This window comes from Notothenia rossii, assembly GCF_949606895.1.
Source record: "Notothenia rossii genome assembly, chromosome: 3".
NCBI lineage: Eukaryota > Metazoa > Chordata > Actinopteri > Perciformes > Nototheniidae > Notothenia > Notothenia rossii.
The window spans coordinates 69,772,007-69,844,095 of NC_136901.1; the positions used below are offsets into that span (position 1 = coordinate 69,772,007).

Below are 72,089 nucleotides of genomic sequence, written 5' to 3' on the forward strand. Positions count from 1 at the left end.
CCCGGCCCCACTGTTCCCAAATAGATTTGCAATTTTTTTTAAATAGTAACCCATCTCCATATGTTTCCTTTTTGGGTAGTAGATTTAAACTAGAGGGCTATCACTTTGTGCAGCAACGCTATTGACAAATAAATCCAGCAAAATGGCACAAAAAACTGGTAGTGGCCTCAGGGACGAGGAGTCATTTAACCAGCCAGTAGGAGTCAAGCTTTACTTTCTTTTATATCCATAGAGAAAAAGTAAATCTGTTTACAGTTGTTTCATTATGGATGTTGAGAGGTATCCATATATCTCTTCATTTTGCTCTGAAAGTGCACCAGATTGATGCATCTAACTTCAATATTTTAAAAGAAATGTTCCCGGGGGAGCATGCCCCCGGACCTCCCTAGACTAGAGGGTGTCAGGTCCACTCCCCACTTATAAAAATAGCACTTTACCACTGTACCCCCTCTAATCTCAGATGCACCCTGAGTCATTTTGTTTAAGTACAGTGAGCCTTTCTAAAATATACAGTAAAGAGACAAACCCATCAGCATTATAGGATATACTATGACTGTGTGCCAAATACTTGTTGCTGATTTAGAGTACTGGCACCTTTTTTATTCCAATTCAAGCACTGGTGCAGACAGACTACTGAAGCCTCCTTTCCACATGAACTTCAACCTCTCTGTGAAGGTCAGGTTTAATGCAGTATTCTGCTTTGTTGCTTCTGTACTCTGTGCTCTTTCATTCCAGTAAAACTCCTCAGAAACCATTAGAAACGAGTATTTGACCAATAAACAAAACAATTGACAAAACTTTGAACTATGAAATATATTAAACTTTGGTGAGCTTCAGCGGGGTAATGCCATATAGGAGCTCCCTCACAAATACCCAGGGGTTAAATTGGGCTGGGGCTGTCCGGGGCTAAGCCCTGGCACATAGGACGATGCTCTGACGTCATCACCCTCACACATTTGTCATATGTTTACAAAAAACGAGATATATGTTAAGACTTTTCTCATTCTTAATATAGACTATATTTAGGGTCGATATGTGTTGACTTTACTTTAAAATAGCAGATCTCTGTGACCGGATGTAGTTTGGCTTAGACCTGGCCCCACGAGGACGCATACGGTAAAACGCATACGCAAACGCAAAAAAGTCATCCGTTCACACGCATTCGATTCATTAATGTGTCCGTTCACACTAGACCGCTGGAAATGCTGGAAACGCTGTAGTACACATGCCAGGCCTGTAAGTGGCGCTGCTGCCGCCACAAAATACACCAAAAGCAGCGAAAAAGACCCCGGAGCATGGTTGCCATGGTTGCCCTTCTGGTTATTCTCCGCGGTGGACGGCGTGTTCTCCTGCTGTATATCTCTCAGGTAGTCCACCAGCAGATGAAAAACACCCACCTCTCCGCCTCTTCCAAGGAACGAGGGGACCGTGCGGCAGAGTTTCCGTTAAAAAAAATGTTCCGCCGGTCAACATGTCCGTTAAAGTTTCAATCTTCCGTACAAAATTAGAAAAGTGCCGATCAGAGGTCTTCTTTGTTATTTATTGAGCTTTAAAACAAATTGATAACGACTCTATTCTCTGTATAATAATATTTAATAAACGGTGCCTGCCTCTCTTTTCCTCCCCCTCTTCTGACAGCCCAGCAGCAGCAGGAGACGTGGGGAGAGGGAGGCGGGCTATTTCATCGTTATCAGAAAATAATCATATAGGGCTTACGGAGCCGTTGGACCCCCAGAGCGTTGCGTATGCCGGTCTACTCACCTTGGTACCCCCCCCCCCCCCCCCACAGAGCGGAGCAAGGCAACGAAACTTAAAATAAGAAGCAGCATTTTACGGCGCGCTATGCATGGGGCCGCCTTGAGGGGGTTTCCGAAAATGTATTTCAGTAAATTAAAGGGTGTTTCATGTTGTCGTTGCTGTGGGACTTCTTAATACCTTGGAAAATGCCGTTTAATAATTTGTAATACTTTTTAACACTAAAACCGCCAGAGGTCGCTGTATACCTAAAACCGCCAACGGGTAAAATGTACCCGCTATAGATTTTCAAGGTACAATCAGTGCTTGAATTGGGCCGGTACTCACCGGTACGCAGTACCGGCACTTCTGATTTTTACCCATGTGGTACCGGCACTTCTTACTGAGTACCGGGTGTAGTCTCTTTATTTCCCCCTCAAAATGCACCAGATTGATGCATTTAAGTCCAACATTTCCAGCATTTTACTGAGTACCGGCAAGGTGCCGGTACTCAGTAAAATGCCGGTACTCAGCCGCCGGCAATATACGTATATATTGTGAACGCAACGCAGCGCAAATGTGGGTCTGACTCTGCCTCACAGAGGGTGACTGGCTGTCTACATGACATGGCCTGCCGACATTGCCACTTACATACAGATCATACTAATGCCCTCGATTGGTCTCTGTGTGTCATTCAAGCTCGGGAGGGTGTGTGTTGGTGTATGTGTGGCGCGAGCGACCGAGAAAGCGTGCGCACCGGTTACGTGTATTGTTGTTAGCATCTGGTGCTAGCTAGCTGCGCTAACGGATATAAGGAGCTGTTTCAACAACAAGGTGGAGGGAGAGTCCTTTCTGTCAGACTGAGAGACTGATAACTACAGCTCTGGTGAGGTAAATTACTCTCTGAGTCTTTAGATAGTTAACTTAGTTTAAGTTATCTCAGTGGGTCTCAAACGGTTCGGTCACCATTTATGTAAACACATATTTCCATTTGAGGGGGTAGTGATTAGTAAAATATGCATGAATAATACAAACAAAATGTTAACTAGGTGAAAAAAGGTAAGATAAACTTGTTGAGAGCTAAAATTAGTCTTTGCTGTTGCCTCAAAGAGGAGCAGGGGGGAGAGGAGGGAGACAGGAGAGGCTGATGCAGGAGCCCAGACACACTCACAACTATAAATGAACCAAAAACAAATAAATAAACAAGTTTCAATGTTTTTTCATATTGGATATTGTATGTTATTGGTTATGGCCATGTACTTATGATTTTATGATTATTTAAATGTATACATTTTTGTTTCATATGGGTGTAGTCTCTTTATTTCCCCCTCAAAATGCACCAGATTGATGCATTTAAGTCCAACATTTAAAAAAAAATCTTACCGGGGGAGCATGCCCCCGGACCCCCCTATAGGATTTGAGGCCCGGCCCCACTGTTCCCAAATAGATTTGCAATTTTTTTTAAATAGTAACCCATCTCCATGTGTTTCTTTTTGGGTAGTAGATTTAAACTAGAGGGCTATCACTTTGTGCAGCAACGCTATTGACAAATAAATCCAGCAAAATGGCACAAAAAACTGGTAGTGGCCTCAGGGACGAGGAGTCATTTAACCAGCCAGTAGGAGTCAAGCTTTACTTTCTTTTATATCCATAAAGAAAAAGTAAATCTGTTTACAGTTGTTTCATTATGGATGTTGAGAGGTATCCATATATCTCTTCATTTTGCTCTGAAAGTGCACCAGATTGATGCATCTAACTTCAATATTTTAAAAGAAATGTTCCCGGGGGAGCATGCCCCCGGACCCCCCTAGACTAGAGGGTGTCAGGTCCACTCCCCACTTATAAAAATAGCACTTTACCACTGCACCCCCTCTAATCTCAGATGCACCCTGAGTAATTTTGTTTAAGTACAGTGAGCCTTTCCAAACTGTACAGTAAAGAGACAAACCCACCAGCATTATAGGATATACTATGACTTTGTGCCAAATACTTGTTGCTGATTTAGAGTACTGGCACCTTTTTTATTCCAATTCAAGCACTGGGTACAATGTTCTTTTATTTATCATACAGAACAGTGAGTTTTGATCGCACAGGGATGAAACTTATACCAATAGAATCTGTGGACTCTCAGCTTTTCATATGGTATAGGTTGTGCAGATAGCATGAAGTTTAAAATATCGCTAAGAGTGCTGATTTAAACGCTTGGTGTTAGACTTGTGTTTTGTTTAAGTACAAATCTCTCTATCTCTCTCTATCGATATATCTGTAATGTTCTGTTCTATGAACATATAATTGTCTACATAAATAGACAACGCGGACTACTTCTCTCATTCCGAGTGTCCGTCTTTCTTCAACCGGCACGTAACCTGCACACATGCATTACGTCCTCAACGTGAGCTCAGTCATCCAAGATCTTGTATTCTCCAAGATGTTACACTATCTATCTATCTATCTCTCTCAATATATCTCTCTATCTATAAGGAACCGCAGTAGACAAAAGGCGTTGCTATAGCAACACGTCATGTTTACGCTGCATTTTCTATGAGGTAAATATTACCCGCTGGCGGATATAGGTATAAATGGCATTTTTTTTTGCGATTTTTTCAATCTGACTTCATATTGACAATTGTTAACAAAAGAGGGTGCTACATAACACACTTTCAGGAAAAGTCACGGACTGGGAGACTTTAATATGTTATTGAACAAAAGTTACATACAATCAAAAAACAGCTGCGGGTAAAATTTACCCGTTGGCGGTTCTAGTGTTAATAGCCTTAATTTTCGCTAAATTGATTTATCAACTTTTAATACTTTTTAATACCCCGCGGACACCCTGTCTCATCTGCGTGCGGGGGCGGGGCCTCACAGACACGCTGCATCTCTCTCTCGCTCACAGACATGCTGCAGCGCTGTGCAGTGTGCACACAGTTCTGCCGGTAATGAATATTACATTTTGTAAGGAAACTTCTCCACCAATAATTCCAATAAGTATTCCAAAATGTATTCACTTCAGGTTTACGAAAGTAACTGTACTCGTTTTTCAAATGTAACGCCAGCTGAGTACAGTTGATTTTTGTATTCTGATTACGTAACTCCGTTACATGTATTCCGTTACAACCCAACCCTGCTTCTAGGTTACTGTCCCGCAGCTCCTGCCCTTTCTGTTGGACTCTGTCGCAGCGGGGCTACTGCTGTGGAGCGCACAAAGTAGGAGAGACAGCAAGCGCATTTCGTGGCATCTGCGGGCAGTGGCAAGTAATTCCGGCATCTGCCACGGAGGCCGCTACTCCGTGGTATCTATGGCAAGTATATGCCACAGATGTGGTATCTGTGGCAAGTATATGCCACAGATGCCACAACTTGCCGTGGCAAGTATATGCCACAACCATGCCACAACTTGCCGTCGCAAGTACTTATATGCCACAACTTGCCGTGGCAAGTATATGCCACAAGTTAAGAGTTAAGAGAAGGTTTACGGTAGCTGCCACTCGCCTTCCGTGGCAAATGCTGATATTTAAGCCCGTATTTACCGCGTAAAATGTCGCTGTTTTGGCATGACTTTATCGGACTGATCTGTACACAAGACTGATGATCTGTTACTGATGGTCCGATCATATTTTTCAAAAAGATTAAACATTATATGTTCTATAGATTTTACTTGGAGAACGTGGTTTGTTAAAATAAATAAACGTGCTATTTTTATGATAATACTCAAGATATATTATTAGTAAGTTGACATAAAGATCTAACATTGTTGACCAGAGGTGGGAAATAGGCTAACTTGTATACTCAAGTACTGTACTTGTGATTTAGAAATAGCCTACTTGTACTTTAGTTGAGTATGTAAATGGTATGTTACGTAGTAGGTTACTTACCCCACTACAATTCAGAGGTAAATTGTGTAATTGTAGCCTACTCCCCTACATTTATTTAATACGCTACCTTTAGTTACTTACTACAGATTCTGATTAATGATGATACATATAATCAATTCTTAAATCAGACTTTATAGTTACTCCTGGAGTAAATTCACAAGATACCCTACAGTATACAAAGTCATTAAAACTAGCTGCACCTTTACCAGCTTTGAGAACACTTTCATGATCAATCATTATAATGAAAACATGTAATATGCACTTTAAGTATATTGTTATGCTAATCATTTTGCGCTTTTACTTGAGTAACATTTGAATGCATGACTTTTACTTGTAACAGAGTATTCCAACATTTAGGTTGGCTACTTCTACTTTTACTTCACACTAGAACCGCCAGGGGTCGCTGTATAGCCTACCTAAAACCACCAATGTGTCAAATGAACGAATGCATTGATTTTCAAGGTACAATGTTATTTTATTTATCATACTAGAACATAATGAGTGTTGCCACTACTCGCCGTGGCATGTGCCTTGGCATTTGTGACATCTCCCGAAGAGGCCACTACTCTATGGCATCTGTGGCAAGTATATTCCACAGATGCCACAACTTGCCGTGGCAAGCATATGCCACAACTTGCCTTGGCAAGTATATGCCACAACTTGCCGTGGCATTTGCGCATGCTGAACGGGAGTTGCCACAAGATGCCAGAGTTAAGAGAAGTTTTACGGTAGCTGCCACTCGCCTTCCGTGGCAAATGCTGATATTTAAACTCGTATTTATCGTGTAAAATGTTGCTGGACAGGACTGATGTGCGATCTCTATTTTTCAAAAAGATAATAAATTATCATTTATATTCAATTTTACTTGGAATAGCCTACTTGGTTTGCTAAAATAAACAAACGTGCGATAGTAGGCTAACCATAGGCCTATATTGTAATAAAAAAAGAAATATTGGCAAGTGAGCGTTGCAACGCAAGCCATTGGCAATTGTCGCTTCTGGAGGGGAGTTTCCACTGCTTGCTACGATAACCAGGTGTATTGTTACTAGTAAAGACAAATAATTAAAAAATAAATATCTGTATTGACACAGCAACGTGTACAATGGTGTTATTAGACTTGGCTACAGACTTAGGGCAGCTGTAACTGATTGCAGTTGCCACTGCTAGTGAGATGCTAAGATTTATATTTTATAAATGAGGCAAAGGACAGTTATATTTGATTGTACACATACACAATCCAGGCATATGTACTTAATTTGTATTATTTTCGTTGTTAATAAACAGATTAATGTCATTGTATCTGTTTTGTTGTTTAATATTTTAATTCTGGTTGAACATTTTTATTTAAATGCTTCAGATGATTCTTATTAGATATTGATATCAGTGAATCTAAACAAACCATGTTATTCCGTTAAGACAATCATGACAGTATATTAAAAATCGAGACACAATGCATGCTTTTTTATCCACCCTTTTATTGCGTTTTGAAACTGGCGAACAATTTATATTGTTCGAGTTCTTGACAGAACGCTGAGTCATGCTCATCCGTCTCCCCTTGCCAGCTTTTCAGTGCTTGTAGGCTTTGCGCTTGGTTGTCCTTATCCTTATAGCACAAGTAGGCTATTTCTAAATCACAAGTACAGTACTTGAGTACTAGCCTATTTCCCACCTCTGGTCAACAATGTTAGATCTTTATGTCAACTTACTAATAATATATCTTGAGTATTATCATAAAAATAGCACGTTTATTTATTTTAACAAACCACGTTCTCCAAGTAAAATCTATAGAACATATAATGTTTAATCTTTTTGAAAAATAGAGATCGGACCATCAGTAACAGATCATCAGTCTTGTGTACAGATCAGTCCGATAAAGTCATGCCAAAACAGCGACATTTTGCGCGATAAATACGGGTTTAAATATCAGCATTTGCCACGGAAGGCGAGTGGCAGCTACCATAAACCTTCTCTTAACTTGTGGCATTTACTTGCCACGGCAAGTTGTGGCATATACTTGCCACGGCAAGTTGTGGCATGGTTGTGGCATATACTTGCCACGGCAAGTTGTGGCATCTGTGGCATATACTTGCCACAGATACCACATCTGTGGCATATACTTGCCACAGATACCACGGAGTAGCGGCCTCTGTGGCAGATGCCGGAAGTACTTGCCACTGCCTGCAGATGCCACGAAATGAGCCAGGCCCTACTGCAAAGTAGACTGTTCACAACGAAGGATCACTTCTTCTTCAAGGCAGGGAAGGTTTCGCAGTACGCAGTCTACTGTCCCGCAGCTGCTGCCTCTCTGTTGGACTCCGGTACTGCACCTTACTCACGAGACGTTGTACAAAAAAAAAATGGGTGTGGGCCGAACGCAGTAACCACTCCGCCGACGCCACAGTCACCACCGTCGTTCAGGCTGGATGAGAATGTCTGGCGGGCCGGATGTGGCCCGCGGGCCGCCAGTTGGTGGTCACTGCACTATGGCTTTAGAAAGGTGCTTCAATTGATACTTAACAAAGCAATCAACGAATGTAATTGCTTACCATTAAGAATACAATAGACTAGAGCTGGCTCAGAGGCAAATTGATTACTTGGAAGCAAATTATGGTTGTTTTTGTCAGATATTTGAGCCATTAGGAGAAAAAAGAAAAAGACGGGCATTTCAATCGGTATTTTAACTGCATGATCCTTGGCTGTGTCAATGTGTCCATTTTTTAAGATGTACACCAAAAGTGATATACCATCAGCAGCAAGATAAGGAAAAAGAATAGTAAAATGTTAAATATGCTGAAGCTGACACTTTAAATGAAGTAGGACAACACTTCCTGCTAATGGTTAAGTTATTGTGTGAGACCACCCAGTTAGAACATGTTCTTGACCTCATGTAAACCAAAGCCAGAATGCATTCTTCATCATAAAAACCATACACTGATGTATTCAGTTTGTGGCCAGTTGGTTCAGAGGAGCAGATCTGTTCACAAGTGCACTGGGCAGCATTATCTTCAATCGTTCCGATAACGAACGAGACTCCGGCATGCTTACTAGTTACACGGCCCCGTGCGGGCGGCGTCCAACTTCTTCGAGGGACAAGTGGCGTTCAGCCACACAAGATTGATTAAGCTGTACTTGGAATGTTGTAGTGTTGAACCATATAGATATTATCTTACGTGAGCAGTAAAGTAGCAGACACAAAAAAGGAAGAGAGAAAAAAAAAAAGATGCAAGAGATTAAAGGCACCAGAACAAGCATTTAAAATGTTACAAATTAAATGAAACAACTAAATTAAATGTAGGCTTTCCTGAAAAAAATGCCATTGACCATGAGCAAGATGGCCGAAATGGCAACTGTTAGATACAGTATCTGTATTATTTATTAAATTAATTCACAGGGAAAAGGAGAGAAGCTCAGAAAGATGTCGTTACTGTGTAGTTTTAGCATGACGTAGAATATATTTATTTTTACTTCCTGATGACACTGGGCCTTAAGAAGTAGTAGAAAAAGAAAAAGAAGAAGAAGAAAAAATACACATTGGCTGTTTTGCTACTACCTTTATTTTTCCAAAAGGCATCATTCATTATGCAATTAACCCTTGACCCCTACTTCATGTTGCCTTTACATCACTAATGTTTCATCCGTCTTTTTGACAGCTTGCTATTTTGCTTTGTTGTTGTTTTGCTTGGTATTTTTGCTTTGTTTTGCACTACACGTTATAAGAAAAAAAATGTTCTTAAATGTTATTTATTTCATTGCTAAAAGCTCTATTATTTTGTCAAGGGTCTCAGGGAAAGTAGCTGACACTGCACTGTTCAGACTCTCTGTCTTCAAGGTTTGAATTTTACAGATGTGAGCATAAATCAACTGTCAAATAAATGATTATCTTATATTTTCAGCTTATATATGGTTGCAGAAAGGAAACAAAAATGTGTTTTGATTATCTGATGAATGAGGACATTAACAGGATGACTGCACTCAGTGACATTAGTAGCAAAAATGTTGGTAGAATCTGAAGTTTGAGAAGTTGTGTTCTATTGCGTTTTCTTTGGCCTTAAAAACAGAATGAAGCACATTTGTTGAGTTCATATTTGCTTTCATAACCTCAGGTCGGGTGAAGCTTGTTTTTCAGATGTGCACAAGCTATGTTTTGAGATGTGACTTTGCACCCAGACATCAAATACACACACAGACACACGCGCACATGCTACTGAGACCCTTGGGAGCGTGGGGACTGCAGACTTCTGGTGCCTTGGTCACTGTATTCACCAAAGTGTCAGGGGATTTATAGAACTATCAGGAACAACTTTTTCACATGCTCACACCCTGTATGTATATTCATCACTGCCACGATTAAAATATCCGAGAAAAATGTCATATTGCACCAGAACAGACTAAAAGTGTTTTCTCTCCCTGGTACTTTTTGAAAAAAAAACTGTGGCTCAGACAACATGGTAGGTCTAGGTTTGAAAAAATTGCCCTTTTATCCTGTTCTTACGTATCCGATGATAGATTTTAGCATGCATGGACTGAGTATTTGAAAGCCTGAGCAGTTGAGAAAATAGGAGTATAATTTCCTGAATTGTTTTCTGTAAGTATTTCAAATTGTCTGTGAAGCTCCTTGAGCACATGGCAGAACTCACCAACTTATGTCTGAACACATCCCTGTGAATTGCCCTGAGTGCAATTCTAAACCTCTGAAAGACATGGAGCATTTGACACGACTTAAACTGAAATTGCAATCTGACACTGCGGGAGGAAACTTGAGTTTTAAAGGATTAGAGGGTGATGGGCGTTGAAGAGCTCTTGTGTGCAAAATTGCATGCATTTACACTGAACACGTCTCTGGATAACTGAAATTCCACTGCAGAGGAAAGGCATGAATAATGAGTCCATGAAAAGCCTTTAATCACAAGTGTGTCTATAGCTGATTCCTCAAAGTTTAAAGTAGCTCATAAGGCCATACCATGGCTTGTAGTAGTCACCCACATATGTTGGCTGAAATTACCACTTTTGGCAGCAGGTTTTATCTGCTCTAGCTAATTAGCAAATGTAAGCTAATGTTTGCTTAATAGGTTTGTTTAAAACAATGCTAACTGGCTTACCTTTTAATTTTCCAGCTGATTTGTTTTTAAATGAGAACCCTATAAAAGGCTCATTCATTTGGACATGACTGCTACATGCATGTTAGGCTAATAGACTGAGGCTAAAGCTAACTGTCAGGTTTAATGTCACTATCTTTGCCATTTGATGGTCTATCCAGAAGAAATAGAGTCGTTTTTGTGCGCTAGTAAGAATATAAGTATGATAAGAAAACATATTAAAAACCAATTAATCCTCACAGCCAGTCGCGAGAAGAAGAACTCGGTAAAATATGTCCACTCTTGTCAGTACAGAGCAACATGCCATTATAGATATATGCTCTTAAATGAGTCTAATGTATTCATATCAGGTTTTTGAAAGAAAAATGACAAATGCTGTCCACTCTGGGTAAGTGCAAAAATATTAAGAGATTTTTATGGCTCTATATATCTCCACTGTCCTCCTCCCTTGGATATCTTGGATGGAAGTAGGTGTTCTGTATGTGGAGCATTGGGAAGACATGCAGTTTTAAAAGGAGAGTGGAAACAGTTTCGTAATATACCGATCTGCTTCCTGTCCATCACTTCGGCTCGATCACATGTTTGTGACTGGTTTTCCCATACTGAAATAGATTTAAGTGTGTCACTGTGCAGGCTTGATGCATCATTCAGATGGTTCACATTTTAATCTTAAAATTTGAAGGTGTAGAATCAACTGCTCTCTGTTTCAAAATGTAATGAAAGAACACAGCAACGAGGACATTACATTCAGCATATACATAATTTATTCGAATACAAATGTCACAGCAGCACATACATTTGCTTTTTTATAAATACCACAGGACACCACATGTTGTAACAGGCTTCAATACCGTAACAAACAATGACAACAACTTGTGCGAAATTGGTTTAGCAAACATTTAGTAAACATTCAGCTGAGACACTTTTCGTTTTCACTCGAAAAAGCTTCACATGTCATAGGTTCATTTTTCATATGAATGCCAAAGCAATATCCATATTCACGTACATCAACCTTTCAGAACAGTTCACTTTTGACTACCTTTCTGTCGACATTTTAACTTTTAGCTGCAAACAGGAAAAAGGACTTTCACAGAACTAGTACAATTGAATCCCCAGCCAGTAATTGTTTACATTTCATGCACCCGAGCTTGGATTCAATTGTTTAATAATTCAACAAAAGTTTCATGAAAGTGCTATACAGTACAGTGCTACTTCAACAACCTTATTTAGATCATGGGGAGTAAAGTGACTTTTATTACATGGGAGCAAAATAGCAGTTGCATTAGCCCACATGAGACTTGATCATATTAAAATGAATAAAAAATGTTTTTCTTTTACACTGAATGACATGCCACATTGTAATAAATCCCTTCAACCAACACAGACTGTACTTTTAAAATAATCTTCTATGTTTCCAGAGATGGTACAAACATACCAATGGATAAGATTGTTTTTTCTCAGGGCAAACTTTTGCTGGGACATACTGTTCATTGTATGCATCAGTAGACACAACTTAAGCTGTACTTGGAATGTTGTAGTGTTGGATAATAACTCAAAACACAGTGCACGTAACTCTATTGTGTCCTCCAGCATGAGTGGGTGAAGCCATGAACTACATTCCTCATCAAACAGGAGTATTTATGAAACAGTAACCGTGTAAGACAGCTGAGGTGCAAGGAGAGGCCACTGCCAGGAGGGAGCAGTGTGGATATATACCAACTTCACTTGGACTAAAACAGATCACTTTGAAAGGAAATGGCACCAGTTCACAAATATAACACCACAAGTACACAAAGCAGACGTGCAAAAATGCTTTAAAAAAATGACAGGTCTTACATACAGAACCATTTTTCGATCCAGCAGTGACTTATTATTTCAGGGTCATTGCATCAATTAATTGTGAGTGAATAAATACAATAGTAAACTTTCAAACATTGGTCTAGAATATCTGTTTTGTGCATCCCGTACAGTTAAAAAGTGATGGAGTTAAAACCCTGGAGAGCGCTTGTTATGACATCCAACCCCTGAATTTACTTTGCTGTAAATCCATGAAGAAGAAAAACAGAAAAAGAGATTGACACACTGGAAAGCTTGTTTTTCACATGGCAAACATTGACGTAAGATGACACCGTATTTACGTCTAATCTTAAGGTCTGTGACAACAGTGCTGACCAAACCTAGCGATACAGTACATATGGATACCTCTGAGGGAACAAAGTTCACAGTTTTGACCTTCAGCTGACCTTAACGCTACATGCACTAAAACACAGGTCACTAACACCGATTTAGACTGGTGGAGAACCCCTGCTCCCCCTCCTGCCTACAGTAGCCACATTTAGCATGCTGTCACTTGAATCAGAACATAGAGATCCCCACATTGACTGGGGAAAAGGGGGTTACACTTGCAACACCTTAGTATGGGGAAAGTCTGTGGATTGACCTATTCAATCGCCTGCATCCAAAGCCCTTATTTTTCATTAATGCATGCCGTTAAGATGAGACATTCTCAAGAGTCTTAAAACCGGTGATAGAAAGATAGTATAATTTCAGGTTTGCTCTTTGGATCTCATCACATCTTATCATGAAAATGGGAATTGTATACATTGCAATGTACTAATCCGTTCCAGTTATCCATAGGAGGGAGTTATCTGATGAGCTAAACGGCGAAGATAATGGATTTATTCATGTTTATTGGGCTGGGCTCAGCTGGATTGGGGGCATGCATTTCCTGGAGACAGCACACCGAGCAGTGTCTAGAGTAGACTGACTGAAACAACTGGAGCAGCTGAGGCACTGCTCAATGGACTCCTAAGTGTCTTTTCAAAATGTGAGAGTGATTCTATAAAGATGTAGACATCCGTTTACAGTGAGTAGACTGGCAAATGTCAGGGAGCAGTGACAAAGGTGCTCGTCTTCGTTTCTGTCACAGTCTGAGTATATCACAGTCTCGTGCCTGGAACTCTGTTATCGCTTGTCTTTTTGTTTATTGTTGGTTGGGTTTGTACACTTGTTCCATGACTAAGGAAACGGACTCTCTGGTTTCAGTAAACACTGTGCTGAGACACAGCAACCACACTTTGACAAACAAACAGGACTTTTGCAACAAACAACGGTGACTGTTGCAACCGGCACATATAAGGGAGAAGAAAGGCTCACATAGTTTGGCTTATTTGCTATATTATGTACCAAACACCATCTTAAATGTCACATAAATAGACTAAATGCAAGACTTGTAGGCTGTGTAGCAGCAAATGTGTGCATTTTGATGTATTCAGAAAACAGCTGCAAGCTTTAAAGGTCAAAACCCAAGATCAACCACATGCCATCTGCTCTGCCTTTAAAGATATTAGATATCTGTAGGGCAGATAACGGAATCTGGTTGATACAACTTGTCCACATGTGCAGGTTTTAATATATGACCTATCACAGGATGGCCACAGCTAGATGTAGATAACTTCATATTTCTGGTGCTATCTGCTGGCAACAGAAACATGCATGTAACAGGTTGTAAAACACTAGAGCAGAGCAGAGCCACATTGCTGAGCAGTGAGAGACGGAAAGAGAGAGACTGACAGGTTCTGCCACACCTGTTGATGATCATCTTTCACACTATGACAAATCATCAAGAAACAAAAAAACGAAACGAAGCCAAGGCATGATTTGGAATGTATTTCTTCAAACAAAGCACCAAAGAGGCATTAAGTTTGATCTTTTCATGCTCCTCATCTGATGGAAATAACTCGCTATTCATGCCGAATTGGCATGCCCTAATGGAATGTACAGCCTCTGAATGAGTTACTTTGAATACCAAAAACATTTTTACGCTAATAAATTGTGGGATCTTTTGGCAAAAAAATGTGCCCACAAATTCAATCTGAGCCAGATAACCACCAATTGTATACTGTACACAACATATAGCAGAGTACAGCTGACATACTGCCTGAGTGTACACAGACAGAGAGACAGTCATATTAAAAAGTTAGTTATGAAACAAATGGTAAAATAAATGTGATGAGGTAGATGGAAGTTCAACATGAGAATTGTAACAAAAGTAAAAGTGGTTGAAAAATAAGATAAATACTTTCCTCTGCTGCTTATAACAGTTTTGGTTGAGCAGTCTCTAGCAGTCAGTTTGACGATAGGCCATTGTTGCAATTCCCGTTGGGGTCCACTGCTCTGTCCATAATGCTGCAGACCCCAGCTCCCTTCCCCTGACAGCCTTCATTATTGCCACTGTCTTCCAGGCTGCCCTTGCTCCTCCCTTGCTGCTCACTCTGCCAGCTGTGCCTGCTGTAGATGTATCCGTTCACCGGCCCCGCGTTGCTGAGGCGGTTCCTCTTCAAGCAAAGGATTTCCTTGAAGGCGTACCTAAACTCAGGACTCCGGCAGTAAATGAGTGGGTTGAAGGCAGAGTTTGCGTAACCTATCCAGTTTAGTATCCTGAAGGTGAGTTCAATGCCCTCCACCTTCCACATGGCCACCACCACGTTGAGCAGAAAGAAGGGCAGCCAGCACAGAGTGAAAATCCCCATAATAATGCCCAGTGTCTTTAGGGCTTTGTGTTCCCGCAGGCAAAACTTGGCCTTCTTATTGCCACGCCCATTGTTGGTCTCTAAAGAATTGAGGTTGCTGTTGTCGCTGTTGTGAAAACGTCCAACGCTCTGGTCAATCTTCTTCAGTTGGCGTCTGGCCACCTGGAAAACTCGGCTGTAGACAAAAACCATGACGATCAAAGGGATGTAGAAGGAGATGATTGAGGAGGTGATAGCGTAAGCCGTGTTGGTGTGGAACTCGCAGCAGCTGCTGTTGTCACGGCATACCTTAGCTTCCTTATCATCTGATGCCCACCACTTCATGTGGATGGGTAGAAAAGATATCAAGGCGGCAATCACCCATACCAGCACAACCACAATGCGAGCTTTGCACTTGGTGAGCATCGACTGGTAATGGAATGGAGAGGTGATTGCCAAATAACGGTCTATCGCTATGACACATAGGGTCTCGATGCTTGCAGTCACACAGAGAACATCAGTCGCAGTCCAGAAATCGCACCAGAAACTACCAAAGTGCCAGGTCTTAAAGATGATGTAGCAGGCACCGAAAGGAACCACAATGAGACCCATGACCAGGTCAGCGCAGGCCAGGGATATGATGAAACAGTTGGTGACATTCTGGAGACGCTGGAAGCGGGCGATGGCTGTAATGACCAGGATGTTTCCAAAGACAATGCACAGGACGAGTAAGGACATGATGATGCCCAGCACGATCATGGTGGCTTCACTGTAACCCTCCTCATTCTGAGCTGGGTCTGACGACGAGTTGAGCAGTCCCACACTCACATTGAGGTACACTGGGAGGGTGGTACTTCCCATCTGAAGGGACCACACACACACACACACACACACACACACACACACACACACACACACACACACACACACACACACACACACACACACACACACACACACACACACAAAAACAAAGATGAAAATCAGTATCTAAAAGTATCTTGATCAGAACACAAGACAACAAATAATTTTTCATAGAAATGCTATGCATAACAACAAAAGAAGGTAAATAAAAAAAACAAGCACGAAACAAAAGCCACATTTTCTGCAGTCTTGGTTATACTTCCACAAAAAAAGGAGAACAAAAGGTACAGCACCGACAACACAAACAAATTATTTACATCCTGCTTAAACAAACAGGATAAACAAGTCAAGCAAAAACAAAAGTACAAACCTCCACAGGTAGTTGTCTCCTTTCCTGCCTCCCATACAAAGTCAAAATGTCACTGTTCGGGTAGTTCCTTCCCTGTCACATGTTCTTCATTTTACTGTCTGTTTTTCTTAATCTCTGTACGTCTCACTCAGTGCCTCAGTTCCTCAGTTGAGGAGTGTTTCTTCTAATGTGTCTCCCAGGCTATTTGTCAGAGCCCTTATAACGTGCAGTGATGACATCATGGCCAGTGCTCGGCCAATCAGACAGCCAGCCTGCGGAGGGTGCTGAGAGCTCCCGAGAGTTTGAACACATTTTCCCTGCAGCCGTGCGTCAAATCTGCAAACACAAGGACAGGCTTTTCTCACTTTTAACTTTAGTTTTGAACATTTAAATAAGGATTATCTCTTGTATATAATGAGTAGTTAGTTCTGCATGCGATCACTTATTTTTAGAAAGAAAAATATGAGTTTAAAGTTGAGAGAAAACCTTTATTTTAGCTGTGCAGTCTAAGCACTGAGGTCCAACTGTCTGTTAAACCAATTTCACAGTTTCTACTCTGGAATCTACTGGGAGAAATACAACATTTGCACATTTCCTACCAAGCTTTAACATTACATGTATGCAGCACTTGCTATTAATAGAAATGGGTTTAGCAGAATGAAAAAAAATGTATGTAGTGATACATTGATAAATATCATAAGGTTAAATGCTTAAACTCTCTTGTTTCTGGTAAGTATGCAACCCAGCATGAACTCTGCCAGACACAAATGAAACTCTCACTCTATGCAGCATAAAAAAGGCAAAAATGTGAAAATATTTGCATTTATGTAGCGTTAAGTCTATGCAAATACTGTCACAATGCAGGGTTTTCATACATCTGGAAATCTAATCAAATTCTGAAACCCAATAAAAACGTATCTTTGTGTTAGACAAACAAACAGAGCTCAGTGCTCAAAACGAAATGCTACCTGTGACAGATACAATCAAAAAGGCAGAGGGATGAGAACAGGTCAGCCTCTGTGGGTCGTAATTCTTTTTCTGTGTTTTCAATGTGGGACCTCAGCTATGCATGTGGTCAGTACTCATTATTTACTATAATGATGTTTAGACCTAATGTGTGTGTTTTTTGTGTGGGGAAGGCACTAGCTGACTAGACTGCCTGTGGAAAGATTGCACCACACCAATGTTATTTAAAGGTGTGTTCTGCGAATGAATGTTTAATACATAGTAGGCATCAAATTAAATACCTGACTTATTTTCTGACTTCACACAATCAAACAGACATGTGCTGTAGATGCAGAATTTTGAAATCAAATTTCAGTTATTGTCATGTGCTTAGCTGTCTTTGTGGCTGTACGTAAAACTATGCTCTCAGACAGGCGTCAACAATAAATTGACATGTTTGCCCAGGCTTGTTGTGCAATGATTTTGGTGGAGTTTCCTGGCCATTAAGAAGAAATGCACTACGGTGCCAGGTGGGGCTCCGTTTGGGAACAATAAAACAATTATGAGTTTTCATTTTCATAAACAGGCTTTTAAGATAGTGTTTCCTCATTCATGTGTGCTTGCAATTATGTTTATGTGTCTATGTGACATTGAAGTATTTTGTGAAGTGTGTGCAATACCTAGGATGTCTTATAATGCTTTTAAGCCTTAATAATTTTACCTTGTATTGCACCCTAAGTGGGGGTCCATCTGTCTTTAATCCATGGTCAAAATTATCAACATAATAAAGGCATGGCTGTCTGGCCTCTTGTCTAGATAAACACTTTGTGGCACAATATTGCAGGTCTTCTGGGTGCGTTTCAAAGAACAGGGATATTTATGATCTCTGAATTAATTGGAATGTTTCGTTGACCTACTTTCCTTTTCTTCTGGCGGTACAATTGAGCTGACATTACCCTTAGTCTCAAAAGTAGTATCATAATCTTATGTCCATATTGTCCCGAAATTGATGGAAATTGACAGAGCCCATCTCTGAAGCTTGCGTCTTACATCAATGAGGGGAAATGTCTAGACTTCACCTAGGATTAACAATAATGCTCCCAGTTGAATCTCAATCACCTGATTTCAGTGACCCACATACTGTACCTTGCATAACCCACAGAACATAACTCCTGTTTGGCCTTGTTGATAAGATCAGTATGTTGTCTGCGATCCTTCACTTGCTGTAGAGATTGTGGGTCAAATGAACATTGGACCCTTTGTGGGCTCTGCTGTACTTTGCACGTCTCTGCTTATACCAACCTGATCTCCTGAAAATAACATTATTGTACATTCAAACTGCATTTCAATTTAATTCTGGTGCCTAAAAATATCTTTAGGATTAGGTTGCTGCAACACAGGCAGTATGAGAAAGGTAAAGAGCTTTTTGAACATTAAAGCATGGAGACAGTCACAGTAGAGACACAAAATACAAACATTAACCAGGAAATTAGCATAACTCATCCCCTTTAATAAGAGAAAATGTGTTACCCTCAAAAGATAATTGAAAATATAGTTAAGTTGTGTATAAATATATAATTAGTTAGACATAGGGTTGCTTTGATTAACACTGATTCGATAAAAAGCTGTTGATTTCATTTTATTTTCACAGTGCTGAGCTACATTAGATCTGTTAGTGCTGGCTTTGAGCTCTGAACTAATAATATTAGATATTTAAAAAGAAATATCAGTCAAGCTCTGCACTGAACTAATCAGCTAGCTTTGGATATAGGCTAAATGTGATTTCTGTTCAGCGCCCTGCTTTGGAAAATAAGAGGTGCAGGCTCGATTAATCATGACTGGTTTCCTCAGTTTGTGACATCTGTGTTCCTGTATCCTGTCACTCCCAGGCAGAACCCGTTCACATTTGGATAGCCCTCTAACTGTCTTGGATACTGTCCCCAGTTATAGTTTACACTGTTTAGTCAAACACTTTTACAATAAATCTATCTCCCCTACACTCAATCTCATGCTCGAAATTGTACTTTTCTACCGCATAGAAAGTGGTAATGATGACCCGATGACCCTTTATTCACCTCTACCTCCCCCACATATCATATATTTTTCCTGTACTCTGTGAGGAACAATACGTGGAGGCATTGCTCCTCTGGGGAAAGCTCCCAGCAGCATGAGAGGAAATGAGAGAGCCTAAATACTTTCACTCACTTGTTTTCTTAAATGTCAAATTACTTTAGTGGTATTACATTTGCACTGTTTGTAAAAATAAACACAACTAAGGACTGCTTACTGTATAAGGTTTCCTGTTTGTTAGATGATAAGACTGACACCCCTCTCAGACATGTTTTTATTATCATTATCTGCTGTAATTAGCTTGGTTAAGCATGAGCATTCTTTTTTTGGACAATTTAATTAAATATCAACACTGAAAAATCAACACGCCTTCTTCTTATTTGGTCAACACCATTAAGCTGCATTCACATGATAAACAAGTTGCTCTTTGCCTACTGCGACAAAGCCTTACGGTGAAAACAACCAGGTATGTTTTGTTTCTATTGTTACCTCCCATGCTAGCTTGCGCTGCTACATACAGCTGGCATCTAATTAGTTGCACGACGAAAGGTCAGCGGAAACAAGGTCATAGTTGAAGTAACTTGAACTTTGAGGGAAGCGCTAGGCGATCACTTTCAGCGGAGCGCGAAACCGAGGGTAGCTCTTAAGCCCACTATGGGGTGGCCCCCCTCTCTCCATAAAAACACAACGTCAACACGGAGCCTTTTTACAACGTATCTTGTTAATGCAGTATAAAAAAAATGTATGGGCAGAATGTATATAGCTATAATAGTTTTAAAGTAATGTTAGCGGCCTATTACATTTTTCGCCTGGTAAACCTATACCCTAATCGCGCACACACACACACACACACACACACACACACACACACACACACACACACACACACACACACACACACACACACACACACACACACACACACAAAGACCCAATGTGTTTACTTCACACTTATACAAAATCAATGATGTGTGTTACCACATGTGCTCTACATTCATGTTATGCCTAACGATACATGTTTCTTAAGCAATGGTTTCTCATTCAGGAGAAACAAAGACAGGAAATAATGGATACATCACAAGTGAATTACAAATTGAATGTGGCGATGCGAATAAAAGAAAAAAAAAACATTACAGCTGATTGTCCAGCCGTGTCTAATCCACTCAATCTTTGTCTGATTCAAGGAATTATTGTTAGACTAACCTTATTATTATTTAATTGATTGAGACAAAGACATTCCTCTTGGGTTTAATCAAGAGCCTGAGCAAATAATTGGTTCTGTGGTAAGGCCCTCTGAGGGACTGGGTGTGGGGTCCACCCATTAGAAAATTGGGTGTATGACCATTAAATACCAAAACTCCCAACACTGCAATGCACTTTATTGTTGCATGTGGGGAGTTGGTATTTAGTGTTGTTTAAATTGATTAAAAAATAGGAAAAGAACATTAGTTTGTATATTTTGAATAGATCAGATTATATATAGGCTATATGCAGCTACTGAACGGACGTCATTGTTCATTCAGTTTGCGCCTGATAAAGTTCAGAGGGAGGAAGAGGTCGTAAAAACACTTCAATATGCTATTCAACAACACTTGGGCTGTGGCTTCCAGACAGAGCTCAACACACACAAAGCAGTAATAACAAATAACTTCTTTACGGGGGTCTGACCCATGTACATTAACACATGCAGTACAGTATATAACTCAGGGTGGTGTTGTGTGTGAGTGCACACATGACACATCACGCTCTTTAAGAACTTAAATGTTTAAGGCTAAGTAGGAATTTCCCTATGCCAAAGGCACAGTCAAATACTTTAGCCGATTACATAGAAATTGCTCTTCTCATGGTAGTCACTTTATTTGTGGTATTAATCATAACACACAAAGAGTATGACTTACAGAGGGTTTCAGACTTGTATCAAGGTTGAATGCATTTATTTAAACCCATGACCAATTTGGTTAACCAGAATTCCCTGTTAGAAAGGGGTTCTTCCCTACCTCCTAAGGATTTAAAGCAGGATTTATGGTGCAAATTAGGCAGTCAAGGCCTGAGCTGAATTATTACCTTTGTTTAACTGTATGAGAAGAAATGGATTTAATTAGTGTGTGGAAAATGTGTACCATTCAGCAAAAAGGTCCCTGTAGACCTCCACAGAGGGGAATTAAAACCATTGTTGCATAAGAAAAAAACAGCAATTTGTCTCAAATCTAACAATACAAATGCAATAAATAAAAAATCTCAGTTTCTTTAATACCTCAAGAAATGTTAATGGTGTCCTAGGTCTTGATGCCATTAAAATCTTGATTATTGTGTCGTCCTATACTGTTAATGACCACAGGAAGTGGTGAATGTCATGACAGTACAGGAAATACAGGCATAAATAAATGAACAGCTATACCCAAACCAATCCTGGAGCTGCCAACAATATTAATCATAAATGAAGTCTTTGAGAACCAGTCATTATTCATAGAATGGTTATTGGATGCAAGCCTTTTCTAAGTATTTTGCTTTCTGACCTTAAGTTCGCCACCAACTTCATAACACAGCGATGTTGGTTAATTTGTTCTGCTCCGATAACTATTAAATCTTCAATAGTGTACACATCTGCATAACTGACATGACTGTGGATGCAGTTGACCAATGGAATTACAGTACAGCCCTTTGTTCTTCTTCTGTAATGAATAATATGATATACTGTTTAAACAGGGCTCATTAATTTCCCTTTACCACTCATGGAAGCGAACCAATCCCCATAAAAACTATTCTGCTACCCTCTTTTACAGTCAAAGATCACATTAAAACGTTAAATCTGACCTTTTAAAAGGGAGCACGAGATGTGTGCCAAGGCTATCTTTTGCGGTTCAGCTGTAATACTTAAGAGGAGGTCTTTCCATACCTTTGGTACAGGTAACATGCAAAAGCCACATTTAAATATAATTTTTTTACGATAGCTCTTGCTCCGCATGACCCAACATTATCTTTTTAAGCTGTTTTCGGTCTCAATGTGTTTTCGTCTGTCCTGCTGCCGCACACATGATACCAAATTGGTGTTTTGTTCTAATAAGTTGTGAATGTCTCCCATACACTGTTAAATATAAATCTGCAGAGATGTTTACAAGCTCACTGAAGTCATATCAGTAACTTGTCAATAAGTCATACCTGATATGCACGGACTTACGGACTGTTTTTTAGTTTTTTGCAGTGTATGTATTTAGCTTACCTTTAACCTTTGTGTGCTCTTTGGGCCTGTTGGACCCGTTTTCAGTGTTTTCATGCACCCCAGGGAAGATTTTTTTTTAATGTTGAAGTTAAATGCATCAATCTGGTGCACTTTGAGCACAAAATGAATTTATGGATACAGCTCTCAACACTCATATGAAAGGGAGCTGTATACTTTTCAATAATCCAAACATCTTTAGAATATGATCACGACCAATAAAAAAATCAGTTAAACTTGTTTATTCTTATCTCATGTTACCTAGTTAGCATTCTTTCTTTTTATTTATGCATATTACTCTAATCACTCCCCTTTTAAACTGTTTTTTTTTTTTTTGTACTGTCCTATAGTACACACTGGAATGATTTCTTACTTTATCTATATTAAATAGATAAAGGTGTGCTCTCTCTTGCTCTCTCTCTCTCCCTCTGTCTCGCTCGCTCAAAGAGGCGATGACGGCTTGCGTTAAAAAATAATAATAAACATATTTGTAAAGTGGGGGGACACAAACGGGATTTCGAAAAGTGGAGGGGGACATCAATCTATCTATCTATCCATCTATCTATCTATCTATCTATCTATCTATCTATCTGTCTATCTATATATAGGCAGGCAGGCAGGCAGGCAGGCAGGCAGGCAGGCAGGCAGGCAGGCAGGCAGATAGATAGACAGATAGATAGATACTTAATTCATCCCAATTGTGAAATGTGTGGAAACAAGTATAAACATAATAACATTAAATACAAATGAAAGCAATAGACAGGAATATATGCATATACAGTAGAAAGGAAAGGACACAATGAATATTATAACATTTAATGTAGCCTCACTATGAAGGCTGACCTAAACCATCATGCTCTTACTTTGAAAACCATGCGGAAATGTCGTCATCAGCAGGCCATCACGTGGTTTCTGAAAATAACCGAGTGACACGAGTAGATTTTAGCCGAGACCGGTGGAAAGTTTGTCTCGAAACTCCGTGTGTGTAAAAAGACGATCCACAAGCAGAGATTTGAGATCCACAAGCTGAGATTTGACATCCACAAGCAGAGATTTGAGATCCACAAGCTGAGATTTGAGATCCACAAGCTGAGATTTGAGATCCACAAGCAGAGATTTGAGATCCACAAGCAGAGATTTGAGATCCACAAACAGAGATTTGAGATCCACAAGCTGAGATTTGAGATCCACAAACTGAGATTTGAGATCCACAAGCAGAGATTTGAGATCCACAAGCTGAGATTTGAGATCCACAAGCAGAGATTTGAGATCCACAAGCTGAGATTTGAGATTCACAAACTGAGATTTGAGATCCACAAGCTGAGAGTTGAGATCCACAAACTGAGATATGAGATCCACAAACTGAGATTTGAGATCGACAAATACAAAATGGATTCACAAACGCCTGATTCAAAGATCTTTTTTTATTTGTAAAAATATTTAGCGTATTTGCAGATTCGTTTTACATTTGCAAATTTATTTGGGAGTTTGCAAATCTTTTAAATGCATTTGTGGATGGTGTTTTACATTTACAAATCACATATTTACACACAAATTATTTTTATATTCACACAAATAATGATGAGACATATCTAAGCCCATACCGCGGGCACCATGTTGGCTACCCCTGCTGTAGACCATCCCTTAGGCTGAGGCACAATATCGAATCTAAAAGGATTTGTATTTGCTCTGCCTGACTTATTGTGATCTACAGTAGGCCGCATTGTATCTCATAATTAGTCAAATGGAGGCACATATTTGCTTTGATGTGGAGACCAGATGGAATTGTTCTTTACTGTCAATGTGTCAAGCTTACATAATTAGTGTCACACTAATCCTCAATCTTAAATAACAAATCCATCCATCCATCCATCTTCTCCCGCTTATCCGTGGTCGGGTCGCGGGGGTAGCAGTTCCAGCAGAGAGCCCCAAACTTTCTTTTCCCTGGCCACATCAACCAGCTCTGACTGGGGGATCCCAAGGCGCTCCCAGGCCAGCGAAGAGATATAATCCCTCCACCTGGTTCTAGGTCTAGCCCTTGGTCTCTTCCCAGCTCGACGTGCCTGGAACACCTCCCTAGGGAGGCGCCCAGGTGGCATCCTAACTAGGTGCCCGAACCACCTCAACTGGTTCCTTTCGACGCGAAGGAGGAGCGGTTCAACTCTGAGTCCCTCCCGGATGACCGAACTTTGAGTATCCCCACACCCGCCCGGCGCCTCACACCTTGAGCAACTCCGGAGAAGAATAGAGTCCAACCCCTATCCAGAAGTAAGGTTCCAGAGCCAACGCTGTGCGTAGAGGTGAGCCCAACCAGATCCAACTGGTAACGCTCCACCTCCCGCACAAGCTCCGACTCCTTCCCCCCCAGAGAGGTGACGTTCCACGTCCCCAAAGCCAGCTTCTGTCGCCCGGGTCTGGTCCGTCGAGACCCTCTGCCTTCACTGCCACCCTTCTGGCAGCGCACCCGACCCCATCGCTGTTTCCCGTAGGTGGTGGGCCCGCGGGACGGAGAAGCGGAGGTGTTGCCCACGTCGCCTTTTCGGGCTGTGCCCGGCCGGGCTCCGTGGCAAGCCCGGCCACCAGACGCTCGCCGACTAGTCCTCCTTCTGGGCTTGGCTCCAGAAGGGGACCCCGGGCTTCCTCCGGGCCGGGTATCCTCACTTCGTGTGTCGTCTTTCATGAGGTCTTGTGAACCAATCTTAGTCTGGCCCCTTGCCTGAGACCAATTTGTCATGGGAGACCCTACCAGGAACACAAGGTTCCAGACAACACAGCCCCAAGGTTCATCAGGGCACACAAACCTCTCTACCACGGTAAGGTGCTGGTTCTTCAGAGAGGCTAAATAACAAATCCCTTGTTAAATTCCAAAATGCTATGTTGCTTTTGTGTGGGTAACCAAGCCCCTCTCGCACTGTTGGGGTTCTGTTGCTCATATGCAAATGAAATATTTAAATTATTTTAAGGAGCTGTGGAATATCCTTTTTTGAAGGAAGTCGCCTATATGACTTCACCATTCATTCCAGTGAAGCATGAAATTGGCCAAAAGCTAAAGGAAATCCCCTGACTTCTTCCAAATGAAGAGCAATGTGTCAGAAGAAGTATGAAATCATGACAAATGTAAAATGAATAGAATTAATCAAGAAATTAGATGATAAAAGTAATAGATTGTGAGATTAATTCCTGATGAGCCATAATAAGAAGAAAGAAAATGTCAATTTTAGGTTATGGACGTACTTTAAAGGGTCTGAATGAATCACAATATGTTTTTACCATTTAAAAATAAATTGAAAAACAAAAAGACACATTTAAACTCTGCGAATCTGATCAGAATGTGTTTTTTTTTACTCCTTGCTACTATCAGGGAGTAGTAGCAGGGAGTAAAAAGGAGAGGATGTGGCAGTTGTGGAGGACTACAAGTACCTGGGAGTGCACTTAGACAATGTGCTGAACTGGAGGATCAACACTGACGCTGTGCACAAGAAGGGGATGAACAGACTCTATTTCCTGAGGAAGCTGAGATCGCAGCTAAATGTAAAAAATTGTAAAATGCTTTGTCTTTTATGTTGCTGTGACAAAAATAATTTCCCAAATTGGGATCAATAAAGTACTATCTTATCTTATTTTATCAATGCAAGCATATATTAGATAAATATCCACCAAATCCTAATCTGATTTACTAATCAGATTAGTATATTAGTATCTGATTTAATAATCAGATTTAAGCGCTTGCACTAAGGCACAGACGATTTGTGTCTTTACGAGTATAGTCTTTTATACTCGAGCCTCCCAAAGAATGTTTTAATATATTTGTTTTTCTTAGTCACTGATGAATGGCAATACTACGGTGGGAAATAAAATAAAAATGTGAACGACATGAAAATAAGCAGAATCACATGCAGTAAACACAGAAAAAGAAGGATAAAAAAACTCAAATGTAGCATTTTTCTCGGAGGAAATGTTTGCTATTTTTTCTAAAAGAAATGCCACATTTGCTGTAACAATGTACATTTCCCACTGTGGAACTAAGAAAGGATTTCCGATTCTGATAAAAAAAAAGTTTGGGTGATCAGTTGGTTGACAAAAATGTAATTGGCAGCAATTTTAGTAGTTGTTAAATAATTTTGTGTAAAAAATATGTCACCGTTCCAGTTTGTGAAATCTGAAAAAAATTACTTTTCATCTGAAATATTTATATATCTTTTTCTGCAATAAAGACTTTTACTCCTACTAGTTAAAGTATATTTACTGATCATGCTCAAATACTTTTACTTAAGTACTATTCTTAATTCAGTATTTTTAGTTGGGATTGAGTATTTTTACATTGCAGCATTAATACTTATACTTCAGTAAATTATCTGAATACTTCTTCCACCTCTGCACTGGTACGTTTGTTAATGTTTTATTGATTCCATGACACATTTATTACAATAAAAGACATAATTCATTAGAACACAAGAATGCCATGGCAACGACTAAACACTAACATGCACAGACTTGCCAAACCAATAAACAGACATCAACAGATGCTTACACACTTGCACGTGTCTTCCTGTATAACTTGTTTCTTTACTGCAATGCTGATTTTTTTTTCTTTCCAGATCTATGCACTTCCTTTAATATTGTCTCAAGGTTAATAGGAAAAACTCAGAATGCATGACGAGGTTCTACCATCCCGAAAAAAACAATAGTTTCTGAAATAGAAAAAAACATTACATTCTCTGCAGGTTATGGACCATACAGCCTGAAGTCATCCGAAACCTGGCAATATAATGCATCAGAGCAGATTGAAATAAGGGCAAACGTTTCAAGATTGCCTTGGAGAGGATTTCCTGAGGATGACTGAAGCATAAATGAGATTGAATTTATTTGTCAAACCAGGAAGTTCTGACGAGTGAAAAAGAGGATGTGTATAGGGCAAAGAAACGTAATGTCTAAGTTATGTTTCATGTTAGGGACTGTACACAAATGATTGGCAGTGTGGACAAAGTTGAACTTTATGATTCATTCAAAAATGTTGCTCCCCAAAGCGTTTACTTTTTTCTGAGAACCCTTTCACTGAGAAATAGAAACTATGCAACAAAAATCTCTATTTATAGACACAGGGAGTACTAAATTGAATAATAATGCCAAATCTCAATAAGAATTTAAGGTGCTATTAACGCAAAGGGATACTTTTGGATCTTTTTTGAAATAGGAATGTATGAAGTTCTTATCAATAGTATTATAGATATTGGGCTATATACTGTACATTTTATTTGATACATTTATTAAGTGAGTTTGCCAATCATCATATTTTGTAGTAGAAGAACTGCCGAACTATACAGTACCTGCTTCAAAAGACCAAAACCATCACTTTAAAGTGAGACTTTATAATTTGAGAATATAAAATGTAACATCTTTAAAGTGTAATTCAGACCTAATAAGTGCACTCTTCTTCAGTTCAGTCCACTCAAGGATTTTGCTGCCATGGCTTCCTTTGGTCGGATTTGATCATTAGCTCATGTTGGCTAACGGTAGCTATTGTTAGCAAGCTTTTTTTAGCTTTGTCTTTGTGCCAGTGTTATGTCACACTTTTACCATTATTTCAGAATGTTTTACTTGTTGCCAAATTGGCCACTGTCACTCAATATTGATAACACAATTAAAAATATCTATCTGGCGAGGAAAAGGGGAAAGACTCTTTCTTGCACTCCTTTAAAAAATACTCTCTTAAACAAAAAGAAAAAGACACTTCTATTTGTCTGCCCATCTGTCACACACGCTTAATCAATTTGCACACAGTCCTACAGATGTTTAATGTTAGCGTTAGAGCTATGTTTAGGCATTAAGTGCTGTGTGAGTGACTCAAGCCATGCCGGCATAATGTGCAGGAATTATTTGACCTGAGAGTCATACTGTAAATGCTGAATGTTAAGCAACGCTTATGGTATTTTCTAAGAACAGCAACAGAGAAATACTGTATATCAATCTCACCGTCACCAACATGATCCAAGGCTGGTGTTTTTAATCATTTTCAGATTTACCTATTGACTGTGAACATGGTCGCAGGGCCAGAAGGTCCTCTTTGCTGTGGGGAGACGCGAGGAGGGTTTAACACGCGCAACAAAGTGTGAAATTAACATAATTGTCAGAGTTTGTCGCTAGCCTTTTCCATGACCGAGTACAGAAGAAGACAGCACAATCATCCTAACAAATCGTTTGGGAGAGATGCTAACTCTGATAGCATAAAGATTGTAAAACTAGCTTGTTTGTGACCATAATATTTGCATTCGGGATGCAGGAAAAAAAGGGCTGTCGTCGCAAACCATCTGCTGTCCATGTTTGTGCATCTCAGGGGCGGATCTAGACAAATATTCATGGGGTGGCAGGAGATTTTGAGGGGTGGCATCCCCTGGCAGAAGTATATGCTGATTTAATCGCAGTCATATCAATCAATGTTAACTTGGAAAGCCACAATATTGATATTTTAACTCAATAACATTAGGTGACATTATTGTGGCACATCAGTAAAGCCTTAAATATAAATATATAAGGTGGAACACGTAATTTAATTAATTTTAACCCCAGCAGGGGTACCAAATATGCAGACTGCTGCAATAAGTACATTAACTGTCTCATCGATGTGTGTCTGTATGAATATGATAATATTAACAATCATATTATTCCTATCAGCTGTCAATCACTGTTATGATTCACATATTCAGTGTTATTATTAAATAAACTATATTTTTTGGAGGAGTTAATGATGAATGTTCCTCAAGATGCTTGCTCACCCTCCTTCAAATTTGAAAGACCAGTAATTACTATCATGTATAAAAAGAATCAAAGGAACAGTTCAGCGCCCCACAACTTCATTGCAAACAGTTACAACCTTGACTTTACTTTAGAAAGAACAAACATTAAAGAAATGACTAACTGCATCAGTTAGGGTTAAAAAAACGTGTATTCAGCTAAAACATACATCGCTGCAGTTATTATCCAGTGTAAAGCCCTTACCTACTGGCCTAGTTAATCAAAGTGGTTACTTTTGTTTGGCTGGGCAGTGAAGTTTTACACACCGTCTTATTTGACTTTCTCAGGACTTGAAAATGGTTTATTATTCTCATCGACTCATCCGTGAGCAGAGCATCAAGTTGGCATGTCTATAACAGCTGAATGTGGCGATTACCATCTTGATCAGCAAAACGCCACACAAAGTTATTAAGATTTAAAGCTATGGTGCGTTTTGATTCAATGCTGAGTACAGCCAAACTTGACAGGCTCTTCTCTGTCATAGTAGACCGCAAACAGTTGCAGCGCCAGAGTATTTGTGTTGGGTAATCTATGGTAGGGCTAACCCATACAGTGGTGGGGCTCAAGTCAGTATTTGCAATGTAATTACATACACGCTCCCCTTGACAGTGAAACGCCACGCGTGAGGTTTAGATTATTTCCCTGTCTCAATCCAAATTGAACTGTATGAAATAAAAAGGCACATTTCTCTTGTAGTAAATAAAAAGGGCGACCTGGAGCCAATCCTGCAATTTCCCCACAGGTGAAAGAGTTGAAAACCCAACCCCTGCAGGGATTCTCCCCCAGGAGATTTTTTGAAATACTAACATCAAATACACATTCTGGTGCTCTCTTGAGAAGAAAAATAAATAAATATATATTACTACACGACGTATTTAAAAAAATGAATGCCATTTTAGTTTTTTGTTACTTTGCTCTGAAAGCTGAACCTGCTGCTCCTCACAGATAGGAGAGGGAAAAGGCTGTGTGAATTACTTTACATTGTGGATAAGGGTGGATAGCCCCCATTGTTCTGTGTGTCAAAATAAAAGAGAGCCCACACACCTATCAATCATCAAACCGTGGGGTCTTATAGTTGTACTTATGTATATAGAGATGTACTACAGCAAAAGTATTCTCCGTCGGGACTTCCTGCAACAACACCACGCCGTTATCTTGATTCTGATTGGCCAGAAGACATTATCAAAGATGTTCTATTGAGAAGACGATCACTACGTGACAAAAGTTTTCAAAACCGTTTCTAGTCTTCGGTATTTCCAGACAAGTGGCTACTGAAATCAATCTTACTAACCGCTGTCTGTGCAATTTACTCCGCGCGAGTTGGAAGACTTTATTTAGCTTACTTTAACATCATTTTTCATGCTGGGGCTAAGCCATTTATTGGTATGGCTGTAGCCTACCCCAGCCATACCCTGACCGCAAATACGTCATTCCGTCATTGCTTCTCATTTTGCGCTGTCCTCCCGTTCAAATGAAATCGCCGCCAATCATATTTCCAAGCTCGCGCCAGGGGGGGGGGGGGGGGGGGGGGGGAGGGGTTACAAGGCTCGCGTCTTGTGCTGCATTCACTTGCACTCGGACATTAGAGATTTTCTCTCATAAATGTCCTATGAGCCAAGCCACAACTTTTCTTTCAAAACAAAGCTGCCAAATGGGGTGGCAGCTGGGGTGGCAAGGCTTTTTTCTGAGGTGGCAGCTGCCACCCCGTGCCACCCCGTAGAACCGCCACTGGTGCATCTTGATGTGTTTTAAATGCAGATGTGAGTGGGAATGATTAACATATTGGTCTTGTTTCTGTGGTGTTGTTTGTGCACCTGATCAGCAGTATGTTCTTGGTCAAAGCAGCCATGTGAGAGGGTCAGAATTACAATCAACGGAGCTGCCATTATGCATGAACACGCACCCTGACCCTGACTCTGCAGGTCAACAACCCTATACTGCCTAAAAGCACACTGTTGAGCTGCCAATAAAAGCCTCAGCCTCACTTCACTGACCCCGTCTGAGTTACGTCATGGAGATAAATGTAACATAGCTGTTCTCCCAGCGGTGGAGCTCTGTAATCTCGGCCTGAGAAAGATAGGACAAGCCCACAGGAAGAGACTAATTAGAGGTCATTATCACACTAATTATGTAATGGCAAAATAACACAGCCTCAGGTTAATTTAGGCAGGGCTTGTGTCCTTTGATCTTTTTTTTCTACACAGCGAAGTGCAGTCACCCATTCGGATACATTTATGTTAATATTTCCTGTCTGATAAAAAGCCCCACTTTTTCATTTCCTCTCTAAGTTAGTCCCCTGGGCGGAGAAAGAGAACAGCGTGTTGTCTTCCTCATCATAGATGCCATCAATTAATCTTTGACCCATCTCTGCAAACAGACTCGAACACACACACACACACACACACACACACACACACACACACACACACACACAGAGAGAATAAGAGACGCCACAGCATTTATTCGTTTTATAAAGGACAAAATTAAAGTCCGAGCCACAAAGAAAGAATATATGACAGAAAAAAGCATTTTAGCTCTGCAGGTCCCCAGAAACAATAACCAAAATGAATTAATGTGTTGATTCTCACAAACCAGTTTTACATTTTGGAAATAAAAAGAAGGAGGGTAAAGCCTGTAAGCCGAATGCACGCCACCTCTCTTAAAAGAGAAAAAATAAAGACATTCTATTGATGTGTGTCCCATATTTGTTTTGAAAAAAGGGACAGATAAAAGGCTATGCAGCTACCAAGTTAACGTCTCATGTAGCCTGTTTTCAACAAAACACAACTCTAATCATTTCTGCCCCAGAAAGGTTCCGCCTCTCTGTCACGTTGGGTGAGAGCAAGAGAGAGATCAGTTAGCCAGATAACCAACATCTGTTAACACACCATTCCCCATGCGGTCTGTACGTCTTGTCATTTTTGGGCAGGAAACAAAAAGGCCTATTTAGTTTCATAAAGTCAAAATGTAGACACAATTTGAAATACTCACTTCCATTAAATATTGAATTAGTTCCTGCTAGATGCTAGAAATACTAGTTTGATTGTGAAATTGTCTGGAGTCTCAAAATAGTACACATAATGTAGTACATTCTTAAAGGGTGCCTTAAAAGAGAAGATTGGTTAACAATAAGAGAAAATGGAAATTCTAATATAATTGTATATGACAATGAGGAGGCTCCTTTGCAGGAAATTATCAAAAACAAAGATGTTTTTCTTGCATTACCTGAACGTTAGTTGTTTACTGTCAAAGGCTGTTATTAAAACAGCTTGCACCAGTCTTTTCTGATCCATCTGAAGAGAAGGTATGTTTTGCTGTTTCAAAATATAGACACAATAAAAGTTAAGCTCAGTAAATGCATGGCCAACATACTTAAAAAAGGGAATACACTATACATTTATATGTATATCATTGTATGTGTCCATAAAAAGCCCATATGCACTACAATAACATTTATATGCAATCCATATGGTTTGATATAGTGGAGCTGTTCCAGTCTGAACCAAAGTGGTGAACCGCATGACCTGCACTGCCAGCCTGGCTGATTAAAATGGCCTGATTACATTGGAATCAAAGAAGAAGGGCAAAGGAGGGGTTCATGTGTGTATGCATGTATGTGTGTGTGATCACTTGTAAACAGCAGATTGCATGCAGAGTCGCTGAGGTAAAATCAGCCAGGATATTTAAGCTTGATGGTGTACATTCACAATTCTACATTTTATATTTTTCTTGATATACTTGTTGTAAATACACTGTCCAATGTAACTGTGTGACAACAAAACATCATCTCAGTAAAAACAGACTCGGGAAGTGTTGATTGCTAATGTAAGGCTTCGAAGTGTTGCTCTAAGGGCGGGGTGTTCTTTCTTTTTTCTTTACTTCTAGTTCCCCTTTGTGCTGCCAAAAGACACACTGTTCAGCACTTATCAGATACCCCCCAGAGGAAGGAGCAAATCAAAGTTGCATAACCACCAGGAGCCCTGAATGAGGTCAGTTATTCACTGCTGGAGCTTGGCTAGAGTCAATCGCCCATGTATTGTTGAACGAGTCTTTCATGACATTTTTTACAATAAAAGAGGAATTAATGCATCATAAAAGTTGAAAAGATATTGGAAATGTGCACGTACGTTGATAATGCCGGGCATTTCCCATGAGAGCGCCAGATGCATATGGAGGTGAGTTTTGAGTCTGTCATACACATCCTTTGTACTCGGTACTCTGAACCCAAAATAAATATGTCAGTTCACTGGCAGGTTCCTGCTTGGTTAAAAACACAACATGGCACACCACAGCAATACTCTGACCTCTCTAGCCAAATACCAACTGTCTCTAATTATCTCAAACCTTCAACAGAAATCAGTAGAGTTTTATTGGCCTATAGAAACTAATAAAAGCTGCAATTACAGTCAAATAACTTGCTTTGCTTATTTATAGAACAGCAAATATTTGTAGCATTTGCTAATATTTACTCTTCTGTTTTGACTAGTTGTCTGGGCAGCATGGGATGAAGGATTGTCTCAATACCTTTTTATTGAGTATTTGCACAATTTCTTTTTTATATGAAATGACCTGACCGGATTAACGATCGTGTTTTCCCAAAAATCTGTGATCAATGGGGTTAGTCAGGCCAATTCCCTTTATACTTTAACATCTTCTTCATCAATTATTGAATGTGTTATGTCGCCAATCACTCCATCCTTCTGACGTCTGAAAACATTTTTAAACTGATTAAATTAAATGTATGTGTACTCGGCCGATTGGCACCTTTCTAAGAGCAATTTGCTAAAATGTCAACAATATGTTGGATAAAAAGTGCTGTTATTCTAATTTGAACATGAAAAATAGGGAGTTTAAGAGTCTACAGCTTTGATAGTGTTCCTGTGAGGCTATACTTGGGTGCAGAAGCGTTTACGTTACCTTGTTTACTGGATTAACGAAATGGCATGCTAACATTTCAATTAAATTAGCTTTAAAATATAGATGTGATGTCATTCATTTGGCTAGACATAAACCAACAATATTAGAGAAATGGAAAGATGAATCTGATAAAGCTGCAAGTTTAAAAGTCCATGCAAATTTGTCAAATTTCATCTTTAGGGTGACATGCATGCGTTTGCAAAACTACATGATTGCATTACATGTTATATGTTAGACGCTTTTATCCAAAGCGACTTACATACTCAATACTGTGGGCAATCCCCACAGGAGCAATTTGGGGTGAAGTGTCTAGCCCAGGGACACAACGACATGCTGACTGCAGTGGGACTCAAACTTGCTATCCCCTGATTCAAAGTCCATCACACTATCCACTGAGCCAGAGCCTCCTGTTATCCACATGCTAATCCCACAAATCCAATCCAATAAACATTCATAAAAGGTGAGAACCATGAGAAAACAGTATATTTTTTAAAGAGGAATAAATCACATTTACTTTGTACTAGGTTGTAATGTTAAGAAACGACAAATAGTGAGTCTGTGTACTCATCATACAGTACATTTGTCTTAACTTTGTTTACCCTTAACGTATTTCTCTGCGAGTTGCAACTGTGTGTGTTTGATAACCACAGCAACAACAAACAGACTTAAAAACTTCTCCCCTTTAACGACCTCTTCCTCAGTGCCTTCCTGATTCGAAGACACAACATCACCAGATCAGCATACTGTATGTTGACATAGTGTGTGGCATTTGATTCCTGTTTGTGAGCTTCTCATTTCAATTTCCTATCTCTGTGCAATTGCTTCTACAATTTTACCCAGCTGGTCTGCTAGCCAGCCAGATGCTAGAAAATAGATCAGAAAATCCCAGAAACACTTGTTTTTGGGGGTGCAGCAACACTGTGTAGCAGATATGTTTGAGAAAGTGTGAGGGGCAAAACAAAATAATTGAGTGATTTTTTGTTAAATATATTTGGGTGTTTCTCTGTCCTACTGTAGCTCCTGGTTTGCACACTATCCACAGCATTGATTGTTTTCCTTGTGTGGGGAGAGATAGTTTGCACAAAGAGTCAAGCATTACACTTTGACTTCAGCCACCAGCCTGGGTAATTGGAAACCTCATTTGACAGAATAGTGACGTACAACCGTTGATACAAATGCTAACGTGCTTAGGAGTCGGAAATATTCTCACATGGGCATGCGTCTGCCAAGACACACAGAGTTGTAAATCCTTCCCCTTGGATTACAGTTAGCCGCTAATGTTAGCTCTGCTGAGGAGAATGGCTGTGGAAAAGTGCGTTCTTCCAGGACCCTAGAGAGTTAAAACGTGACTTCCTCCAAGTCAGTCAGTCTTATTCTCTGCAAGTAATTACAGTTGTGATAATGCATGCTGTGCTATCACTGAGCAGGGACTTTTTTTAATGCAAAATATTTAATCCTGAGGGAAATACAAAATGCTTCACAGAAATTAAATCTGAAAAAAACCTAGAGAATCATCTGTGCATCTCAATGTGATAAAATAGTTTTTTGATGAGTTGAGAGAAAAGGGTATTAATTCATTTTTACATGCCTGAATGACAACACATTTGAATAAATTGGAGTCATAACAGGATAAACGCACTACACATAAACATACTGTTGGTGGAAATCTCTGTTTGTGTTTTCATCAGATTGATAACTCGAGGATATACGTTTCTTAGAATATGTTAAAGTTGTTTGAGCGTTTTGTTGTACGTCACACTGCTGGCAATAATACAGTAACTCTCAGTTGAGACTGCCTGCAGCTTGTAATGTTTCCAGTCTCACATTCTGATTTAAGATGCGTCTCTTTTCCCACACTCCCTTGTGTCCTCAGGTGGTCAGTCGAAGGAAGTAAATACATGACATGAACAGGACTAATATATTATCCATATAAAAGGAGCCATGCTCAAATGTCAATTCTATTACTACATGTTGGTTGTTCAAATCAATTAATTTCCTTTATTATCGCTCACTGAGCTATTATGTAACTTACTACTGGTATTTATAAATGTTCTTCCACTCAAATGGTTACAAACATCGAAATGGTTGAAATTGTGATGCCCAATGTTAGTTTTGGAAACAAAAAAGTCCGTATGGTGGAATTCTAAAGGATGAGAAATTGCATTTTAAGAGCTTTCTGCTTTCAATACCACTAGCAAAGCATAGGCTTCACCATTATCAAAAAAAGCACCATATGAAGAATGCATGATGATCTCTTGATTATTTTTATAGAGCCAATTTTGATTAGTTTCCTGGTCTTTGCTTTAAGTAATTAATTGGTAGGAGTGGTAAACACTTGGTGGAATCCTTACAGGTGTATGTTATTGGCATAAGTACAGAGGTATTAGATGCGTTTTTGGGGAAAGTAATATAATCAGAGGTCTTCCTGTTTTTTTTCAGACATTTCGTTGGCACCACTGTGTATAAGGAAGTGGCACCTAAAAATCAAACGTTCAGTACCCTGTGCAATGTGTTACATACAATTCTACACTTCCTCTCTAAATAACCGGTGCTAGTATCGAGAGACTCTGTGGATTCAATGCTTACTCATCCTGCTGACGTCAGAGAGAAGCAGGGACGTGCACATGTGCGGGCTAATGTTGCCCGGGCAACGGTCCGTTTGGCCTTTTCGGCTGACCTGCCCCTCTGGAGAGAGCGATCTTGTTTTTTCTTTTTTCTGTTGTGGCCCAATCAACATGATGAGCCCACAATTAGTATTGTTGCGTCTCGCTGCGGGAAACATACTGTGTCAGCGCTGTCATCTGCCGGTGCATTAAGACTACCTCAGTGTCGGATTTTGGAAACTTGATTTTGAGTTGTCTCACGGCGCAGTAAGGGTATAGGCCTAAGGGACAAACCAGGGGACTTTACTTCCTCTTGATTAATTACCAAAAAAACACCTAAATATAGCCTACTGTACTTGTTATTGCGCTTCTGTCTTTCTGTGTCTTTTCATCTGTAAACTCCCGGCCGCTTGCTCTCTTTTCTTGTTCGCCCTCTCACGGGTGAACAATGCCCCGCTTCATTGTAGGATTTCTGCCATGTCTCTACCTCTTTAGTTTGACCATCTTCTTTATTAAGTTATGGAATACTAAATAAATAAGTAATTAGGCCTAGATACCTTACCGTTACTGCACTCATAAAGAATGATAAGAATAAGAATAATGCATATTGAACTGGTTTCATTAATTAGTGAGTTTATTTAAGGTAATTAGTTAGAAGCCCTATTTTATCAGTATGTCTGGACTGCACAGCAGTTACAATGGTCAAACTACATTAGAACAGAATTGTCCCCATTTTGTCTTTAATAGTTACGAACATTAGATATTTTAATGAGATATGGACCGCAAAACAAAAAATTTCCCTGTTTTCACCAAAGTCACCAAATGCAAGTATTCGCCTTAGCTTATTTTGTTATGAGATGTGAATTACTGTTCAATTTAGTTGATGTAATAATCGTTTGGTTTATTTTACATTAAAAACAAGTTACAATTTTCTAAAGGTCTTATGTTTTTTTTCTGGGGGAGGCCCTTTTTCCAGTTTAGAGCAATAGCCCGTCCAAATGTCTGTGCACGTCCCTGGAGAGAAGCGTCATCGATTATTTTGATTTTAAAAAGGATATTCATTTACACAAAGATAAATCCCTCGGCAATCATTGTGGACAAACTGAGCTACCAACTAATTACAAACAACACTGTGATGACCTTCTCTGTGCTGTGTTCGGTTTCTCACTGACCTTCTTCTGCACAAACTGAGATTGGCCCAATTGAAGATTAGTCCAGCCTGTACCTCAAGTAACAGTGGAGCCATTACACATTGAGTATCACTCTTTACGCCAAACTGGTTGGATCAATACTCCTCTAGGAGACGGAGCATCCTAACCGTGCTTCAGATACTGTGGCCTTTCATCCTCCCCTCTCCCATTACAAAACTCATCTTTCCTCTTTACAGATGATGCCTGGGTGAGTTTGGACTGCTCAGTGATTGGGTAAAGCATTTATCTGAATCACCGATGACCAAGAAGATGTTTTTTACAAATGAGCAGATGGTAATTGTTGTCTGAGTGTAGGTTTGAAACGTGAGGATTGCCAGGTTCAGTTCTTTATAAAGGAACTTTATGTGGACAAATGGCACCAAAACAATCCATAATTAATCAGATTTAATCAAATGCTAAATGAAATAAAGTCCTTAATTTACTGTAGACCGGTTTGAAAGCCCCCACAGTAAAGTGAAGAAATTGCAAAAAAACACGTTTGTCTTTTATATTAATTATTTTTCTTTTTACCCTAGAATACCTATAATGCAGTGACCACCAACTGGCGGCACGCGGGACACATCCGGCCCGCCAGACATTCTCATCCGGTCCGCACGACGGTGGTGACTGTGGCGTTGGCGGAGTGGTTACTGCGTTCGGCCCCCACCCATTTTTTGTTTTACAACGTCTCGTGAGTAAGGTGCAGTACCGGAGTCCAACAGAGAGGCTGCAGCTGCGGGACAGTAGACTGCGTACTGCGAAAGCTTCCCTGCCTTGAAGAAGAAGTGATCCTTCGTTGTGAAGAGTCTGGTTATAATGCCTTCCGCACCATAGCAGTAGCCCCGCTGCGACAGAGTCCAACAGAGAGGCAGGAGCTGCGGGACAGTAGCTTAGAAGCAGGGTTGGGTTACGGAATACATGTAACGGCGTTACGTAATCAGAATACAGCTGGCGTTACATTTGAAAAACGAGTAATCTGATTACAGTCACTGTCGTAAACCTGAAGTGAATACATTTTGGAATACTTATTGGAATTATTGGTGGAAAAGTTTCCTCACAAAATGTAATATTCATTAACGGCAGAACTGTGTGCACACTGCACAGCGCTGCAGCATGTCTGTGAGCGAGAGAGAGATGCAGCGTGTCTGTGAGGCCCCGCCCCCGCACGCAGATGAAAGAGAGAGGTCTCTTTTAAAATATATTGAAAGTTAGAAACGGAGATGGTTAGATAAAATGTGCAAGATAACGTTTATGTAGCATTTATTTATTGTCGAAATGATGACATTTCATAATGGGATCAAATAAATGGCCTGCTGCTGCTGAATGCATGGGGCAAGTGACTGGAAAAAGTTTTAAAAGTTATTACATCGTTTCAGATAATAAATAATAATGATAATTCATTCTATTTAGGGGCGCCTTTCAAAGCACCCAAGGACACCTTACAATTCATAACATATTCCAAGGTTTTAAGACAGGACAAAGAATGCAGTCTGGGTGATGTTTTTTATGTGGGGTGCAGATGAGAGGGAGCTGTCCAGAATGACACCAAGATGTTGTGTTTGAGTTCTTGATAAGCCATTAAAACAGTAAAATATGTGTCTCCTGTTCACCAAAACATACCCATCTGTTATGGAAAAATAAAGTATTCCAAAAGTAATCTGAATATGTTACTTTTTTAAGACACGTAACTGTAACTGTATTCTGATTACTTTCAGAGCATGTATTCAGTATTCAGTGACTGATTACATTTACAAAGTAACCCTCCCAACCCTGCCTAGAAGTGATTCTTCGTTAGCGTGAAGAGTCTGCTAAGCTTTATGCGGTTCCCCCCGGCCAACAACTTAAAAATTCTGGCTTATATAGAAATTGCTGGCCCGCGATAGTGTCTATTGGATACATTTTGGCCCTTGGACAAATGTAGTTGGTGATCCCTGGACAATGCTAATAATGATGATGTAAAGGTGTTATTATCCAACAGTTACTAGTTGCAAATTGTTCCAGCTGGTCCAAATTGTGTGGTTTCCGAGCATGGACATTCACTTTGAGCACCCTCCACAGATTCTCAATAGGATTAAGATCTGGGCTATGTGCGGGCCACTCCAGCACCTTGGTTTTTGCGTCCTTTAGGAACTTTTGGACCAATTTTGATGTGTGCTTTGGGTCATTGTCTTTTTGGAAGACCCAGCGACGACCTAAGCGACGACTGAGAGCAGATTTTTTCATATTATCCCTCAAAATGTCAACATAATTTTAATTTGTCATGATGCCTTGCACCGAATAAGGCTTCCTGTGCCTGAGGCTGCAAAACAACCCCACAGCATGATGTATTCTTCTTAGGGTTGAAGGCCTCTCCCTTTCTTCGCCAAACATAAGCAACATCCATGTGCCCAAACAGTTCCAGTTTAGTCTCATCTGACCAAAGCAACAATCATCTTGGCAGATGTCCGGGGATTCTTGCCGACATCTCTGACTATTTTCCTCTCCAGAGTTCTTGGAATATTGCGCTTTCGACCACGCCTAGGTTTGTTTCTTACAGAATTTGTCTCCTTGTACTTTGCAATGATGCAACGTATAGCCGTTCTAGACATTGTGAAGCGCTTGGAAATAGCAGTATAGCCTTCCCCCTTATCATGAGCCTCCACTATCTTCTTTCTGAGCTCAAGACTGATTTCCTTTGTCTTTGGCATGGTGAGTAGGAGTAGTAGTATAGTCCCTCTCAATAAGGTATTCAAGTGCCTGTTTCTTGGAGTCCTTTTATGCTGATTGAATGCTCAGGTGTGGCTTGAAAGCTGATTGGTTGATTAGGTGTGGTTTGAAAGCTGATTGATTGATTAGCTAATATTTTTGACCAACACATTTTTCACTATATTTGATATAAAGCAAGCCTAAAAACTTATTTTATTTTCCAAAATGTACCAAAAGCTACTAAATAGCACTGGTGAATGTTTGATTATTATTAACATTGGTAAGAATTTTAGGAAAATGTTCCATAACTCCTGGGGGGCTAATAATTTAGGCCTCAACTGTACATGTCAACACTCAAAAAATGACTACCTACCCATGAGTCAGTGTAAAAATTATGGTTGGCAGTGTCTCCACAGGTTAATGTTGTGAGTGAAGACACAAGGGGCGAAAGTGTTTAACTATTTCATATCCCCGTAATACTTTCTTAGTTCATTACGTTCATTGTTTTTCTGAAATGTTATGTTTGAATAAGGAAAGTATTAACTTATGTTAACCTTTGTGAATCCCATCTCAAATCCACATAAGCAAATAGAGCAAGGTAACACCTTTATTATTAGTATTTTATTTTCCTTTCCTCTATTCTGAAAGAAGACATGTTATGGAATACAAATAGGTAAAAATCGCAAAGTTGACTGGTGTATAAAAACAATTGTTTGTCTGTGATGTCTCTATAGGAAGCCTGCATATCATCAGGACTGATGCCTTACTGACAAGTTATTGCATCAATTAAGTTGCGGTTAGTAGTTGTAACTCTCAAAGCATAGTAGTAGATCAGAAGGCATGATGCCAGCGTTGTATGTGTTAATATAGACTGCAAATGGTATTCACCCTGCTGTTAACCCCATCCCTCTCATCCATTTTTCTATAACCTTATTTCCTTTAGGCCACAGTCAGTTCCTTGACACACCCTCTTCTCCTGTTTTCTGGGCTTTACCATTCTCAGACCCGACCAGGTCACAGTTCCTGTCTGTTCAGACATTGTGACTGACAATAACAGCATTTGTCTCTACTCACTCTGAATCACACATTCCTGGGGATGTAACTGCGCAAGATGGACAACAAGATAATGTTTTGAATCAAAAGATGATTAGTTACGTTAACTCTTTGCTTGATGACAATGCTGTAACCTTGCAGCGTGCAAATTGGATTACAAGTGCAGTTATTGTATATATAATTTAACACTTGATAATAAGCACATAAAAAAAAGACAGTAAAGAAAAAAAACTGCTTAAATGAAACCACCAATAATTTTAAATATATACTTATTATAATATAATAAGCCCATGACAACATTTCTTTATCTAAAATAGGAGAAGATACATGGCCTCGGATTTTCTGTTCTCACTTGTGTTTTATTATATAGCTTCAGGTACGGTTTTCAACTTCTCCTGTGGTAGTTAAAGACTTTAATCATATCCTGATAGACAATAATTCCATGTTTATCTTTTTGTGCAAATATAAATCATGCTTATTATCTTCAGATCAGGCTTATAAATCAAAAAGACTAATAGTACCCGGGGATTGTGGAAGCAGCCAATCAAATTACCTTGCCCCCTCGAGTACCGTACATTTGTTTCAGATATCATTAACCTTTTCAATTGTTTCACAGCAAATGTCAGAGTGTGGCGATTTACAATGATGCAGGAAACACTTGGTCAATACCTGTGAAAATCGATTGCATCTGGATCTTATTCCATAAATACAAGTCAAGGTGGTAGAAGCTTATCAAAGCCTGTAAGAAATCATGTTACATCTAGTCAGTAATGTCAAAAATGAAAGTCATTATAGTGAATTGAGGTTTTTCAAGCTGTACAATGGTGCTTCTTTTAATAGATCAAATTATTATAAATTATGAATAATTTCCTGATGACGGTGCAAATTGTTCAAACGTGTTTCTTTTGATCTCTCTATTCTGCTTTTGCTTGCGTTGGCTGCACTTGTGTGGTGATGAAATACAGCTGGAGATGGTGGGCTGTGATTGGTCTGTTTGAAAGGATAGCTGCATCTGGATTGGCAAAGCTGTTGAGCTCATTCTATTTAAACCCCAGCTGTCAAAAACGTGCCCTCCTCCTCCACCTCTGTCACTTCCAACAATGGGCCTCTTTCACTGCAGACACTTGTCACAGGGGGGAAAGCACAGGTGTTACTAATAACACCAACGATGGCCTTATTTCTTTCAAGTGTTTCCGTGAGAGTAACAGTCAGCCAGCATTCACCATACCAGGAACCTGACAGCAGCTTAATGGAATTCAGACATCGTTAGTTTAATCATTTACACCTGTGCTTTTCCCACTGTTACTAATCAAAATGTCTTACCTGAAAAAGGCATTTTGAAGCCATATTTTACAGCAGATCATTGCCATGAGAGTCTGGGCAAGAAGAGTAGCAGCTTTGAACAGGAACATTGATATAAAATAGACCTTTCTTATATTTCCATAAACGACAAAAAAGCAAGAACCATGAATAAAAATACAATAATCTACTTCAACTACAATATTGAGTCATAAGTGAGGCAAGTCATAAGGAATCATGCTATGGCTCTCATCCAAAATATTAGATAACGAGTGCATTTAGTTTGATTAAGACTCATCAGAAATATCTGCTGTTCAGCACAGCCCAGCTCATGCCATCATATTTTCAAACCTGTTATTATGCATTACTATCTGGTGACATGTATCTCAAACAACTTTAAAACCCATTTTAAGACAAAAACAAAACAAAAAGGTGGCACAATTGTCACCTCTTTGTTTTTTTCAAGCAAAATAACTCAATATACAGTATGTCATTTTGAAAGCGCCATACATAATTTTAACTTGAAGCTTATTTTTCATCTTCTGTTTAAGGAATTTGTTAGAAGACACAAACAAAGCAGGAGAGTCAACAACCAACTACATTGAAAATGCAACGCAATGTTTACGTTTTATTTTATTTGAAAGCATGGGTAAGACAGAAAGAATATTGTTCTCGCAATAATAACCCATAGACACCGGTTAGCCATTTAAAATGAATTTGTAGTTACAATTCTACTTTAAATACTTACATTGTTGTTGTTGAACTTTTTTATCCTTTTTTCTACTGTTTCAAAGTTTAGGTTAAGGATGTTCAAATGTTGTTTTTGTTGGGGAAGTTAAGGATTTGGTTATGTGGGGATTTGTTTGGTGCCTGAGGAAAATTAACATATTTGATTTTTATAAGAAAACCACTTCCCTTCATACTGTGCAACATGCATTAGGAGTGGGATGCGCAGAGCAGTCACACTGCATGTTATGTCTAGGGTTTAGAAACACTCACAATGTTTCTTATTGCAACAAATAACAGACAAAATGTAAGTTACATGGTAGGATGTCTAGATATCTTCTTTTGAATCAATGTTCAACATGAAAAAAGGGGGGGGGGAAACCTAATAGAAAATGACAGAAAGCAGATTAACATCTTTGCTGAGGGATTCATCAGAATTTAAAGACATGTCGCTTAGACCTGGCTCTTTTAGTAACTGTTCCAGTCAAGTTGTCATCCTAGCATTAAACAAATGCAGTTTAAGCCCCATAACATGTCTACTAACATTTTAAACAATAATAATTTTAAAGATACAATTACGCTTCAAATGTTTAGCTTAATTTTAGCAGCTGTAGCTAGTTCATTTAAAATTGGCTATTTTAATGGGTTTCTATTTCTGTCTGGATTTAAAGTGTGTATCTGACTTATAACAATGAGAAACTAGAAAAGGGATCTTCAGTATGTATTTGATATGTACGTACAATACATGTACACATACATGCTAACATCAGTAGCTTGTATTGATTCACTTCAGGTATTTAGTCTTGGAAACATGGCAAAATACTCCAACTTTAAACAATTACTAAAGTCGCATCTAGACTGCTGCATTGAGTTATTTATATTTAAGCAATAGCTCACGACAGGCCGTGGTATATGCTCATTATATCACAGCTAAGGGGCGTGGTTCGGCCCGACCCCCTTAGCTGTTTTTATAAAACGGTTACCAAGTGTGGCAATATGAAAGAAAAATACACACTCTAATTTAAATAGTCTTTATTAGCAAATAATGATGTTCAAAATAAAATAGTCCCTCCGTTGCCTTCTGCACGAAACATAAGCTGTGTCCCAGCTTGGGTCCTCCGCGGACTGCGAAATGAGACGGTCTCCGGAGCATGTCCATGTACGTCACCGGCAGTTACCCCTACATTTTGCCGCCCCCGTCACCTAGCAACCAGCTGCAGTCACAAGTGCCGGTAATAATTTCTGACACTAGGCAAAATATTTTCAAACTGTTTTCAAACTGTTATCAAAACTGTTTTCAAAAATATTTTCAAAACTGTTCAATATGGAGTCAGATCTAGCTGTACTTATTTTGGTGTTAAGTTTAAATTATTTTCCCGAGGTCGCAACAGGCCCCCGCGAAGAGGGCTTCATTCTCCCCGCGCATCTGGATAAATTGCGCAGTCTGCTCCTTGCTCCCTATCAAAACAAAATTGTTGCAGTAAGATTTGTATAACAAAAGCAGTTAAATAAATAAATTAGCTTTATAATGAATCCCAACAATATGAAAACCAAACAGGGTTTAGAAATATTTTCACTTCATATTATTATATGTATTGTAGTGCCGAGAGACGGGAGTCGGAGGCGGGGTATCGAAGGTACAAGCTAGACTTTTATTTAACATCAGAACAACATGTAAACAGCTTTCAGCCCGGGAAGATGAGACCGGGGGAAACAGGAAGTCCGGTCAACTCACTAATGTCCGTGCGGAACAATACCCCAACCCATAGTTCCGTGGGTGAATAATGTCAATCACCACACAAGCCCCCCCAGAATTCACCCATAGTCAAAACCCTCGCGCCTGGGAGGAAGTACCGCCCAACCCCGGCGCGTACGGACCACGGGGGCTGAGGAGGGCGGGGCCGCAGGCGAGGGCAGGGGCAGGGGCGCCAACGAGGGCGAGGGCATCCCCACAGGGGGTGGGGGGCGGGACATGGGAGGGCGGCCCTGACGTGGGGGCAGAGCCAACTCCAACGGCCTGGAAACGTCCACGTGAGCAGGCTTAATCCGATCAACGGACACAGTCTCAGGCCTGCCACCAACGTCCACCAGCAGGCTCTTGTCCCCGTGACGTATGACCCTGAACGGACCGTCGTAAGGGGGGCGCAGGGGAATAAAAACGAAATCCGCCGACCGTAATCCGGGGGACACCCGGAAAGCTGGGTTGCTGTGCTGCGACGTGGGGACGGGCGTGAATGTCCCGGCGGTCTCCAGCAGGGAGGAGCGTTGCCCGGCTGCAGACCAGGGCACAGTGGCGGTGGGAATGAATTCCCCGGGGACCCGTAGCGTCTGGCCATAGACGAGCTCCGCCGACGAGGACTGCAGGTCTTCCTTGGGGGCACACCTGAGGCCGAGCATAACCCACGGGAGCTTATCCACCCAGTTGCCGTCTGTCAATCCGGCACGCAGTGACGCCTTCATGGATCGGTGAAACCGCTCACACAATCCGTTAGCCTGGGGGTGATATGCGGTGGTGCGGTGCAGCTTGACCCCCAAACCCACAGCAACAGCGTTCCACAGCTCCGAGGTGAACTGAGAACCGCAGTCAGAGGAGAGGTCAGACGGGGTCCCGAAGCGCGCCACCCACGTGCCGATGAAAGCGCGGGCGATGTCGGAAGCTGACGTCGAGGTGAGGGGAACGGCCTCGGGCCAGCGGGTCGTCCTGTCCAACATCGTAAACAGGTAGGTGAAACCGTGAGAGGGGGGAAGCGGACCTACGAGGTCGACATTGACATGGTCAAACCTCCTCTCAGGAACCGCAAACAGTTCAAAAGGGGCCCTAGTATGGCGGTGGACTTTAGCCCGTTGACAAGCCACGCATGCGTCGACCCAGGACTTCACGTCCTTCTTAAGCCCCTGCCACACGAACTTCTGCGACACCAACTTCACGGACGGTTTCCTACCGGGGTGGGAAAGATTGTGAACCGCCTCAAAAACGGGTCGGCGCCAGTCCGTAGGGACTAGCGGTCGAGGCTGGCCCGTGGAGATGTCACACCACAGCTTCGCGCCCGAGTCACCGACCGTGACCTCCTCCAGTCGCAATCCCGTGACCGAGGCCTTGAGGGTCTGGACCCCGTGGTCAGAGGCCTGGTCAGCGCCCATGCGGAGGTAATCGAGGCCCAGCTGCACAGCTCCGATGACCGCTCTGGAGAGGCAGTCCGCGACCACGTTAGCCTTGCCAGCGATGTGTCGTATGTCCGTGGTGTACTCGGAGATGTACGAAAGCTGGCGTTGCTGTCGGGCGGACCACGGCTCGGCCACCTTGGACATGCAGAAAGTAAGTGGCTTGTGATCCACGAACGCCGCAAACTCCCGGCCTTCCAGCAGGAAACGGAAGTGGCGAACAGCCAAATAGAGACCAAGGAGTTCCCTGTCGAAAGCGCTGTACTTGCGCTCCCTGGGAGTCAACTGGCGGCTGAAAAAGGCAAGCGGTTGCCAGGCGCCGTCGACCCATTGTTCATGCACCGCGCCCACAGCGTAGTCAGACGCGTCGGTGGTTATAGCGATGGGGGCCCTGTGTGACGGGTGAGCCAACATGGCGGCTTCGCTCAGGGCGGCTTTGGTGGCATCGAAAGCGGCTTCCCTTTCAGCCGTCCAGTCTATGGCCTGGCCGGTGGACTTGTCCTTGAGGGCCTCGTACAGCGGGCGCATGGTGTGGGCCGCCCGGCGGATGAACCGGTGATAAAACGTCACCATCCCGAGGAACTCTCGGAGCGCCCGAGCTGTAGACGGTCGTGGAAAGGCGGACACGGCCTCCACTTTCGATGGAAGGGGGGCGGCTCCATCTTTGCTGATGAGATGCCCGAGGAAGTGGATGGAGGACAACCCGAACTGACACTTTGCCGGGTTGATAATCAGGCCGTGTTGGCTGAGCCTCGCAAAAAGGACACGGAGATGTGCCTGGTGCTCTTCAGAGGAGGAGCTGGCGACAAGGATGTCGTCTAAATAGACGAAAATGAATGGCATGTCTCTGAGCGCCGAATCCATCAGCCGCTGAAAGGACTGAGCTGCGTTCTTAAGTCCAAACGGCATACGCAGGAACTCGAAAAGCCCGAACGGCGTAATCACCGCAGTTTTGGGGACGTCTGAGGGGTGCACCGGAACCTGATGGTAGCCCCGCACCAGATCCACCTTGGAGAAAACCAGCTTGCCCGCCAGGTGTGAAGAGAAGTCCTGGATGTGAGGGACCGGGTAGCGGTCTGGCGTAGTGGCGTCGTTAAGGCGGCGGTAGTCACCACACGGTCGCCAGCCACCGGCTGATTTAGGGACCATGTGGAGCGGCGAAGCCCAAGGGCTGTCCGAGCGGCGGATGATGCCCAGACGCTCCATGCTGTTGAACTCCGACTTGGCGACCGACAGCATGTCAGGGTTGAGCCGCCGGGCCCTAGCATAGACTGGGGGGCCTTCAGTGTCAATGTGGTGCTCTACCCTGTGTTTGGTAGTGGCAGCGGAAAAGGTGGGCAGCGTCAAGTCGGGAAACTCACTGAGAAGGTGCTGGAACTTGTCACCCTGTGAGAGTGAGCTGGAGAGCCCGCTGAATGACGCCTCGCCGCGGGTACATGCGAACGAGGCAAACGTCAGTGCGTCCACCAGGCGGCTGTTCTTGACGTCCACCAGCAGTCCGTGAGCGCACAGGAAGTCTGCGCCAAGGAGGGCGAAGGAGATGTCAGCCGTGATGAAATCCCACTTAAACCGCTGACCCTCGAAACACAGGTCCACTGTCTTTGTGCCATAGGTGCGGATAGGGGTGTCGTTAGCGGACGTCAAAGGTGGGCCGTGGCCCCCACCGGCGGCATCCTCCACCGTAGCCGGCAGGACGCTCCGCTGGGCTCCTGTGTCACAAAGGAGTCTGCGACCAGAGAGGGTGTCCCTGATGAACAGGAGCCGGTTGGATGTGCTCACGCTCGCGGCCACTACCGAGCGCAGGCCTTGGCGTTTCCCGTTTCCTTGTAGGTGCAGGGGGGACGGCACATCCTCGCTTTCGCCCCATAGCGTGCATGGTACTGACACAGGCCAGGGCTGGAGTCGCTGACGTCGGCCCTGGAGCTTCTGCTAGGTGGCATGCCTCTACCAGGGAAGGAGCCGCTGCGTGTCGGGGCCAGCACCTCAGGGGTAAAACGCTGGGTGGCCAGGAAGAACCGGTCAGCTTCTTCGGCTAAAGCGCGTGGCTCAGTAATAGCCGTGTTAGCGAGCGCTGTCTGAACATGCGGCGGCATGTGCCGAAGAAACAGTTCTATGAACAAAAAATTGGGTTCTTCCGTACCTAGCAGGTTGAGCATCATTTCCATGTGGTCAGAAGGCTTGCTGTCTCCCAGGCTATGAATAGCGAGCAGGCGTCGGGCCCGTTCCGACCGAGACAGCTCGAAAGTCTTTAGCAGGAAAGCCTTGAACGCTGCATATTTATCCTGGGCAGGGGGAGATGTAATAAAGCCCACCGTCCGGGTCGCAGTGGAGCTTCCCAGTGCCGAAACGACGTGGAAATAGCGTGATGCGTCATCAGTTACTCCGCGGAGGGCGAACTGAGCCTCCGCCTGTGCGAACCATGCAGCCGCAGATGTATCCCAAAACTCCGGCAGTTTGAAAAAAACGGCGTTATTTGCCATGCTCGGTTCAGTCTCGGATCCTTCTACGAGACTTATGTCGGGGTCACCAATGTAGTGCCGAGAGACGGGAGTCGGAGGTGGGGTATCGAAGGTACAAGCTAGACTTTTATTTAACATCAGAACAACATGTAAACAGCTTTCAGCCCGGGAAGATGAGACCGGGGGAAACAGGAAGTCCGGTCAACTCACTAATGTCCGTGCGGAACAATACCCCAACCCATAGTTCCGTGGGTGAATAATGTCAATCACCACAGTATGTAATATAAAGAAGACATCTCCAATTGCCCGTATATTTAAATACACAAATTAAATAGGTTTACTTTTCTTTCATGTCGTTTACTATTTGGGCGAGTACATTTAAAAACGAATCAAGCTGAAACCGTTGTGGCCGTTGGTGGGACGTTACAAGCCTTATATATATTTTTTAACTCCTTCGTCACCGTCACCCGTTGCATCCTGGGATATGGTACACCGCGGAGTGTACATCAGATGTATCCTCTAAATCTGGGGAAAGAAGGCTGCATTTGCGGGCCGCATTCGGAGGAGTCTTGTCTTTTTTTTAAATTGGGACAGCCTTCGTTTGGCGGAAGTGACGTATGCGGTCTCCGAATGCATCCTCAGGAGGATGCAGCCGCTGAATTGGGACACAGCTATAGTGTGAGGTGGTTGCTATGCAACAACAGTAACAGCTAGCGAACATATTAGACAGATCGTTGATCCATTATTTGGCTATTTATTTACATGAATTTGTATGTTGCCTTTTATTGTGCACCCATTGAAAAACTGTCCAGCATCAGTAGCATGGCTTACGTGGTTACTTGTATGGGTTGAGGTTGTTCTAGGCTGTTGCTTGGCGTGGAGAGAATATTGCTCCACTTTCTCCGGTCCCCGAGATTCGGCTTCCAGTAGCTCTGGAGAGAGCTTTCACACCTGTGGCCACTAACGGTAATAATTTCTCTGCTTTGTTTCAAAACCCGCATCAGAAAGCTTTTGAATGGTGGTACTTATCCAGTTGGTCTACCTGCTCTTGACGTAGCTCTGCGTGTCGTCGTTTAGGTGCTTTTTTTCTGGAGATAGGCACTGCTCAATCCACTCCTCCATAGTAAGGCCACCCCGAAGGTCGAAGTTAACCTTAAAGGTTTCCATCTTAAGCTTTGTTAGTCAGTTAGTTTCGTAACGGACGTAATGTAACAGCTGTAACGGTTGTAACTTTTTCTCAGACACGGAGGGATACATAACTTGTGAAAAGTAACTACAATTCTACCTGTGATATACGCTCATTATATCACAGCTAAGAACCAATCAGATTGCTTTATTTGACTTGTCCGTTTTATAATAAAATTTATAAAACGGACAAGTCAAATCAAGCAATCTGGTTCTTAGCCGTGATATACTGAGCGTATACCACGGGTAGAATTGTAAGTTACTTTTCACAACAAGTCAGTATCCCTCCGCGTCTGAGAAAAACAGTATACCGTTGGTTGAAAAGCAAACTGCCTGCAGTTGCTTTTCATACTGGAACAAGAAAGCAGCGGAGAAGTAACGGGGCAGAAGCCCTCCTTTTTGACGCAGCGGTCCAGACATAGACATCAAACGGCAAAACATATTCAGTGTGCAGTTCCTTTGGCATTAGGGCAGGGATATCTAGATACTTTTGAAGGCTTAACATAATGAATTGTGCTACTTTTAAAGCAAGCAACGATGTTTTCAAGCTGATGTTTTCAAGCTAAGTTTTCAGCTAAGGGGGTTGTCGACCCTCGGCTTCGCGTCAAGCCGAACCACGCCCCTTAGCTGTGATATAATGAGCATATACCACGGCCTGTCGTGAGCTATTGCTTAAGTATAAAGACCTGCTGGCCAGCTGCCATTACTGAGCTATGATTACATCGCTATGCAAACAAAGGGTTTAAGACGGCCTACAATAAATTTTAAGAAATTTAAGAACGCACTACTGGAGGTTGACAAACAAAAATGGTTCAAGGTTTAATAGTACGTAAATTAAGGTTGATTAAAAATTATTTTTGTAATTTGAGTTTTTAACAGTATAGCATTTAAGCCAGGTCCCCTTTGTTACTATCTCTCACCCTATCTCTTTTCCACAAGAGACCAAAAGAGGCCTACCCACAATCCTTTCAGCAGATGAAAATAAGCTTTCCAGATTGTCCCTGCTGGAGATTGAATTATAACAAAAGCCCTGGCTGTTAGTGGAAGTGCTCAACAGGCCTCTGAATACCTTGCCAGGTCTCTCTGTGACTCTGGTTTCTCATGGTCGCCCATCCTAACCTGTACACACAAACCTTGGGGAAAAAAGAAAATGAATATAGCTCCTGCTCAAATAGTAAGTAAGTGAGGGGGCGAGGGTCATAATGGTCCAGATACACAATGTCAGAATTGCAAGTTCTTCCTTTGATTAGGGTCTGATGAAAGGGTGATCACTTTGCTCTAGTTGTTTTCTTTGGTAACTATGATTCACCGCTATTATCCTGAATCACACTGACCTTTTACTTACTGCAGGGAGAGATGTTCAGAGGAAAAAGTAGGTCAACGGATTGCAAAAGGTGGATATTGACATTGTCTTCTGACATTCACCCTAGAACTTTTGGGGCAGCTTTTGATGGTGTCTCTTGTCCCTGGGGTCCTAAATGACTTTGGTTCAGGGATTCCATGGACAGTCAGTCCAAGTGAGGGGTGAAGTGGTCCGTTCAAGTTCTTTAGCTAAGGAGAAAAATAAGCTCTTAACCGTGAATGAGAAGGGAAGAGATGCAGGGGGCAAATGCTGTGCATTCATTTCCTGGAGGCGATGTGAATATGATGTGCCAATCAGCTGGTTAACAGAAGGGGAACCTTATTGTGTTTGGTTAATCATGTGTACAGTGCTAAAAGGTTGGATGATGTAATGTTTATGTTCAGTGGAGAACTTGAGATGAGACCCCCTTCACTTAGTCATCTATACCCACAGAGACAGTAATTCCTGATAACCCACACATTTAAAAGCACATAAAATGTTTCACTTGTGTACTGCAGCATGATGCCTCTGGAGCAGAACATTTGCACGGATGGGTTTGATCATGCAGATAGAGAACACTGTGTCCACTCAACACAAAGAAACCCTTCATTTATGAAAAAATAAAACGTGTAAAAACTGGTGACTGTGAGCAAGGTCCAAGCTTGCCCGACTGCTGCCATATGACTTCAAACCACAATATGAAGATGTGTGTGAAGAAAGCGCCGATTCAACCTGGGGTCACATGTTGCAGAGGGTTTCAAATCTAGGCGACATTTAAAGAAAAGCTTTGATGTTCACAAACACACAGATGCATGCCATATGCAAATTCTGATTGCACACAAGCGTGGCTCCCTGTTGGGTGTTGCTGTGCCTGTGTCCCTCCATGCCTGCAGTTGAGTGGAGTGGTGTACAGCACCTTATCTCCCTGTCCTGGGCACATGACACCCGTTCGTCACTGGCAGACAACATATGCATTTCGATGAAATGAAACCTCGTACCCCTGAGTGTTCCTGATAGCTGGCAGTTCAAACTAGGACAGCAGGGGGCCAACATTACTGCCAGACAGACTATTTATATATATAATAGGCTTCTTCCGCCTTTTTTACATGCCAGTACTAAGAAATTACAACAACTGAGATGTGGATATACAGTACATTGGAAGTGTTTATAGAATGTATTTTGCAATGTTTTGTTTATACTTGTACTTACAGTACAGTTTCTACTAGATTGTGTTTTCATGCTTCAATGTACAAAAAAAGACCTCAGTCTGAAATACTAAATTTTAGCCGATTGTGCTCTGATTAATTTGCGAGATCAAATGCAAAGGTAGTTCTCAAGCTATAAGAGGAGATACTTAGACGAGGTAGTGGTATAAATGAGCATGAGCCTGCATGAAATGAGGAAGGCAGCACAATCTGAATTAATATTTGAATCCCAGGTTTTCTGACCCAGGCAGCACACAAAAAATACTAGGTTTTCTTATTTCAAAGTGTTTTTTTGATAACATGGCCCCTTTAAAAAAGAATAGATATATAAAATAAAACACTACTGATAGACATATAAAAGTAGAGCTTTACAAAAACATACAAGCCAAGATGTTTTGGTGAGGGTTATCTGGTTTAAGTGTATAATCAACAGTGGATGTAAAAATAGCTAACATAAATGAAATCAGTTTCTGAAAGCATTTCTAAAAGCAATTCTCTTTTTCAGGGTCCTTATTCATCAACTGAAAAGAAAAGCGAGAATGAAAAAGGTTAATAAATGTGAATATAAATGTCCAGTATAAAAAAGCAGCCTCGAGAGATAATAGGCTTTCAAGGCTAGAAATGGTCTTAATTCAGCAGTCTTACATCAATGTTTCAGAGACAAAAATACAGCCTTCAGTCACCACCTCTTTCAGAAGGCTTTAAGCCAGCACTTGTGACCAAGAATACTTTGTGAGCAGCCGGCAGGCAGGAATAGGAAGGTGTGAACAGGTCTGGCTGGTCGGCTGAGTTCCCACTGTATGAAACTAAACGGTGAACCACTATAAAAAAGCTTTTCAGGTTCTCACACATCCGAAAAACTCAACGGTGTGCTTACTCTACGTGACAACCATGTATATGTAATGTGTAGGGGTGTGTGTACATGTTGTACACAATTAGATTGCACAATGTATAATCATGTGATAACAATTTAGATATTTTGAACATGACATTTAAAAAAAAAAAAACGATCTTTTCTCAGGTTCAAGTTTGAGTTTAAAGGTCTGCATAAGAAAGTTTGATTTAATGACGGCAACTCTAAACATGCCTGAGTGAAGCTCTCAAATTGGAGAGGGCTCTGGTAATTGCGTTGAGAGAGACGCTCTTTTCTCACATGTTATCTTACTTCCTGCAGGTGTCAAGGCAGCGTTACAAATGTCTACCTCATTTTTTCAAGAAGTCAAGAAGTTCAGAGTGAGTACTAAAAACAGTGTTAATCTTAAAACTCAGAGCAAAAAGTAAGACTTATAGTTGTGTTCATCAGGCCAGAGTCATTAAATGAAAGTGTATTGTGTTATTTTCTTCCTAACACCCTGGTGTGCTCTATAGTTTTTTAACTGATGTTTAATGAGGGAAACCTGCCTTTGGCTACTACTGTTTTTCTGCACTCACTATTATTGCCAATGTGCAAACTGCATAAAGAGTGCAAACACAGATACTTCTTTTTAGGCTTAATAAGATGAAGGAGAACAAATAGAAAACCAGACCAACAGGTTTCAATCATACAGTAAAATACAGTTACCTGATGATCTATTAGTTTAGTTAAATCTTACTATAGTTTATACATTGTTACATACAATGGGAATTAAATATGTATGTCAATGCTGTGTATGTTCAGACGGGTGTGGGACCAGTGAAAAACAAACTATTTTAAAAGCTACTTCTTTAAATTGATTTGCACATTTTGTGTGTGGATGAGGGTGACTCACTCGTATTTTTCACTCACTTATTGCTGCTCAGCCTGGTTGCCATGCCCACAATGATGCACAAGCTCAGGCCTTGCCGTTTTTCACTTAAGGGGCAAGCTAAAACACAACATGACTAAAGAGCAGCCACTCAAGACTCCACGGGCAGAGCACAGCTTGGGAAAAAAACTGGCTTTTTCCTTAAAAGGAAAAGTTATATTATTTAAAAATACTGCCAGGGGTAAGAGTAAAACGAAAACAAACAACACTTTGATTTATACAAGAAGCTGTAAAAACCAGGTAATGATCACTCAGAAGCCAAGCATGACTTTTTCAATCAAAGATAAAAACAATTAAAGTCTCCTATTTTGGGAGCAGACAGAGAACATTGGCTACCTTGTAGATAAACATGGGGTGTGCTGTCTCGTCTGAAAACTCCATTTTAAATACAATTTGTGTTTGCATTTGCATGTATCCTTTGCTTAAATCAAGACCTTAATGAGTAATCTTTTTAAAATATGTTATGAATTGTTTTATAAAAAACACTCAAGAAACCCTTGCATTTATACATGTTTTGTAACCACATATTTGTTATTTGTCATGTAAAAATCATGATGGAAGTCATCAGTCAGTATGCAGTATAAGTAAAATCCAATAAGTCCTACAAAGACTCAAAAAGCAGAAAATAGCACACCAAGACAATATTGTAGAACAATACAAATGTATAATTCTCTCATGTATATCGACAATCGTTTTCAGCTTTACCCTATTTGTGATGATTCTGTTTAGTTTTGGTTTTGTTGTGTGCTTTTTTTGTGTTTTTCTTCTGTCTCCCCCCTCCCTTCTCTGTTTTCCTCTGCAGGGCTGGTGTGTGACAGGGAGTTGGCTGGCTCCTCCCAGCAGCAGACAAGGCACACATGTTTCCACTCACCTCTTCACCTGTTGACATAAAAGCAAGATAATTCCTTTGTGTTCGACCCTCCGGTGTGTTTCGCTGCCCTCCGCTTCCCTCCTCTTCCCTGTGATCTCTTCGCCTGGATTTTTGCCTCCTGTCCCTGACGTCCCCGTGCCAGCCAGCTTCCTGCCTCCACTGCCGTTTACTGTGCCTCTGCTTAAAATAACCTTTTTGTTTTTGACCATCTCTCTCTAAGTCTTTTGCTTTGGTGTCCAATATCTCTCGGCCGTAACACTATTTTTTCTATAATAAACCTAAACTCAGAAAGGCAAGCAACATTTACCAGTTGTAGCAGTTTTTTCAGTCAGTTCATTTTAGACAACAACTAAGTAAAGTAAAGTACCACGATCGCCAATTTTACATTAGGGGTTACATTAGTTCAGGCGTGGCACATTTAGATTGTCTGGAAGAATTCTCAGGAATTCCAAAGAATAGTTGAACACAAAATTCTGGAGAAATATAGAGTTTTTCATGAGTTTAATATGTATTTGTGTAAGTTAGAGATGTACTGTAGTTTGAAACATAATCAAGCTACTCCTTCCTACATCCAGGACATGGTTAAACTGTACACCCCAGCATGTGCACTCCGCTCTGCATCGGCCAAACGGATCGCTGCACCCGCACTGCGAGGGGGACCCAAGTTCCCATCAGCAAAAACACGTGGGTTTGCTATCCTGGCTCCAAAATGGTGGAATGAGCTCCCCATTGAAATCAGGACAGCAGAAAGCTTACACATCTTCCGGCGCAGACTGAAAACTCATCTCTTTCGACTCCACTTCGAGCGATAGAATTACTAACAAAGAATTGCTAACAAAGCAATTATATACTAATAAAGGACTGGCTTATCTAAAGCAAGTTGAGTAGCACCTGAAATATTTTAGCTCTATGAAACCTGATGTACTTATATGATTCTGTTTTCTTCAAGTTTGTATCCACTTCGAGCGATAGAATTACTAACAAAGAATTGCTAACAAAGCAATTATATACTAATAAAGGACTGGCTTATCTAAAGCAAGTTGAGTAGCACTTGAAATATTTTAGCTCTATGAAACCTGATGTACTTATATGATTCTGTTTTCTTCAAGTTTATATCTTCCTGGTCGAATGCACTTATTGTAAGTCGCTTTGGATAAAAGCGTCAGCTAAATGCAATGTAATGTAATAATACTCCCAGCGAAACATGATAATGTTGGCATGGCCAACAGTGTGAGGACATTTGGTTTTCCCAAGCAACCAATATAAATGCACTCTATTTACCATGTACCATCTAACACAACATAGGAGCCTGACTGACCTTCAAACTGCTTTTCCTTGATAAAAATAAATAAAAAGAAAGGTGCAGGGTCTTCACTGTAAGTCCTTTCAGAGCTTACCCATGGCCTATCTGATAAACAGCACAAGGTAATCAAAAGTAGTTCATGTAGCATCATTATCTCTAGAAAGCAACAACTTACATTTATTTTGATGAACACTAAATCCACAGCCGACCGACTGACTGACTGGTAAACCTCTGGCTAGACAAGTTTTCAGTCACCATGTGCATACTCATATCTCTTTAGAAGTCTGGTCTATATCTAAATTTGTTCACTGTTTTGTTGTGCCTCTTTGAAACATTGAATAACACTTACTTCTTTGCAGACTAGACGTCATTAGAGCTCTGACAAAGCTTAGTTATCAGAAAGGCCATACTATCTTTGTGATGAATAATAACATTGGAGTAACAACATTTCAAAGACAACAACCCCCTACAATAAAAGTGTAATTTCACATTCATGTTGGTGTACTGAGATCAGTGACGGTTCTACGGGGTGGAACGGGGTGGCCGCTGCCACCTCAGAAAAATGCCTTGCCACCCTAGTTGCTGCCCTAAATGTAGGCAATTAATTCATTAATAATATTTTTTTAAATGTTGATTATAAATGTTGGTGACATTTCTCCATAGTTTGTGTAAAACATTTTACTCAAGAGTTTAGAATTAACTCCCCCGCTTTGTTTTGAAAGAAAAGTTGTGGCTCATCGGACATTTATGAGAGAAAACCTCTAAAGTCAGAGTGCAAGTGAATGCAGCACAAGACGCGAGCCTTGTAACCCCTCCCCCGGTGCGAACGTGGAAAACAAGAAGTATTTGGACCCAAGTAGACGGAAGGAATGAGGTATTTGCGGTCTACAATGACAGAGAAGAGACTGTCAAGTTTGGCTGTACTCAGCATTGAATCAAAACGCACTAAAGTTGTTGATCTTAATCAGTTTGTGAGGCGTTTTGCTAAACAAAATGCTAATCGCCACATTCAGCTGTTATAGGCATGCCAACTTGATGCTCTGCTCACGGATAAGCATAACAAACTGTTAAGATGATGACCGTGTATTTATTTTTTTTCTTTGTGGGGGTCTTCCCCCAAAAAACTGTTTTAAGTCCTGAGAAAGTCAAATAAGACGGTGTGTAAAACTACACTGCCCAGCCAAAAAAAAGTAACCACTTTGATTTAACTAGGGCAGTAGGTAAGGCCTTTCCACTGGATAATAACTGCAGCAATGTATATGTTTTAGCTGAATACACGTTTTTTAAGCCTAATTGATGCAGTTAGTCACTTCTTTAATGTTTGTTTTTTCTGATGTAAAGTCAAGGTTGTAACTGTTTGCAATAAAGTCGTGGGGTGCTGAACTGTTCCTTTGAATCTTTTGAATTTTGATATATGATAGTAAGTACTTCAAATTTGAAGGAGGGTCAGCAAGCATCTTGAGGAGCATTCATCATTAACTCCTCCAAAAAATATAGTTTATTCAATAATAAATGAATATGTGGATCATAACAGTGATTGACAGCTGATAGGAATTATATGATTGTTAATATTATCATATTCATTCAGACAAACATCGATGAGACAGTTAATTAATGTACTTATTGCAGCAGCCTGCATAGATTTGGTACCCCTGCTGGTCTAAGAGTGAAACAAACTCATTCAGTTAAAATTCATTAAATTATGTCTGCCACTTTATATATTTCTATTCAAGGCTTTGCTGATGTGCCACAATAATGTCACCTAATGTTAGTGAGTTAAAATATCAATATTATGGCTTTCCAAGTTAACATTGATTGATATGACTGTGATTAAATCAGCATATACTTCTGCCAGGGGATGCCACCCCTCAAAATCTCCTGCCACCCCATGAATATTTGTCTAGATCCGCCCCTGACTGAGATAAAGTCATCTGTCACCCTCCAATACTCCGCTGTTGAGTCACTGAGTGGTTGCTTTAATGCTTTTAAAGGACGCAGTGGATAACTTGTTAATTTACACGATTAATTTTTTTTTATTATAACCTTTGCCTCATTTTGTAGTTTTGAGAATCTATACTACATTAAGGCCCCTGAACACATTTGTCACCAACCTACTGTTTTGAACATTGCCTGTTCTGAAAACAGAGATTTAAAAGGAAAACCTGTGGACAGTTTTACAGCTGAATGCAATTTGCCCTTTTGATGTGAATTCAGAAGGAAGAAATGTTAATTTATTTCTAGAACCACCACATTTTTCATCTTTTTTGTCCTGTGTATTTTCAAAAGTTACATGTAGAAAGCTGTATTCATGAATCTTTATGACACAAGCTCCATTCTGTCTTTGCATCCAGAAATTAATGCATTTCAACTGACATCCAGTATAAATGTGCATCAGTAACCTCAAAATCTGATGCTATAGCTTCACTGTAACTTTGTGTCTATTGGCACTGATCTCTATGGAATTTAACTGTTTTTGCAATGAGGCCTATTTACATAGAAAGGGGCGGATTTTACCCCAAATATATGCACATTTTATGCATGCAAATATCGCAGAGACACCCAGGTGTTATTTGTTCTGCAGCATAGTAAGGGGTAGAATTCTACCTTTACTGATGCTTTCACAATTACAGTTCTCATTCATAACACTCCGTTCGATGTCTCACTATGGGATGCGCCTCAACGCGTATGCAAACAGAAGCATCTCATTACGCCAATCCTGATTGGCTGGTGATCTTGACGTCAACGTCAGGGAATCCACCCACCCTATAAGTAGCTTGCGCTACGACGCAGCGTCATTCACACACCTCTTCTCGCTTCAGAGCACATCTCGAATTATCAGTAGCCGGGCTAGCTTAACGGTCCACAGACTGAACCAAAAGCTAACATTCGGTCGACGGGCGCTTTTTTGCTTTGCAAGAAGACTGAACAATATTAACACACCAGTTAATATTGTAATCTGCCTCGCCATTTCTTTCTTTCGAAATTACGGTAAGGTTTGATTTTTTCTTCAAGCTAGTAACATACCTGTTGCTAGCTTTTCTTCCCTCCAAACCGACACCACGGTAGCGAGGACGTTTTCTTTTCTCTCTCACACCAGAGGTGACGGAGATAAAAACAAAAGGTATTAACACACCAGTTAATATTCTTTAAAGAATAAAATCTACGCCGTCGCTATTTTCTTTCGGATTAACGACAAGGTTGGATTTTTTTTCTCAGTAACGTACCTGTTACTGGCGTGTCCACTCCACGCCGACACCCCGGCGAACAAAGATGGACCCTTCTCTCCCTCACACCAGAGGAGTCAGGGACTCGGAGGCTCGGCTATGCGTCTGCGGGCTTAAGATCTCAGGCACAGACTCAAACCAGGTCTGCTCGTCCTGCCTCGGGCGGGAACACGCCCAGGAGGCTTTCGATAACCCCGGCTCGTGCGGGCATTGTGCCCGTTTCACCATTAAGAGCCTCCGCCGACGGCTAGCATGCTAAGCTAGCTTGTCGGGACAGGACCCCCTCATGTCCGCTGATTCGCCGGCCGGCAATCAAGACATCGTGGCGTCCGCCGCAGAGATTGAGCCACGCGCTGTGTCAGGCTGGGGCTCAATAACAGCGGCAGCCGCTGAACCGGAGCCCCGCGCCGTGTCAGGCTGGGGTCCGGTGGCGGCAAGAGCCGCGAGAGCGGAGCCCCGCGCTGTGTCAAGCTGGGGCTCCCAACTGGACCTCACCATGGTTCCACCCGCGGAGGATGTCCTGGAGTTGGACTATATGGAGGAAGAAGAGGATGCCTCTGAGTTCCTCCTGTCCGACTCGGATGAGCACGAGGATGACATCTTCGATTCATCGGCTCAGGCTGAAAAGCCGGGAGCGATGTCCGCTCTCCCGGGCGAAAGCACACCAGCTTCGCCCTGCCTAAGTATGGACTTGCAGGCCGTGTGTCAACGCGCTGTGCCCAGGCTGGACATCCCATGGCCTGAAGTGGCCCAGGAGACCTCCAGATCTCGCTACGAGGGGAAGCAATTGCCCCAAGCAGCGAGGACGAAGAGGCAGCTCCTTCCAGTCTTTCCGGAGATGCTGGACGAGGTGTCGGTCTCGTGGAGAGACCGCCCTTTCAGCAACAAGGCCCCAATCCAGGGTGCCTCCTCCCTGGACTGTGATGGTATGGAGAGGCTCGGCCTGCTCCGCATGCCGCCTATGGAACCGCTGGTGACAGCCCACCTCCAACCGAGGCTGGCTTCGACACCGAGCAGGAACCCCACGCTACCGGCAAAGGCGGACCGTTTTCAGTCAGCGATGACCGAACGGGCCTATAAAGCCGCAGCTTTGTCCGCCAGGGCACTGAACCTCTCCTCACTGCTGACCGCCTACCAAGCGGAGCTCTGCGAAGACTTGTCGAGCAAACCTGAGCCTGCCGTGTGGGACGAGATTGCAGCGATCAAGGACATTTGCCTCCGTGTGCAGCGCTGTGCAGTCCAAGCCACGGGTAAAGCACTGGGAATTATGGTGGTACAGGAGAACCTTCCAGACCGGGAAAAAGAGGATGTTCTGGACATGCCTATTGTTCCCGAGGGCATATTTGGCTCCGCTCTAGCTTCGATGCAGCTGAGATGTGAATCAAAAAAGAAGGAAGACAAGGCTCTCCAGCTCTATCCCCCCCGAAGGGTCCAGCCGCCACCTTCAACGGTCCCGCGGCAGGCCTTCACTCAAGCTGCCTCACGCCCTGCCCGGTCCAAGATACCGAAGCAGCAGAGACCACAGCCCGTCCCGGGTCCCCAGCCCAGGCACGAGGCGAAGATGAGCTGGCCAAGAAGATCTCCGGTTCCGGCAGCTGCCGCTCAAGCACAGCCGACCCAGGTTTTCAGCCACCAGAAGAGGAAGAAGAAGCCGGCGGCCTGACAGCCTCCTCTCCTGTCCTCTCCTCGACGAGAGAGTTGGAAGTTCCCTGTTCTCCAGCTCCAGAACACGTTCCAGTGTTAGATGCTCATGTGTTTTCGGGGTGCTATCATGCCCCCATCTTCCCGCGGCCTCGAGTGATGCCAGAACGTCATTCTCAAGTTCGCGCCATAAGGGAAATGGACTTAACATCAAAGACAGCAAGTTCCGCTGCCTGTTTAAGTCACACAAACACATGTCATCATTATTGTTTCCTGATAAATCATTTTCCACTGTCGTTTCCAGGCTTGAAGCCAAGGGCGCAGTCAATAAAAATGAAAAGAAAAACAATAAAAACAATAAGTCGTCTACCCCTCTTTTGAGAGCGGCTACGGCCTCTCTCAAAAGGCGGACATTAGACGGGATTGTGAAGGCACCACCGCCGCGCGCATACGCAATGTCGGCCGGGGTTGTCAACCTGGGGTACCACCGTGTTCAGACACTAGAGGGCCCCATAACACAACAAATAAAGACACAGAGGGCAGATGACAGAGATGTGACATCTCCGCTCGCTTTAAGAAGCGAAAAGTGGAAGATGCTCACAGATTCTGCTTGGGTTTTCAAGACAGTAACACGGGGCTCCAATTCGCTGTCACCCCCCCTCGCTTCTCGGGCATTCTGTATTCACAAGCCCGGGGAGAGTCGGCCCATATTCTAGAGCAAGAGATTTTCTCGCTACTAGAAAAACTGCCGAACAGAGTCAGAGCGGCTTTTATTCCAAGTATTTCCTCGTTCCTAAACGGGGAGGGAACGGAATTCGGCCTATACTAGATTGGAGAGCTCTGAACAAATATCTCAAAAGATACAAATTCAGAATGCTCACTCACACATCTCTGTTGCGTCTCTTGCGCCAGAACGACTGGTTCACATCAGTCGACCTGAAAGATGCGTATTTCCACATCCCAGTATATTACCCACACAGGAAATATCTCAGGTTCGTCTTTCAGGGTGTCTGTTACGAGTACAGAGTCCTTCCCTTCGGTCTGTCTCTCAGCCCGCGAGTGTTTGTACGGTGTACGGAAGCCGCGATATCCCCGTTAAGACAACAGGGTATTCGCTTGGCAACTTATCTGGACGACTGGCTCCTTCTCGCACAGTCGGAGCAAGAGGCTATTATGCAGACGAATGTCCTCATAAAACACCTGCTCGATCTGGGTTTCGTAATAAACACAGAAAAGAGCATGTTGTCCCCAGCCCAGACTGTACTCTTCCTGGGTGTACACCTGAATTCGGTGCCTTTTACAGCCCGACTGTCAGCAGAAAGAATGAAAGCCTTCAGAGCTTGCCTCGCTCATTTCCGGCTACGCAAATATGTTGTCTTCAGATCATGTCTGCGGTTACTGGGGCTCATGGCGTCGGCCATCCTGGTGGTACGACTGGGACGCTTACACATGAGGGAGTTTCAGCGCTGGTTAGCTGCCTTCAGACTGGACCCCGCGCGTCATGGCGCGCGGAGAGTGATGGTCACTATGAAATGCGTAATGGAACTGCGCCACTGGCCACACCCGACTTTTCTAGTACGGGGCGTGCCTATGGGTGCTGTCCTATCGCGGAAGGTGGTCACCACAGACGCATGTCTGACGGGCTGGGGGGGTATATACGAAGGTCGACCTGTGAGGGGTCTCTGGAGCAGAGACCTCCAACGGTCACACATAAATTATCTGGAGCTTTTAGCGGTGTTCCTCACCCTAAAACGCTTTCTGCCTTTTCTCAGAGGACATCATGTCCTCGTAAGGACAGACAACACGACCACAATAAAGTATATAAACCGCCAAGGGGGTTTGCGTTCTCTCCAGTTACACATGCTGGCACGCAAACTGATCTTATGGAGCTGCGGACGTCTCCTCTCTCTGAGAGCGACGCACGTACCAGGAGTGATGAACCTCGGGGCAGATCTGCTGTCCAGAGGTGCACCACTATTAGCTGTGGGTGCGTTACGGCCGAGCCGCGGTAGATCTGTTTGCATCAAAGGAAAATGCTCAATGTCAGCTGTTCTTTTCAATGCGCGATTTAAACGCACCGTTAGGCGTGGACGTGCTCGCGCACGTTTGGCCTCCGGTCCTTCTGTACACGTTCCCACCCCTGGCTCTGATACCCCCAACTCTGGCCAGAGTGAGAGAACAATGCCACACACTGATCCTGATAGATCCGCACTTGTCTGCAATGTACTGGCTGGCGGAGATATATCAGCTGCTGTGCGGGCAGCCGTGGCAGCTCCCAGTACGCAGGGACTATGGACATTATGGACCTGGGCTAACCCTCAGAAGGGCAAGCCTGTTACAAGGCAACGGCTCTCCCACTGAATTGTGGAAGCGATTGCTCTGGTTTATATGAGTCAGGGCTTGCAGGCACCAACGGGCCTGCTCACTTTTTTCCGCTTTAACAGGCTAGATGTCTCTGCTCCAAGTGTGGACCGCGCAGTGCTGGGCCCCGTGTTGAGACAGGGTTCTACCTGTTAAGTTCTGGTTGTTTTGGTGATTTTCGAGATAAGCATGTCTAGCAATACGGGAGTTTCAATATCCCATAGTGAGACATCGAACGGAGTATTATGAATGAGAACTATAGGTTACTTACGTAACCCCAGCTCTCACATGAAGTGAGATGTCTCACCAGACGGCCCTTCTTGCTAAGGCGAAGCGAGAAGAGGTGCTTATTTTGAATGATGCTGCGTCGTAGCGCAAGCTACTTATAGGGTGGGTGGATTCCCTGACGTAGACGTCAAGATCACCAGCCAATCAGGATTGACGTAATGAGATTGATGCTTCTGTTTGCATACGTGTTGAGGCGCATCCCATAGTGAGACATCTCACTTCATGTTACTCCGAGAACTGGGGTTACGTAAGTAACCTATAGTTTCTTTGTGTCTTGTTTGTTTAGCAGGCTGCAAAATCTGCACAATCCTTATCTCAATTTGCCCCTCTATGTTCATTTTTGACACGCTATGTTGCGGTGTTATGTTAACAAATTCTGATTTAATATGCCAAAAGTCAAGCGGCATATGTGCCTCATTTAGGAGAGTGGCATGAGAATTAAAGAGACATGGATGTTTTGTTTTATTATTCTGATAAGCACAGTCATGTATTAACAATGAGAAGCTCTTGCATTATACTGCCTGTCACTTTACATAAAATATGATAATGTGACCTTGCTACTCGGAACAGGTTTGAGCTGTGCAGCTGCACACATCTTAATGAAAATGCACTGAAACATTTTGCACTGTTATACTCCTAATGACAACATTGCTTTTGTACATCAATGAGAGAGGGGGATTGTCTGCATATGATGACTTTTGTCTGCCCTTGTATTCAAAAAACCAAACACATTTTAGGTGTTAAATATGTTCTTTATTCTCGCGTCCAGGAGAGAAGCTTTAAAATGAGACTAAATGGAGTCTCTGAAAAGATTCAAATGGGATACTTTAATTAAAAAAGGCGCGGTAGTGTTACAGACAGAATATTGTTCCGTCAGACAAACAGCTGTGGTCCGGTTCTCCTGAGCAAGAAGAAGACACCGGATCTCTCCTCCGGCGCTGCTATATATATCCTCTGCTGGCTCCTCCCCGCCAGCCGGCTCACCTCGTCTCCAATGTCCGTTATTGCATTTAAACAGAGGATAGGTTCTTTTCACATTCAATATATGCTTAACACGCCGTTTCTCCTCATATTCTCTTTCATCACTTTTCATTTAACACATTCTAAACGCTGTAATCAATACTCTAAACAATACTTCTCGGCTCGTTTGGTTGCCGGTCATTCCGGATGTTGTCACATGCTACTCGTCTGTAAACAATAATGTATTCAAATAAACTGTACCTTCATTTAATATTCAGCATGGTAATATCTCGACATCTATCGTTGTAGTGTTAAATCAGTAGGTTTCGGTTTTCACCACACCAAGTCATTTCGCTCCTCAATTCACCTCTTTAGGAAATCGTATATTAACCACATGCTACATGCTAACCGTAGATGAAGGATTTTCAGAATAAAAGCTTAACTGCTTGTGCACAAGAATTTCTGGTTTTTCAGTATAAAAGAGCGTTTAAACTGACGGTATGTTTAAGCTACATTATACCATCAAAACATTGATTTTAATTTCTAACATAGGCAGCCAATCTTTTGTGTTCTTTTCAGCACTAATTTAGTTTTGAGATGTTTATAACCTACTGTTTGAACTCTTTAAGTGAAGTGGAAAGGGAAGTAAACAAAAACTGACCCCCTAGTTAAATATTTCATCAGGTTTCTATAAAGTGCAATCTTCAGCTTCAAATTGTCGTTTAGTGAACATAACCAACGTTTGTTTATTTGATGTTTGTAGTTGAGTCCGTAAATTATGTATTTATATTTTGTTGTGGTTTTTTTCATCATAAGGACAGATTATTAGCATGTTCGCGCCAGCCTGTCCTCCTCCAAAAAAATACCAAATAGGTCGATTGCTCAGCAGCTTATTACGACCTATAGTCACGTTTTAAAGTTTAGCACCTCTAGTGGTCGTGTAAGAAACAACAATTTGCGGCAATTGCAAACGCTCCAGAGAGTTGTATATTCACAAATAACCCTCTCTGGGAAATCCTAAATTGTAGGATAGTTTGGCCATTAAAATGCTTTTTGATTTGATTTCTAGCGAGAAGTGTATATTGTACTTTTAGAATCTACGTCCAGTGGATGTGTTGGATCTATAGTTTGATAGATATTGCGAAGATGATTTGAGGTCTCATCAGGAGAACGTTAATATACTACGTCTTAATGTAACTTTTTGCACAGAAAAAAACCCTCAACTTCACTGGTGTGTAGGTGATCTATTATTGTTTAATGGAATGTATATCAGTGTATTAAAGTCAATACTTCATTCATTTAAACCAATATCTTTCTTGATTCTTTGTACAGTATGAAAAAAAGAGTATTTGTACCTGAGCTGAAATTCACTGCTGTGAGGAGTCCAGTTCTGTCTATCACTCTCTGGTCCAGCCTGTCTGCATCACCTGGACAGCTTAGACAAACAGATATATATGTAAAGTACCATGTGTACAAACAATATAACTGATTCTCTACGGTAGAACATGTTGGATTGTGTATTGTCCGAGTCAGGGTCCTTTTTATTTTACTGTAACTTTGGAAGTTGTGTTACCAATGCTTACTGTTTATTTGATACCAATTTGGTAATGCAATTAATAAAAACAAGGTTTGGGTTCGTTCTTCAGATGACTGTGACGTTAACGTGTAAGCTCAATAATGAACTCCAGCTCAACCAACCATATTGTAATATCTAAGTAAGCGCATCCCAGATAAGTGAGAGGACGCTGGCGTTGATTGTTCGCCGCTTCTCCGTCTGCGTTTTAACTTTTCTTGCCTTGTAAAAAGTGTTCGTTTTGACTGCTGGATTAGATATAGCCTACTGTTCTGTCACAACTGTGATGATCGCATTGTTCAGTTTTTTCATCTGGCTACTGACCATTTCTGTAGATCAGCTGTCTGGGGCTAGCTACCTGTCAGCTGTTAGCATCGACAGCCGCCGAATCCCATTTTTCCCCTGGGTTTTTGGCTCGGACTTCCACCTCTCTCGCCACCTGGATTATCCCTAAACCGGATTGACTGTTGCCTTGAGGGCCAAACTGTCCGTGAGTTAGCTCCGATCATTGCACCGCGGAGTGCTGTTGCTCGAGGCTCGGTCGCAAGCCGGTTAGCTGCTGTGGATATGGTGCTTCAATACTCTGCTCTCCAACTTCGGAGTTTTTTCAGCTCTACTGCACCAGTCTGCCTGGATGCCATCAGATCATCAGGACTCTTGCAGCGCCCCCGCTACATACACAGATCATCCCGCTACAAATTTATTCACACAAATTCTAGTATTCCTGTGGTACAATCGGCTCTGCATTTCCGTGTTGCTTGTCGACGTCATCTAAACACACATCACGTGCGCACCAGCTGTTTGAAGCCCCTGGCCTGCTCTGACAGTAGCACTCCTCCTGTCTCCTCTGCAGCCACCTTCATGCTGCTCAATACCCGCTCCCTCAACAATAAAGCACTACTCATCCATGACATCATCATTGATAGGAAACTTGATTTCTTATGTTTAACGGAGACATGGCAGAACCAGCAGGATTTCTTCGCTCTCAACCAAGCTACTCCCCCAGGCTACGTTTACCTCCATAAACCTCGCTCCACGGGCCGCGGCGGCGGGCTGGCTGTCATCCACCGAGCAGGCTTCCGGGTCAGGAAGATTCCCTCTGCACATATCACATCATTTGAGTGTATTACATTCTCGCTCTCCGGATCACCTCTACTCCAGGTTGCCCTGATTTACCGCCCCCCCAAAGCTTCCACCACCTTCATGTCCGAGCTGAGTGAGCTTCTGTCCTCTCTCTGCTCTAAATCACCTTCCACCTATCTGCTGGGAGATTTTAACATCCACGTCGACTCCACCAGCTGTAGCTTTGCCGCAGAATTTCTGTCACTTCTGGACTGCCTCAACATAACACAGCATGTCCAGAGCCCCACCCACTCCAAAGGTCACACGCTGGATCTAGTCTGCTCCACTGGTGCTCCCCCCCTCTCACCTGCAGCGCCTAGACCTGGCAGTATCAGACCACCATGCCATCATCTTCACCATCCCCATCCCCCTGCCTAGGCAGCGCCCCAGGCGCACAATCACCTTTAGAGACACCAAATCAGTGAGTGCATCAGCCCTATCAGACCTCCTCATAACCCACATGGCCCCGGCTCTCTCCGACACTTCGCCGGACGTGTTGGTGGCCCGCTACAACACTGCCCTCTCTCTCAGCCTGGACTCTCTGGCTCCCCTCAGAAGCCGGACGGTGTCTTTTCTCCGCCCGGCACCATGGTTCACCTCTGATCTTCGCACAATGAAGCAAACTGATCGTCGGCTGGAGCGGCTTTCCAGACGAACTGGCCTCACCATCCATCGTATGGCCTTGGTGGACCATGTGAGGTCCTACAAGGAGGCTCTCTCCGAGACCAAGACCGCCTACTACTCCTCCTTCATCACCTCACAACAAAATCACCCCAGATCCTTGTTCTCCACCATCAACCGACTGCTCCGCCCCCTCCCTGCCACGTACACTGCTGAAGCTCCTGACCTCTGCTCCAAATTCCTCAACTTTTTTCAGGCTAAGGTGATCTCCATTCATCAACAACTCCTGGTGCCCGCCCCCTCCCCCTCTCTGCACTGGCCCCTGACACAGAAATGCACACTCCCAGCTCAACCCCTCAATCCCCAATGCTCTCTCTCCTCCTTCTCCCCAGTGGATGTTCCACTGGTCTCGAAGCTGGTGACCAATGCTAAGGCCTCCACCTGCTCCCTTGACCCCATGCCCACGGTGCTGGTCAAGGCCTGCCTTCCCACCCTCTGCCCCATCATAACAGACATCATCAACTCCTCTCTGTCATCTGGAATAGTTCCCTCCTGCTTCAAAACCGCCTCCATCACTCCCATCCTCAAGAAGCCTGGTCTTGACCCTGAGGAGCTGAACAACTACCGACCGATCTCCAACCTTCCTTTCCTTAGTAAAACCTTGGAAAGAGCAGTCGCCGCCCAGCTTCATCAACATCTGTCCAACCATGAGCTCTAGGAACCCCTACAGTCAGCCTACAGAGCACATAAAAGCACAGAGACCGCCCTCCTCAAGATCACTAATGACCTCCTTCTCGCTGCTGACTCCGGACAAATCAGTATTTTCATCCTCCTCGACCTCTCTGCGGCCTTTGACACCGTTTCTCATACAGTCCTCCTGAAATGCCTCTCCGACAACCTTGGCATCACTGGCACAGCTCTGTCATGGTTTCAGTCCTATCTCTCAACCAGGTCTCAGTTTGTCAGCATCAGCGGCTCATCCTCCCCCCCGGCCCCAGTCAACCATGGTGTCCCCCAAGGCTCCGTGCTTGGTCCCCTACTTTTCACCATTTACATGCTCCCCCTTGGCCAGATCATACGTCACTTCGGTCTCAATTTCCACTGCTACGCTGATGACACTCAGCTCTATCTCAGCACCTCACCATCTGCCCAGCTCCCTCCACAGTCTCTGGTCAATTGTCTCCATGCCATAAAAACCTGGATGACAGCAAATCTACTCAAACTCAACAGTAAGAAGACTGAGCTCATGGTTGTGGCCCCCAAGGCACTGCTCCGGAAGGTTGGGGATCTCCTCCTCCACATTGACGGCTGTTCCATCTCCCCGTCTCCCGAAGTCCGTAACCTGGGTGTCATCCTTGACTCAACTCTCTCATTTCAGTCACATATCAAATCCGTCACCAAGTCTGCCTTCTATCACCTCAGGAACATCTCCCATCTACGACCATCACTCTCCGATTCCGTGGCCGAGACCCTCATCCATGCATTCGTCTTCTCCCGGTTGGACTACTGCAACGGAGTCCTGTTCAGGGTTCCCATTAAAGCCCTGGACAGGCTCCAGTATGTGCAGAACTCGGCTGCCAGGGTGCTCACTCACACCAAGCCCTGGCAGCACATCACCCCCACCCTCATCCACCTCCACTGGCTCCCAGTCAAACACCGTATCACATATAAACTCCTTCTTCTGACCTACAAATGCCTCCATGCCCTCGCCCCCCAATACCTTTCTGACCTTCTCCGCCACCACACTCCATCCCGGAAGCTCCGATCGTCTGGACAGGATCTCCTCTCTACCCCCCGCACCAGGTTACGGACTTTCGGTGACAGAGCTTTCAGTGTAGCATCCCCCACCCTCTGGAACTCTCTCCCCCCCGAAATCCGCAGCGCCCCAACCTTGGACACTTTCAAAAAAGCCCTCAAAACGCACCTTTTCACCAAGGCTTTCCCCACTATATAGTTAGTTTGATCGGTTTATTTTTATTTTTCCGCTACTTGCTTGCCCCCCCCTCCCTGACCTGTCTGCCTCTTTTCCCCTACTCCCCCCCCCCTGCCCGACTTGTGAAGCGACCTTGGGTTTCGTGAAAGGCGCTATATAAATATTATGTATTATTATTATTATAAGTAATCATCTTGAAATATGACATTAATAATTGTAATACATACACACCTTATTGTGAGGTTGATTTCACATACACTACTACTTAGACATTAGCTTGTCTACATACTTGAGCATAGCCAATTTAAATTAACCTTAGTGATGCATACAGTTCCTACATAATATATCTCTCTAAGTTACAAGGATGACCTTATTTTATTAACCTCAAACAGAAGCTGTTTGTTCAACAGTTTTATCCCACTTTACACTTAACACTTCTCTATTTCGTTTTAACGTTTATATATACAGTCTATGATTTTAACTTGGAGGCTACGATTAGCATCGTTAGCACCGATGTAGCTACCACTCGCTTACACGCTAACCCAAGCCTTAACATTCATTACGTCAATTAAAATCTTTAACACATAAATAAAGCACTCGAATTTCACTCACCGCAAAACCGCATTCATGCACCGTCCGTTTAAACCGCAGAGCGAGTCACAATAGCCCGATATATAAGCATGAAGAACAAACAACCACGGCCGGGGGCAAGTTGTGTTTCCTGGATGAACTGACCAGGCAGAGTCCCTGTAGCTAGCTTCACGGAGCAGCTAGCAGAGACAAGAAGCTAGCAGTAGCAGTCACTTGACAGAGCGGTCACTCAATGTGACCACGCCCTAATTGTTGCTAAAACTTTAAGACCTAATATAAATAAAAGGGTTGTGTTAGAAAACAATTCACTCACAGATCCATAATCATGAAGGTGGAATCTAACTATATCGATAATAACATGTATGGAGCTTGTTAAATATGTTCTTTATTCTCGCGTCCAGGAGAGAAGCTTTAAAATTAGACTAAATGGAGTCTGGGAAGATTCAAATGGGATACTTTAATTAAAAAAGGCGTGGTAGTGTTACAGACAGAATATTGTTCAGGCAGAAAACAGCTGTGATCTGGCTCTCATGAGCAA

The 72,089-nt window shown here is 42.4% G+C and overlaps 1 protein-coding gene across 1 annotated transcript; it reads right to left on the reverse strand.

Annotated features, from left to right (window-relative positions):
* Nucleotides 1-11,446: 11,446 nt before the first annotated feature.
* On the reverse strand, nucleotides 11,447-56,019 carry adrb2a (adrenoceptor beta 2, surface a). Its single transcript, XM_079671612.1, has 3 exons — nucleotides 55,935-56,019; nucleotides 16,451-16,765; nucleotides 11,447-16,077 (listed from the first exon to the last, which is right to left on the reverse strand). Exon 3 carries the CDS (start codon nucleotides 16,075-16,077, stop codon nucleotides 14,833-14,835), a length of 1,245 nt encoding a protein of 414 aa, XP_079527738.1. The 5' UTR covers nucleotides 16,451-16,765; nucleotides 55,935-56,019; the 3' UTR covers nucleotides 11,447-14,832.
* Between the last annotated feature and the right edge of the window lie 16,070 nt (nucleotides 56,020-72,089).

Excerpts from the sequence above, each read along its gene's own strand:
- adrb2a (XM_079671612.1), bottom strand. The coding sequence starts at position 16,077 with ATGGGAAGTACCACCCTCCCAGTGTACCTCAATGTGAGTGTGGGACTG.